Source organism: Sorghum bicolor, chromosome 2 (assembly GCF_000003195.3).
Source record: "Sorghum bicolor cultivar BTx623 chromosome 2, Sorghum_bicolor_NCBIv3, whole genome shotgun sequence".
Lineage (NCBI taxonomy): Eukaryota > Viridiplantae > Streptophyta > Magnoliopsida > Poales > Poaceae > Sorghum > Sorghum bicolor.
This window is the reverse complement of record NC_012871.2, coordinates 34,668,371-34,740,459: the sequence shown is the minus strand read 5'-3', so window position 1 is coordinate 34,740,459 and position 72,089 is coordinate 34,668,371.

Here is a 72,089-nt window from a genome sequence, read left to right as displayed (position 1 = left end):
TATAAGGGCTCTGGCTTTAGCTCAGTATGAAGACCTTTTCTAGCTTGTTAGAGGTTACCTGAAAGGGTGGAGGGGCTGAACCGACACAGGCATAGTGCGAGCCCGTGCATAGTTTGCATGGAATGTACCTTATGCTCATAAATCATTTGGACGCATCCGATAGAACTTCTGGATGACGTGTGTCAAATGTAATCTTGCTTTGGTCCATTTGGAGAAAGTGTTAGTATCGGTGCAAGATAGTGAACGGTTTGTGCCTAATATACCACAGGCTAAGAAACTATTTTGGACGCACCCGATGGTACTCCTAGGTGAAGTGGCTCAAGTGAAAGCTCGGTTCAGTCCATTTGGAGATAGTGCTACTCTTAATGCAAAATAGGTGCACAGTTTACATGGAACGTACCATATGCTTGAAAATCAATTTGGACGCACCTGATGGAACTCCTAGATGATGTGTTTCATATAGAATCTCGTTTCGGTCCATTTGGAGACAGTGTTAGTTTTGGTACAAGATAGGTGCATAGTTTGTGCCTAATGCACCATAGCCTAAGAAACCATTTTGGGCGCACCTGTTGGTACTCCTAGATGAAGAGGCTCAAGTGCAAGGTCGGTTCGGTCTGCTTGGAGATACTGCTGATCTTGATGCAAGATAGGTGCATGGTTTGCATAGAACGTACCATATGCTCAGAAATCAATTTGGACGCACCCGATGGAACTCCTAGATGACGTGTGTCATATGGAATCTCGGTTTGGTCCGTTTGGAGATAGTGTTCGTTTTGGTGCAAGATAGGTGCACAGTTTGCGTCTACTGCACCATAGTCTAGGAAAACATTTTGGACGCACATGTTGGTCCGAGGTGAAGAGGCTCAAGTGGAAGCTTGGTTCGGTCTATTTGGTGATGGTGCTAATCTTGATGCAAGACAGGTGCACGGTTTGCATGGAACGTACCATATGCTCAGAAATCAATTTGGACGCACCCGATGGAACTCCTAGATGACGCGTGTCATATGGAATCTCGCTTTGGTCCGTTTGGAGATAGTGTTAGTTTCGGTGCAAGATAGGTGCACAGTTTGTGTCAAATGCACCATAGTCTAAGAAACCATTTTGGACGCACATGTTGGTCCGAGGTGAAGAGGCTCAAGTGGAAGCTTGTTTCGGTCTATTTGGTGATGGTGCTAATCTTGATGCAAGATAGGTGCACGGTTTGCATGGAACATACCATATGCTTAGAAATCAATTTGGACGCACCCGATGGAACTCCTAAATGACGTGTGTCATATGAAATCTCGCTTTGGTCTGTTTGGAGACAGTGTTAGTTTTGGTGCAAGATAGTTGCACAGTTTGCGCCTAATGGCTCTCCAAAAAAGTTTGCGCCTAATTCACCATAGTCTAAGAAACCATTTTGGACGCACCTATTGGTACTACTAGGTGAAGAGGCTCAAATGGAAGCTCAGTTTGGTCTGTTTGGAGATAGTGCTAATCTTGATGCAAGATAGTTGCACAGTTTGCATGGAATGTGCCATATGCGCAGAAATCAATTTGTACGCACCCAATGGAACTCCTAGATGATGTGTGTCATATGGAATCTCGCTTCGATCTGTTTGGAGTCAGTGTTACTTTTGGTGCAAGATAGGTGCACAGTTTGCACCTACTGCACCATAGCATAAGAAACCATTTTGGACGCACCTATATGTACTCCTAGGTGAAGAGGCTTAAGTGAAAGCTTGGTTTGGTCTATTTGGAGATACTGCTAATCTTATTGCAAGATAGGTGCGCGGTTTGCATGGAACATACCATATGCTCAGAAATCCATTTGGAGGCACCCGATGGAACCCTTAGATGATGTGTGTCACATGGAATCTCGCTTTGATCCGTTTGGACATAGTGTTAGTTCTGGTGCAAGATAGGTGCACAGTTTGTGCTTAATGCACCATAGTCTAAGAAACCATTTTGGACGCACCTGTTGGTACTCCTAGGTGATGAGGCTCAAGTGGAAGCTTGGGTTCGGTCTGTTTGGAGATACTGCTAATCTTGACGCAAGATAGGTGCATGGTTTGCATGGAATGTACCATATGCTTGGAAATCAATTTGGACGCACCCGATCGAACTCCTAGATGTCATGTGTCATATGTAATCTCGTCTTGGTCTGTTTGGAGATAGTGTTAGTTTCGGTGCAAGATAGTTGCACAGTTTGTGCCTAATGCACCATACTCTAACAAACCATTTTGGACACACCTGATTGTACTCCTAGCTGAAAAGGCACATGTGGAAGCTCGGTTTGGTCTGTTTGGAGATAGTGCTAATCCCGACGCAAGATAGGTGCATGGTTTGCATGGACATACCATATGCTCGAAAATAAATTTGGACGCACCCGATAGAACTCCTAGATGATGTGTGTCATATGGAATCTCACTTCGGTCCATTTGGAGATAGTGTTAGTTTCGGTGCAAGATAAGTGTACGGTTTGCGCCTAATGTACCATAGGCTCAAAAACCATTGTGGAAGCACCCGATGGTTCTCCTAGGTGAAGAGGCTCAAGTGAAAGCTCGGTACGATTTGTTTGGAGATAGTGCTAATCTTCATGTGAGATACGTGCACAGTTTGCATGGAACATACCATATGCTTGAAAATCAATTTGGACGCACGCTATAGAACTCCTAGGTTTGGAGATAGTGTCATCTGATATCTCACTTTTTTTGTTTGGAGATAGTGTTAGTTTCAGTGCAAGATAGGTGCATGGTTTGTGCCTAATGCACCATACTCTAACAAACCATTTTGGATGCACCCGATTGTGATCCTAGCTGAAGAGTCTCAAGTGGATGCTCGCTTCGGTTTGTTTGGAGATAGTGCTAATCTTGATGCAAGATAGGTGCACGGTTTGCATGCAACGTACTATATGCTGAGAAATCAATTTGGACACACCCGATGGAACTCCTAGATGATGTGTGTCATATGAAATCTCGCTTTGGTCGGTTTGGAGATAGTCTTAGTTTCGGTGGAAGATATGTGCACAGTTTGCGCCTAATGCACAATAGCCTAAGAAAGCATTTTGGACACACCTGTTGCTACTCCTAGGTGAAGAGACTCAAGTGGAAGCTTGGTTTGGACTGTTTGATGCAAGATTGGTGCACGGTTTGCATGGAACGTACTATATGCTCGAATACAATTTGGACATGCCCGATGGAACTCCTAGATGTTGTGTGTCATATGTAACCTCACTTTGGTCCGTTTGGAGATAGTGTTAGTTTCGGTGCAAGATAGGTGCATGGTTTGTGCCTAATGCACCATACTCTAACAAACCCTTTTGGACGCACCCAATTGTACTCCTAAATGAAGAGGCTCAAGTGGAAGCTCGGTTTGGTCTGTTTGGAGATAGAAAGTTGTGGAAGCACCCGATGGTACTCTTTGGAGATAGTGTTAGTTTCGGTGCAAGAAAGGTGCATGGTTTGCGCCTAATGCACGATAGGCTAAGAAACAATTTTGGACGCACACAATGGTATTCTTAGGTAAAGGGGCACAAGTGAAAGCTTGGTTTGGATTCTTTGGAGATAGTGCTAATCTTGATGCAAGATAGGTGCACGGTTTGCATGGGACATACCATATGCTTAAAAAATATTTGGATGCATGTGATGGAACTCCTAGATGATGTGTGTCATATGGAATCTCGCTTCATCTGTTTGGAGACAGTGTTAGTTTCAGTGCCAGATAGATGCACAGTTTATGCCTAATGCACCATAGCCTAAGAAACCATTTTGGATGCACCTGTTGGTACTCCTAGGTGAAGAGGCTCAAGTGGAGGCTTGGTTCCGTCTGTTTGGAGATACTACTAATCTTGACGCATGATAGGTGCACGGTATGCATGGAACGTACCATATGCTTGAAACAGTTGTGGAAGCACCCGATGGTACTCCAAGGTGAAGAGGCTCAAGTGAAAGCTCGGTACGATCTGTTTAGGGATAGTGCTAATCTTCATGTAAGATAGGTGCACGGTTTGTAGGGAACATACCATATGCTTGAAAATCAATTTGGACGCACCCGATAGAACTCCTAGATGGTGTATGACATCTAATATCTCACTTTGGTCTGTTTGGAGATAGTGTTAATTTCGGTGCAAGATAGGTGCACGGTTTGTGCCTAATGCACCATACACTAAGAAACCATATTGGACGCACCCGATGGTACTCCTAGCTGAAGAGGCTCAAAAGGAAGCTCGGTTCGGTCTATTTGGAGATAGTGCTAATCTTGATGCAATATAGTTGCACGGTTTGCATGGAACATACCATATGCTTGGAAATCAATTTGGACGCACCTGATGGAACTCTAAGCTGAAGAGGCTCAAGTGGAAGCTTGGTTCGGTCTATTTGGAGATAGTACTAATCTTGATGCAAGATAGGTGCACGGTTTGCATGAGACATACCATATGCTTGAAAATCGATTTGGATGCACCTGATGGAACTCCTAGTGACGTGTGTTATATGGAATCTTGCTTCGTCCGTCTGGAGACAGTGTTAGTTTCAGTGCAAGATAGGTGTACGGTTTATGCCTAATGCACCATAGCCTAAGAAACTAATTTTGACGCACCCGATTGTACTCCTAGCTGAAGAGGCTCAAGTGGAAGCTCGGTTTGGTCTGTTTGGAGATAGTGCTAATTTTGATGCAAGATAGGTGCACTGTTTGCATGGACGTACGTACCATATGCTCGGAAATCAATTTGGACGCACCCGATAGAACTCCTAGATGACCTGTGTCATATGGAATCCCACTTTGATCCGTTTGGAGATAGTGTTAGTTTCGGTGTAAGATAGGTGCACGGTGTGTGCCTAATGCACCATAGGCTTAGAAACAGTTGTGGAAGCACCTGATGGTACTCCTAGGTGAAGAGGCTCAAGTGAAAGCTCGGTAAGATCTGTTTGGAGATAGTCCTAATCTTCTTGTAAGATAGGTGCAAGGTTTGTTTGGAACATACCATATGCTTGAAAATCAATTTGCACGCACCCGATAGAACTCATAGGTTGTGTGTGTCATCTAATATCGCTTTGGTCTGTTTGGAAATAGTGTTAGTTTCGGTGCAAGATAGGTGCACGGTTTGTGCCTGATGCACCATACTCTAATAAACCATTTTGGACGCACTTGATGGTACTCCAACCTGAAGAGGCTTAAGAGGAAGCTCGGTTCGGTTTATTTGGAGATAGGGCGAATCTTGATGCAAGATAGTTGCACGGTTTGCATGGAACGTATCATATGCTTAGAATTCAATTTGGACGCACCCGATGAAACTCCTAGCTAAAGAGGCTCAAGTGGAAGCTTGGTTCGGTCTGTTTGGAGATAGTGCTAATCTTGATGCAAGATTGCGCTGTTTGCATGGAACATATCATATGCTCAGAATTCAATTTGGACGCACCCGATGGAACTCCTAGCTGAAGAGGCTCAAGTGGAAGCTTGGTTCGGTCTGTTTGGAGATAGTCCTAATCTTAATGCAAGATAGGTGCACAGTTTGCATGGGACCTACCATATGCTTGAAAATCAATTTGGATGCACCTGATGGAACTCCTAGTGATGTGTGTTATATGGAATCTCGCTTCGTTCGTTTGGAGACAGTGTTAGTTTCAGTGCAAGGTAAGTGTACGATTTATGCCTAATGCACCATAGCCTAAGAAACTAATTTGGACGCACCCGATTGTACTCCTAGCTGAAGAGGCTCAAGTGGAAGCTCGGTTTGGTCAGTTTGGAGATAGTGCTAATCTTGATGCAAGATAGGTGCACGATTTGCATGGAACAAACCATATGCTCATAAATCAATTTCGACGCACCCGATGGAACTACTAGATGACGTGTGTCATATGGAATCTCGCTTTGGTCTATTTGGAGACAATGTTAGTTTTAGTGCAAGATAGGTACACAGTTTGCGTCTAATGCACCATAATCTAAGAAACCATTTTGGACGCACCTCTTGGTACTCCTAGGTGAAGACGCTCAAGTGGAAGCTCGGTCCGGTCTATTTGGAGATAATGCAAATCTTGATGCAAGATACTTGCACAGTTTGCATGGAACGTACCATATGCTCAGAAATCAACTTGGACGCACCCGATGGAACTACTAGATGACATGTGACATATGGAATTTCGCTTCGATCCGCTTGGAGTCAGTGTTAGTTTCTGTCCAAGATATGTGCACACTTTGCGCCTAATGCACCATAGTCTAAACTACCATTTTGGACGCACTTGTTGGTACTCCTAGGTGATGAGGCTCAAGTGGAAGATCGGTTCGATCTATTTGGACATTGTGCTAATCTTGATGCAAGATAGGTGCACAGTTTGCATGGAACGTACCATATGCTCGAAAATCAATTTGGATGCACCCGATGGAACTCCAAGATGACGTGTGTGATATGGAATCTCACTTCGGTCCGTTAGGAGACAGTGTTAGTTTTGGTGCGAGATAGGTGCACATTTTGTGCCTAATGCATCATAGCCTAAGAAACCATTTTGGACGCAACTGTTGATACTCCTAGGTGAGGAGGTTCAACTAGAAGCTTGGGTTCGGTCTGTTTGGAGATAATGCTAATCTTGATGCAAAATAGGTGCATGGAACTCCTAGATGTCATACCATATGCTTGGAAACCATGTTGGACACACTTGTTGGTACTCCTAGGTGAAGGGGCTCAAGTGGATGCTCGGTACGGTCTCTTTGGAGATAGTGCTAATCTAGATGCAAGATAGGAGCACGGTTTGCATGGAACATACCATATGCTTGGAAATCAATTTGGATGCACCGATAGAACTCCTTGATGACATGTGTCATATGGAATCTCACTTTGGTCTGTTTAGAAATAGTGTTAGTTTCAGTACAAGATATGTGCATGGTTTGCGCCTAATGCACCATAGTCTAAGAAACCATTTTGGAAGCACATGTTGGTACTTCGGTGAAGAGGCTCAAGTGGAAGCTCAGTTTGATCTGTTTGGAGATATTGCTAATCTTGATGCAAGATAGGTGCATGATTTGCAAGGAAAATACCATATGCTTATAAATCAATTTGGACGCACCTAATGGAACTCTTAGATGATGTGTGTCATATAGAATCTTGCTTCGGTTCGTTCGTAGACATTGTAAGTTTTAGTGCAAGATAGGTGCACAATTTGCGCCTAATGCACCATAGTCTAAGAAACCATTTTGGACGCACTATTTGGTACTCTTGGGTGAAGAGGCTCAAATGGAAGCTTGGTTCAGTCATTTTGGAGATAGTGCTAATTCTTATGCCAGGTAGGTGCATGGTTTGCATGGAACATACCATATGCTTGGAAATCAATTTGGATGCACCCGATGGAACTCCTTGATGACGTGTGTCATATGGAATCTCGCTTCGGTTCATTTGGAGACATTGTTAATTTCGGTGCAAGATAGGTGCACAGTTTGCACCTAATGCACCATAGTCTAAGAAACCATTTTGGACGCACTTGTTGGTACTCCTAGGTGAAGGGTCTCAAGTGGATGCTCGGCTCAGTCTGTTTGGAGATAGTGCTAGTCTTGATGCAAGATAGGTGCACGGTTTGCATGGATGTACCATATGCTTTGAAATCAATTTTGGACACACCCGATAGAACTCCTAGGTGTGTCATATGGAATCTCACTTCGGTCCATTTGGAGATAGTGTTAGTTTTGGTGCAAGATAGGTGTATGGTTTGTGCCTAATGCACCATAGCCTAAGAAACCATTTTGGACGCACCTGTTGGTACTCCTAAGTGAAGTGGCTCAAGTGGAAGCTTGGTAGGCTCAAGTGGAAGCTTGGTTCGGTCTGTTTGGAGATACTACAAATCTTGACGCAAGATAGGTGCATGGTTTGCATGGAACGTACCATATGCTCAGAAATTAGTTTGTACGCACCCGATAGAACTCCTAGGTGATGTGTGTCATATGGAATCTCACTTCAGTCCATTTGTAGATAGTGTTAGTTTTGGTACAAGATAGGTGCACGGTGTGCGCCTAATGCACCATAGGCTTAGAAACAGTTGTGAAAGCACCTAATGGTACTTCTAGGTGAAGAGACTCGAGTGAAAGCTCCGTACAATTTGTTTGGAGATAGTGCTAATCTTCATGTAAGATAGGTGCACAGTTTGCATGGAACATACCATATGCTTAAACGTCAATATAGACGCACGCAATAGAGCTCCTAGATGATGTGTGTCATCTGATATCTTGCTTTGGTCTGTTTGGAGATAGTGTTAATTTCGGTGCAAGATAGGTGCGCGGTTTGTGCCTAATACACCATATCTCTAAACAGACCGAGCCGAGCCTCCACTTGAGCCTCTTCACCTAGGAGTACCAACAGGTGCTTTCAAAATGGTTTCTTAGACTTTGGTGCATTAGGCGCAAACCGTGCACATATCTTGCACCAAAACTAATAGTGTCTCTAAGCACACCAAAGCAAGATTCCATATGACACACGTCATCAAGGAGTTCTATCGGGTGTGTCAAAATTAATTTCTAAGCATATGGTACGTTCCAAGCAGACCGTGCATCTACCTTGCATCAAGATTAGCACTATCTCCAAATAGACCAAACTGAGCTTTCACTTGAGCCTTTTACCTAGGAGTACCATCGGGTGCGTCCAAAATGGTTTCTTAGCCTATGATGCATTATGTGCAAACCTTGTACCTATCTTGCACCAAAACTAACACTGTCTCCAAATAGACCGAAGCAAGATCTCGTATGCACACGTCATCTAGGAGTTCCATCATGTGCGTCCAGATTGATTTCAAAGCATTTGGTATGTTCCATGCAAACCGTGCTACTATCTTGCATCAAGATTAGCGCTATCTGCAAACAGACCGAACCGAGCATCCACTTGGGCCCCTTCACCTAGGAGTACCAACAAGTGCGTCCAAAATGGTTTCTTAGACTATGGTGCATTAGGTGCAAACTGTGCACCTATCTTACACTAAAACTAACATTGTTTAAAATCAGACCAAAGCGAGATTCCATATGACACACGTCATCAAGGAGTTCCATCGGGTGCATCGAAATTGATTTCCAAGCATATGGTAAGTTCCATGCAAACCGTGCACCTATCTTGCATCAAGATTAGCACTATCTCCAAACAGACGGAACTGAGCTTCCACTTGAGCCTCTTCATCTAGGAGTACAAACAGGTGCGTCAAAAATGGTTTCCTAGACTATGGTGCATTTGGCACAAACTATGCACCTATCTTGCATCGAAACTAACATTGTCTCCAAACAGACCGAAGCGAGATTCCATATATGACACACGTCTTCTAGGAGTTCCATTGGGTGTGTTCAAATTGATTTCATAACATATGGTACATTCCATGCAAACTGTGCCACTATCTTGCATCAAGATTAGCACTCGAACAGACCAAATCGAGCCTCCACTTGAGCCTCTTCAACTACGAGTACCATCGGGTGCGTCTAAAATGGTTTCTTAGCCTATGGTAAATTAGGCGTAAACCATGCACATATCTTCTACCAAAACTAACACTGTCTCTAAACGAACCGAAGTAAGATTCCATATGACACACATCATCAAGGAGTTATATTAGGTGCCTCCTAATTGATTTCAGAGCATATCGTATGTTCCATGCAAAACGTGCATCTATCTTGCATCAACATTAGCACTATCACCAAACAGACCAAACCGAGCTTTCACTTGAGCCCCTTGACCTAGGAGGACCATCGGGTTTGTCCAAAATGGTTTCTTATCCTATGGTGCATTAGGTGCAAACTGTGCACCTATCTTGCACCGAAACTAACACTGTCTCCAAACAGACCAAAGTGAGATTCCATATGACATATGTCATCTAGAAGTTCCATCTGGTGCGTCCAAATTGATTTCTGAGCATATGGTATGTTCCATGCAAATCGTGCACCTATCTTGCATCAAGATTAGCACTATCTCTAAACAGACCGAACCGAGCCTCCACTTGAGCCTCTTCACCTAGGAGTACCAACAGGTGCTTCCAAAATGGTTTCTTAGACTTTGGTGCATTACGCTCAAATTGTGCACATATCTTGCACCGAAACTAATACTATCTCTAAGCACACAAAAGCGAGATTCCATATGACACACGTCATAAAGGAGTTCTATCGGGTGTGTCCAAATTAATTTCTAAGCATATGGTACGTTCCATGCAGACCGTGCATCTATCTTGCATCAAGATTAGCACTATCTCCAAATAAACCAAACAGAGCTTTCACTTGAGCCTTTTACCTAGGAGTACCATCGGGTGCGTCCAAAATGGTTTCTTAGCCTATGCTGCATTATGTGCAAACCTTGCACCTATCTTGCACCGAAACTAACGGTCTCCAAATAGACCAAAGCAAGATTTTGTATGACACACGTCATCTAGGAGTTCCATCATGTGCGTCCAGATTGATTTCCAAGCATTTGGTATGTTCCATGCAAACCGTGCACCTATCTTGCATCAAGATTAGCACTATCTCCGAACAGACCGAACCGAGCATCCACTTGAGCCCCTTCACCTAGGAGTACCGACAAGTGCGTCCAAAATGGTTTCTTAGACTATGGTGCATTAGCTGCAAACTGTGCACCTATCTTGCACCGAAACTAACAATGTCTCCAAATAGACCGAAGCGAGATTCCATATGACACACGTCATCAAGGAGTTCCATCGGGTGCATCCAAATTGATTTCCATGCATAAGGTATGTTCCATGCAAACAATGCACCTACCTTGCAGAAGGATTAGCACTATCTCCAAACTGACCGAACCAACCTTCCACTTGAGACTCTTCACCCAGGAGTACCAAATAGTGCGTCCAAAATGGTTTCTTAGACTATGGTGCATTAGGCGGAAACTGTGCACCCATCTTGCACTAAAACTTAATATGTCTACAAACGGACCGAAGCAAGATTTCATATGACACACGTCATCAAGGAGTTCCATTGGGTGCGTCCAAATTGATTTCTAAGCATATGGTATGTTCTTTGCAAATCATGCACCTATCTTGCATCAGATTAGCACTATCTCCAAATAGATCAAACCACGCTTCCACTTGAGCCTCTTCACCGAAGTACCAATAGGAGCTTTCAAAATGGTTTCTTAGACTATGGTGCATTAGGTGCAAACCATGCACATATCTTGCACCGAAACTAACACTGTTTCTAAACAGACCAAAGCGAGATTTCATATGACACACATCATCAAGGAGTTCCATCGGGTGCATCCAAATTGATTTCCAAGCATATGGTATGTTCCATGGAAACCGTGCACCTATCTTGCATCAAGATTAGCACTATCTCCAAACAGACCGAACCGAGCTTCCACTTGAGCCTCTTCATCTAGGAGTACAAACAGGTGTGTCAAAAATGGTTTCTTAGACTATGGTGCATTAGGCACAAACTATGCACCTATCTTGCACTGAAACTAACATTGTCTCCAAACAGACCGAAGCGAGATTCCATACGACACACGTCATCTAGGAGTTCCATTGGGTGCGTCTAAATTGATTTCTTAACATATGGTATGCTGGATGCAAACTGCGCAACTATCTTGCATCAAGATTAGCACTATGTCCGAACAGACTAAATCGAGCCTCCACTTGAGCCTCTTCAACTACGAGTACCATCGGGTGTGTCTAAAATAATTTCTTAGCCTATGGTGCATTAGGCGTAAACCGTGCACATATCTTCTACCAAAACTAACACTGTCACTAAACGAAACGAATCAAGATTCCATATGACACACATCATCAAGGAGTTATATCAGGTGCGTCCTAATTGATTTCTGAGCATATCGTATGTTCCATGCAAACCGGGCATCTATCTTGCATCAAGATGAGCACTATCTCCAAACAGACCAAACCGAGCTTTCACTTGAGCCCCTTGACCTAGGAGGACCATCGCGTGTGTCCAAAATGGTTTCTTATCCTTTGGTGCATTAGGTGCAAACTGTGCACCATTCTTGCACCGAAACTAACACCGTCTCCAAACAGACCAAAGCAAGATTTTGTATGACACACGTCATCTAGGAGTTCCATCATGTGCGTCCAGATTGATTTCCAAGCATTTTGTATATTCCATGCAAACCGTGCACCTATCTTCAATCAAGATTAGCACTATCTCCAAACAGACCGAACCGAGCATCCACTTGAGCCCCTTCACCTAGGAGTACCAACAAGTGCGTCCAAAATGGTTTCTTAGACTATGGTGCATTAGGTGCAACTGTGCACCTATCTTGCACTGAAACTAACAATGTCTCCAAATGGACCAAGTCGAGATTCCATATGACACACGTCGTCAAGGAGTTCCATCGGGTGCATCCAAATTGATTTCCAAGCATATGGTATGTTCCATGCAAACCATGCACCTACCTTGCATAAGGATTAGCACTATCTCCAAACTGACCGAACCAAGCTTCCACTTGAGTCTCTTCACCCAAAAGTACCAAATAGTGCATCCAAAATGGTTTCTTAGACTATGGTGCATTAGGCGCAAACTGTGCACCTATCTTACACTAAAACTTACAATGTCTACAAACGGACCGAAGCAAGATTTCATATGACACACGTCATCTAGGAGTTCCATTGGGTGCGTCCAAATTGATTTCTAAGCATATGGTATGTTCCTTACAAATCATGCACCTATCTTGCATCAAGATTAGCACTATCTCCAAATATATCAAACCAAGCTTCCACTTGAGCCTCTTCACCAAAGTACCAACAGGTGGTTCAAAAATGGTTTCTTAGACAGTGCATTAGGCACAAACCATGCACATATCTTACACCAAAACTAACACTATTTCTAAACAGACCAAAGTGAGATTCCATATGACACACGTCATCAAGGAGTTCCATCAGGTGCATCCAAATTGATTTCCATGCATATGGTATGTTCTATGCAAACCGTGCACCTATCTTACATCAAGATTAGCACTATCTCCAAACAGACCAAACCGAGCTTCCACTTGAGCCTCTTCATCTAGGAGTACAAACAGGTGTGTCAAAAATGGTTTCTTAGTCTATGGTGCATTAGGCACAAACTATGCACCTATCTTGCACCAAAACTAACATTGTCTCCAAACAAACCGAAGCAAGATTCCATATGACACACGTCATCTAGGAGTTCCGTTGGGTGCGTCCAAATTGATTCTTAACATATGGTACGTTGCATGCAAACTGTGCAACTATCTTGCATCAAGATTAGCACTATATCCAAACAGACCAAATCAAGCCTCCACTTGAGCCTCTTCAACTACGAGTACCATAGGGTCCGTCTAAAATGGTTTCTTATCCTATGGTGTATTAGGCGTAAACCGTGCACATATCTTCTACCAAAACTAACACTATCTCTAAGCGAACCGAAGCAAAATTCCATATGACACAAATCATCAAGGAGTTATATCAGGTGCGTCCTAATTGATTTCTAAGCATATCGTATGTTCCATGCAAACCATGCATCTATCTTGCATCAAGATTACCACTATCTCCATACAGACCGAACCGAGCATCCACTTGAGCCCCTTCACCTAGGAGTACCAACAAGTGCATCCAAAATAGTTTCTTAGACTATGGTGCATTAGGTGCAAAGTGTGCACCTATCTTGCACCGAAACTAACAATGTCTCCAAAAGGACCGAAGCGAGATTCCAAATGACACACGTCATCAAATTGTTCTATCGGGTGCATCCAAATTGATTTCCAAGCATATGGTATGTTCCATGAAAATCGTGCACCTATCTTGCATCAAGACTAGCAGTATCTCTAAACAAACCGAACCGAGCCTCCACTTGAGCCTCTTCACCTAGGAGTACCAACAGGTGCTTCCAAAATGGTTTCTTATACTTTGGTGCATTAGGCGCAAACCGTGCACATATCTTGCACCGAAACTAATACTATCTCTAAGCACACCAAAGCGAGATTCCATATGACACATGTCATCAAGGAGTTCTATCGGGTGTGTCCAAATTAATTTTTAAGCATATGGAACGTTCGATGTATACCGTGCATCTATCTTGCATCAAGATTAGCACTATCTCCAAATAGACCAAATTGAGCTTTCACTTGAGCCTTTTACCTAGGAGTACCATCGGGTGCGTCCAAAATGGTTTCTTAGCCTATGCTGCATTATTGTGCAAACCTTGCACCTATCTTGCACCGAAACTAACACTATCTCCAAACAGACCAAATCAAGATTTTGTATGACACACGTCATCTAGGAGTTCCAGCATGTGCGTCCAGATTGATTTCCAAGCATTTGGTATGTTCCATGCAAACCGTGCACCTATCTTGTATCAAGATTAGCACTATCTCCACACAGACCGAACCGAGCATCCACTTGAGGCCCTTCACCTAGGAGCACCAACAAGTGTGTCCAAAATGGTTTCTTAGGCTATAGTGCATTAGGTGCAAACTGTGCACCTATCTTGCACCGAAACTAACAATGTCTCCAAATGGACCAAAGCGTGATTCCATATGACACACGTCGTCAAGGAGTTCCATCGGGTGCATCAAAATTGATTTCCAAGCATATGGTATGTTCCATGCAAACCATGCACCTACCTTGCATAAGGATTAGCACTATCTTCAAACTGACCGAACCAAGCTTCCACTTGAGCCTCTTCACCCAAGAGTACCAACCGTGCACATATCTTGCACCGAAACTAATACTATCTCTAAGCACACCAAAGTGAGATTCCCATATGACACACGTCATCAAGGAGTTCTATCGGGTGTGTCCAAATTAATTTCTAAGCATATGGTACGTTCCATGCAGACCGAGCAACTATCTTGCATCAAGATTAGCACTATGTCCAAATAGACCAAATCGAGCTTTCACTTGAGCCTCTTACCTAGGAGTACCATCGGGTGCGTCCAAAATGGTTTCTTAGCCTATGCTGCATTATGTGCAAACCTTGCACCTATCTTGCACCGAAACTAACAGTGTCTCCAAACAGACCAAAGCAAGATTTTGTATGACACACGTCATCTAGGAGTTCCATCATGTGTGTCCAGATTGATTCAAAGCATTTGGTATGTTCTATGCAAACCATGCACCTATCTTTCATCAAGGTTAGCACTATCTCCAAACAGACCGAATCAAGCATCCACTTGAGCCCCTTCACCTAGGAGTACCAACAAGTGCGTCCAAAATTGTTTCTTAGACTATGGTGCATTAGGTCCAAACGGTGCATCTATCTTGCACCAAAACTTACGATGTCTCCAAATGGACCGAAGTGAGATTCCATATGACACACGTCATCAAGGAGTTCCATCGGGTGGATCCAAATTGTTTTCCAAGCATATGGTATGTTCCATGCAAACCATGCACCTACCTTGCATAAGGATCAACACTATCTCCAAACTGACCGACCCAAGCTTCCACTTGAGCCTCTTCACCCAAGAGTACCAAATAGTGCGTCCAAAATGGTTTCTTAGACTATGGTGCATTAGGCACAAACTATGCACCTATCATGCACTAAAACTTACAATGTCTACAAACGGACTGAAGCAAGATTCCATATGACACACGTCATCTCGTAGTTCCATTGGGTGCGTCCGAATTGATTTCTAAGCATATGGTATGTTCCTTGCAAATCATGCACCTATCTTGCATCACTATCTCCAAACAGATCAAACCGAGCTTCCACTTGAGCCTCTTCACCAAAGTACCAACAGGTGCTTTCAAAATGGTTTCTTAGACTATGGTGCATTAGGCGCAAACCATGCACATATCTTGCACCGAAACTAACACTGCTTCTAAATAGACCAAAGCGAGATTCCATATGACACACGTCATCGAGGAGTTCCATCGGGTGCATCCAAATTGATTTCCAAGCATATGGTATGTTCCATGCAAACCGTGCACCTATCTTGCATCAAGATTAGCACTATCTCCAAACAGACCAAACTCAGCTTCGACTTGAGCCTCTTCATCTAGGAGTACAAACAGGTGCGTCCAAAATGGTTTCTTAGACTATGGTGCATTAGGCACAAACTATGCACCTATCTTGCACCAAAACTAACATTATCTCCAAACATACGTCATCTAGGAGTTCCATGGGTGCGTCCAAATTGATTTCTTAACATATGGTACGTTGGATGCAAACTGTGCAACTATCTTGCATCAAGATTAGCACTATATCCGAACAGACCAAATCGAGCCTCCACTTGAGCCTCATCAACTACGAGCTCTGATACCAGCTGTGGCAGAACCCCTTAAGTGTTTGGGCCCACCGACACCTGCCATTGTCCCAAGGACCTCTGACGGTGATGCCGGGAGTCCTCCCACTTTAGAAGTCCGATGAGCCTTACTGTGTGCTCATTCCACTGCTACCTGTGGCGTACCAAGCTGGCTCGTCCTGACCACTGATAATGGTCAAACAACGAGAACTGTTTCTTCTCGCCCTTACAGGATAGCAAGTGGCCACCTTATCACCAGGATCATTCGTTGCGAAGATAAAGCAGTAACTCAACAACACAAGACCCAAAATAATATTTCAGAGTGAAACAGCGGAAGTATTACATAACTTAATTTACAAAAGTAGTTCTTCCAAATAGTAGAGTGTTATTACAAGCCTGGTCCAGCGGAGCAACTGAAACTTTAGTATAGACAGAACAAAATTACAGACCCTGCCCATGGGTCACGCTCACTCTTCTTCGTCGTCAACCTCGACGACGGTCACACAACAGGGTCCGAAACAAGTCGGCTCCTGTGCTTCACCTGCAACAGGGGTATTGAAACCCTGAGTACGGGAGTACTCAACAAGACTTATCCGCCGGGGAAAAGAGGAGAATTTAGGGATGCAGGCTTAGGGTAGACAAGGGGTGGCTGAGCAAGGAGCCAAAGTGTTTTGCGGAAAAGCTTACTAGCAGTGCATCCTTATTTTCAAGTTTTACCCTGAATTCCTCCCTCGCAGAGGCAGAAGAATTCGAGGATGGTCTAACTAGTTGTTCCCCACAGACGAATCCGTGAGTTCCTAGTCCTATCATTAAGTATTATTTATTGATGGCCATAGCTTCATGTCGCTATGAGTCCGGGAATTGGGATCCGAACCTCATGAGACATTTTCCCTTTTCTTATTTTATCACTTAGTTGCATATTTAACTACGATGAGGGTCGAAGGAATTGAGTCTCCCAATCGGGGAGCAACGACGATTCGAATCGCTTAACAATCCAGCTGGAGTTCCTAACCACCCGACATATGTAGAACCAAATCTTGCATATATCAACCCGAATCAAGCTCTCCCCAAATTTGACCAGGTTCGCGGCACCCGAGAGCACAGTACTCCACCATCCTACAGCCGATCTAGATGTTTTCCGGTCATCTCAGATCCGTAAGGTGGGTACACACTACTCTCGCCATCTTTCCACTCCCAGTGCGCGAGTAGCTGTTCGCGTCGAGGGATCACAAGACCGGGCTTACCGAGGGCAAGTGGCTAGTACTATAAATTCTCAACCCAGCAGGCCATCAACGGAACGGTCCTTAACCGACACAGTTGGAGACACTACTTTAAGACTCCATTCTTAAAGCAAGTCCACCGACCGGTCTCAACTTAAAACATCACTGATCATAAGTGTATCCCACAACAACCCTTCAAACTTTTTTGTTTAAAAACCTATCTAGTAGCAGGGCTAAGCATCGCTACGCAGTTTTAAAATAAAACAGGTGTCAAGGGCAGGATACAGATATCAAAGTAGTAAATGCAGCAAGTAGGTTAACCCAATTCTCAACTACCTAATGCAGCATTTTCAATTCATAAGTGATAAAAGATTTAAAACATCCAAGGAGGGGTTAATGCATCCGGGGCTTGCCTTGGTTGCAGGGCAGAGAGGGACCCTCGGAGACTTCCCAAGTCTCGGATCCGACTTCCTCGAACGGAGCACCGACCTCGGGGTTCGGTTCAACAGGCGCTCCTTCGGTCACGGACGCTATACGCAAAATGATGAATGCTTATGATAAGCGTATGGCAATTATGCAAGATGGACCGAATTAAGTACGATTTGCCTTTTTAATGCAATACAGAATTGTCACTAAATAAAGTTGTTTAATAACTTAATACTTTTACCCAAGAGGTTGCATCTGTAAACTAAGACTTTACTTAATTTATAATGATCTTAAATTAACTAATTATTAATCCTATTTACCTTAATTAATTCTTAATTAATTACTAATGACAATAATTAAGCATTAAGGCCAAACAATAATTAAATGCCAAAGGTCATTAAGGTCAATGACCTCAGGTCATCACATAATCCCAAAATCACTCAAACCCTAATTTTGAGAATTTAACTAATCATTACCTAATTATTTTGGAATTATTATTTAAGTGTTAACTAAGGGTTTATTAATATTTTGAACAAACATCATCCAAATGCCACCAAATTTTGTGTGGAGCCAGGGAATAATATTCAGAGGCTCCCCACAATTTTTGGTGATTTTTGGACATACAAATAAATTATTAAAATTCCTAGAAGTTTTATTCATTAATTAAAAGAGCAAATTTTTTTCAGACATGCAAACTACCAGAAAACAGAATCCACTATTTTTCTTGTGTTCTACCCACCTTATGGAACCTATACAAAAACTTTCATCATTTTTGGATTAGCACACAATTAATCACATAATTTCAAACATCAATCAATTTTAATCAAAAAGGAAAAAGAAAAGCAACACTGCTGCGCAGGCGGCCCACTGGGGCACGGCCCAAGTCGGCCTGGGAGCGATCTCCCGCGCGGACTGCGCGCGCTGCGGCCCACAACCGCGCTGCGCAGGCGGCCCACTGGCTCGGCCCATGCGGGCGTCGCGCGCGCGCTCTCCTCTCCGCACGATCACTGACGAGCGGGTCCCGCTCGTCAGTTTCGTCTCCCTCGCTCACGGCGGTGCTGCCGCCACTCCGGCGACCGCTAGCGGGTTCCACGGCCCCCGCGCGCGTGCGCACCAGCACCGCGCCAATCCTGCGACTCCAAAGCTACCACTCACGGACGCTCTCCCGCTCTCTCTCCATCTCAACCACGCAAATGGCGGACGGCCGCGTCGGTCGCCGAGGACCGGGCACGACGGTTCGGTAGAGCGTGAACCAGTAGGTCCGGGAGGTCCGGGAAGGAGTGGGGATCATGGTGCTCACATCACCACGGCGGAAGAAGCAGTAGAGAGGCTTGGCAACGGTGGCCGTGCGGTCGGGCTGATGCTCCGACTCCGGCGAGGTTGCTCCGGCGATCCTGTTGGCGTCCAGTGAGAAATAGCGAGCGCATGAGCAACTGGGGCACGGAAGGAACGTGAAACAGTCGCCAGCGGGGTGTGATACTCACTGGAACACCGTGGCCACGGAAAGAACTCCGCGGCGGCGGTCTCGGCCGGAGTTGGAGAAGAGGGGGGAAGCTCTGGCGTTTGAGGGGGTTAGGGCGTGAGCTTGGGGGTGCTCTGGGTTCGCAAGAAGGTGGCGAATACGGCAGCGTGCTCAATTTGGCGCGAAAGGAACGGAGCGCGGTGGATTTCAGAGAGGGGGAAATGTCGAGCTTCTTCGGCCGAGGACGGTGAAAACGGACGGCGTTGTCCACGTCGGTGCTCAAGTGGAGGGGAAGGCAAGTCCGGGGCATCCACGTCGCCTGGCGACCCTGGCAGCAAGCAGCTGCGTGCACCCACGCATGCGCGCGGCGCTGCTCGCGCGGCAGCTGCGCTGGGCAGGGAGCCGGTGATCCCTATCGGATCACTGTAGCAACCCTTATCCCCTCTTTTCTGGATTTTGTGAAATTCAAACGAAATTTGAACTGAAGTCAAATTTGTGTGAAAACAAAAGTTGTTCCAAATTTTATAAGCTACAAAACATGTTTTAGTGACCAGAGCTGATTTTGAGTGTAACAGGGTGAATTTGGCCAAACAGTTTGAAAATCAAACTCAAATCAAAGAAATTCCAAATTTTTTGAATTGGGGCAAAACAGAATTTCCAAAATTACTTTTGATTTTGTATAACAACTTGAAAAACTCCCAACATGAAAGTTGCTCAACTTTTTGTGTTCTACAACTTTCATGTTGACCACTTTTCAAAATTCCAAATGGATTTTGAATTGGGAATTTAAGTTGGAAAAGGGGACACTTTCTGGAAATCTGTATTTTCAAAATTACTTTGAATTTTGTATTGAAACTTCAAAAACTCAAAACACCAAAGTTGTACATCTTGCCAAGATCTACAACTTTGCTTTTGAACTCAACCTCAAATTTTGCTTAGTTTTTGACTTATGAAAAAGGGGACAAATCTAGGATCCAGAAAGCAGGGTTCTTCCCCCTTTAGCCTATCGGAAAACTTCCACCCTAGGGTTTTAGCAACCACACAAGCAACAACACATCACAGAAGCACACTCTACTTCCCTAAGCTCAAGCAATCAAAATAAACTTATTTTAAGTTGATGCATACTAATGTGCTTTAACAATTATGCTTTACAATGCTTATGATGACATGATCCGTTTTTAGTAACCGTAACATCAGAGATGTTACAGCCCTTCCCCCTTAAAGAAATCTCGTCCCCGAGATTTAAAACCTTAGGGTAAGTAATGGAAAAGGAAATTTGTCAAAACTCTTTCATCTTCAACTTTTCCATAAGGCAAGGAGTTGGGGAAAATACTTCACTATATGCATATAGGTACATTAAGTACATGGCTTTGGTAACTCTTTTTCTTCACTAGAGTACATTCTCTGGTTATCATATATTGTCCTGAAGAGAAGCATAGAATTCAGGAAAATTCTCTAACAAGTAATCTTCAGATTCCCATGTGGCTTCTTCTTCAGAGTGCTGGCTCCATTGTACTTTATACCATTTGGTGGTTGTCCTTCGAGTAACTCTAGCTTTTTGATCCAGTACTCGGATAGGATATTCCGAATAAGTTAGATCTGGTTCAAGCTTTACATCTTCAATATCTTGAACTCGATCTGGTACCCGAAGACACTTTTTCAGTTGAGACACATGGAACACATTATGTACCCCGGATAATCGTTCGGGCAGTTTAAGGCGGTAAGCGACTTGCCCACATCGGTCAATAATTGGGAATGGACCAATGTAACGAGGCGCTAACTTGCCTTTAACACCAAAACGATTTACTCCTTTCATTGGGGATACTTTCAAATACACATGATCACCTTTGGCGAACTTTAATGGTCGACGTTTTTTATCAGCGTAACTTTTCTGTCGGGACTGAGCAACTTTCAAGTTATTTTGGATTTGTTTCACTTTGTTCTCAGTCTCTTTCACTAAATCAACTCCGAAGAACCATCTTTCTCCAGGTTCTGACCAGTGTAACGGGGTTCGACATCGGCGACCATACAGTGCCTCAAAGGGAGCCATTTTGATACTCTCTTGATAGCTATTATTGTAGGAAAATTCTGCTAGAGGCAAGCAGTCATCCCACTTATCTGGAAAATTCAGGGCACAAGATCTTAATAGATCTTCTAGGGTTTGATTTACCCTTTCAGTTTGCCCACCGGTTTGAGGGTGGTAGGCTGTGCTGTATAAAAGCTTAGTGCCCAAGGACTCATGTAAACATTTCCAGAATTGGGAGACAAATTGTGTGCCTCTATCTGACACTATTGTCTTTGGCACTCCATGCAGACTTAGAATACGGTCAAAATAAATCTTAGCATAGGTGGAGGCAGGATACAATAGCTTTACCGGCAGAAAATGTGCTGTTTTGGTGAGACGATCTACTATGACCCAAATGGAATCAAAGCCCTTGGCCGTTTTGGGCAATCCTACTATGAAATCCATACTTATGTCATCCCATTTCCATGCGGGAATAGGCAAAGGTTGCAATTCCCCAGCGGATTTGAGATGAATGGCTTTGACCTTTCGACAGGTGTCACACTGGGCCACATAGCGAGCTATTTCTATCTTCATTTTTGTCCACCAAAACCTTTGCTTCAGGTCCTGATACATCTTATTGCTTCCCGGATGAATGGAATACCTCGTGGTATGAGCTTCATCCAGGATCTGCTGACGTAGCTCAGGTACCTTTGGAACCACTAACCGGTTCTTGAACCAGATTACTCCCGCATCATCCACCTTAAAGTCTGTGAGTGCTCTATTAGAAATCCTCTCTTTAAGATGTCTCATGCCTTTGTTTTCTTTTTGTGTCTTTATGATTTGAGCCTCGAGATTGAAATCAATCTTTAAATTGGAAAGGCTTCCTTGGGAAATCATTTCTATTCCCAAGTTCTCTAGTTCTTGGCACAAAGTTATATCCCTAGGCTTCACTGTTAAGTAATTACAGTGAGCCTTACGACTGAGGGCATCCGCTACTACATTTGCCTTGCCAGGGTGATAATGCACCTCAAGGTCGTAATCTTTAATTAGTTCTAGCCACCTTCGCTGGCGCATATTAAGCTCGGCTTGAGTAAAGATATACTTCAAGCTTTTGTGATCTGTATATAGATGACATGTGTTTCCCAACAAATAATGACGCCAGATCTTCAATGCATGTACCACGGCGGCTAGTTCGAGATCATGGGTCGGGTAATTCTCTTCATGAGGTTTGAGTTGTCTGGAAGCATATGCAATTACGCGACCCTCCTGCATCAGCACACAGCCTAACCCTATTCCTGATGCATCACAATATACATCAAAGGGTTTTTCAATATCTGGCTGGGCTAAGACAGGTGCAGTTGTCAACAACCTTTTCAGAGTCTGAAAGGCTTGCTCACATTGGGGTGACCAAACAAATTTTGTTTGACTTTTGAGCAAGGTTGTGATTGGTTTGGCGACTCTGGAAAAGTCCGGGATAAAACGACGATAATATCCCGCCATGCCCAGAAAACTACGGACCTCATGTACCGTAGTCGGGGGTTTCCAATTCAACACATCTTCTACCTTGCCTGGGTCTACAGCGACTCCTTCCGCTGATAATACATGACCCAGGAAATGAACTTTGTCCAGCCAGAACTCACATTTGCTGAACTTGGCATATAGCTGATGTTCCCTGAGACGGGTCAGCACGATTCTCAAGTGTTCAGCATGTTCCTTCTTAGTTTTGGAGTAAATCAAGATGTCATCGATGAAGACGACCACAAATTTGTCTAGTTCTGGCATGAAGACAGAGTTCATCAGGTACATAAAATGGGCCGGTGCGTTGGTCAACCCAAAAGACATCACCAAGTATTCATATAGCCCGTAACGGGTTGTGAAAGCAGTCTTGGGCACATCTTCCGGCCTAATCTTAATTTGATGGTACCCTGATCTCAAATCAATTTTTGAGAACACTTTGGCCCCAGCTAGCTGGTCAAACAGTAAGTCAATGTGGGGCAATGGGTACTTATTTTTAATCGTTACCTCATTCAGAGGACGATAGTCGACACACAGCCTTAATGTTTGATCTTTCTTCTTCACAAACAAGGCTGGGCAACCCCATGGAGAAGAACTAGGCTGAATAAAACCCTTCTGCAACAACTCTTGTAATTGGGTTTTTAATTCGGCCAGCTCTTTCGGTGCCATTCTATAGGCCCTTCGAGATATTGGGGCCGTTCCTGGTTTCAATTCTATACTGAATTGTACATCCCGGTCCGGAGGCAGACCTGGTAAGTCTTCAGGAAATACATCCGGGAAATCTCGAACTACCGGGATATCTTTAACTTCAGACACATTAGCGGCATGAACTTGCCCAATTGTCCGTTTGGGAGTAACTAATTGGATTAGCAAATAAGAACTCTCAATGGGCAATGGGATTTTAATGGTTTGGTCTCTTAGCCTTTGGTGCATCAGGCGTAAACCGTGCACATATCTTCTACCAAAACTAACACTATCTCTAAACGAACTGAAGCAAGATTCCATATGACACACATCATCAAGAAGTTATCAGGTGCGTCCTAATTGATTTCTGATATCGTATGTTCCATGCAAACCGTGCATATATCTTGCATCCAGATTAGCACTATCTCCAAACAGACCAAACTGAGCTTTCACTTGAGCCCCTTGACCTAGGAGAACCATCGGGTGCGTCCAAAATGGTTTCTTATCCTATGGTGCATTAGGTCCAAACCGTGCACCTATCTTGCACCGAAACTAACACGGTCTCTAAACGGACCGAAGTGAGATTCCATATGACACATGTCATCTAGGAGTTCCATCTGGTGTGTCCAAATTAATTTCTAAGCATATGGTATGTTCCATCCAAATCGTGCACCTATCTTGCATCAAGATTAGCACTATCTCTAAACAGACCGAACCGAGCCTCCACTTGAGCCTCTTCACCTAGGAGTACTAACAGGTGCTTCCAAAATGGTTTCTTAGACTTTGGTGCATTAGGCGCAAACCGTGCACATACCTTGCACCGAAACTAATACGGTCTCTAAGCACACCAGAGTGAGATTCCATATGACATACGTCATCAAGGATTTCTATCGGGTGTGTCCATATTAATTTCTAAGCATATGGTACGTTCCATGCAGACTGTGCATCTATCTTGCATCAAGATTAGCACTATCTCCAAAAAGACCAAACCGAGCTTTCACTTCAGCCTTTTACCTAGGAGTACCATCGGGTGCGTCCAAAATGGTTTCTTAGCCTATGCTGCATTATGTGTAAACCTTGCACCTATCCTGCACCGAAACTAACACTGTCTCCAAACAGACCGAAGCAAGATTTCGTATGACACACTTCATCTAGGAGTTCCATCATGTGCTTCCAGATTGTTTTCCAAGCATTTGGTATGTTCCATGCAAACCGTGCACCTATCTTGCATTAAGATTAGCACTATCTCCAACAGGACTGAACCGAGCATCCACTTGAGCCCCTTTACCTAGGAATACCAACAAGTGCATCAAAAATGGTTTCTTAGACTATGGTGCATTAGGTGCAAACTGTGCACCTATCTTCCACTAAAACTAACAATATCTCCAAATGGACCGAAGCGAGATTCCATATGACACACGTCATCAAGGAGTTCCATCGGGTGTATCCAAATTGATTTCCAAGCATATGGTATGTTCCATGCAAACCGTGCACCTATCTTGCATCAAGATTAGCACTATCTCCAAACAGACCGAACTGAGCTTTCAATTGAGCCTCTTCATCTTGGAGTACTAACAGGTGCTTCCAAAATGGTTTCTTAGACTTTGGTGCATTAGGCGCAAACCGTGCACATACCTTGCACCGAAACTAATACGGTCTCTAAGCACACCAGATTGAGATTCCATATGACATACGTCATCAAGGATTTCTATCGGGTGTGTCCATATTAATTTCTAAGCATATGGTACGTTCCATGCAGACTGTGCATCTATCTTGCATCAAGATTAGCACTATCTCCAAAAAGACCAAACCGAGCTTTCACTTGAGCCTTTTACCTAGGAGTACCATCGGGTGCGTCCAAAATGGTTTCTTAGCCTATGCTGCATTATGTGCAAACCTTGCACCTATCCTGCACCGAAACTAACACTGTCTCCAAACAGACCGAAGCAAGATTTCGTATGACACACTTCATCTAGGAGTTCCATCATGTGCTTCCAGAATGTTTTCCAAGCATTTGGTATGTTCCATGCAAACCGTGCACCTATCTTGCATTAAGATTAGCACTATCTCCAACAGGACTGAACCGAGCATCCACTTGAGCCCCTTTACCTAGGAATACCAACAAGTGCATCAAAAATGGTTTCTTAGACTATGGTGCATTAGGTGCAAACTGTGCACCTATCTTCCACTGAAACTAACAATATCTCCAAATGGACCGAAGCAAGATTTCATATGACACACGTCATCAAGGAGTTCCATCGGGTGTATCCAAATTGATTTCCCAGCATATGGTATGTTCCATGCAAACCGTGCACCTATCTTGCATCAAGATTAGCACTATCTCCAAACAGACCGAACTGAGCTTTCAATTGAGCCTCTTCATCTAGGAGTACAAACAGGTGCGTCAAAAATGGTTTCTTAGACTATGGTGCATTAGGCACAAACAATGCACCTATCTTGCACCGAAACTAACATTGTCTCCAAACAGACTGAACCGGCACTTGAGCCTCTTCTTCTAGGAGTACAAACTGGTGCGTCAAAAATGGTTTCTTAGACTACGGTGCATTAGGCACAAACCATGCTTAGTGATTCCATATGACACACGTCGTCAAGGAGTTCCATCGGGTGCATCAAAATTGATTTCCAAGCATATGGTATGTTCCATGCAAACCATGCACCTACCTTGCATAAGGATTAGCACTATCTCCAAACTGACCGAACCAAGCTTCCACATGAGCCTCTTCACGCAAGAATACCAAATAGTGCGTCCAAAATGGTTTCTTAGACTATAGTGCATTTGGGTGCGTCCAAATTGATTTCTAAGCATATGGAATGTTCCTTGCAAATCATGCACCTATCTTGCATTAAGATTATCACTATCTCCAAACAGATCAAACCGAGCTTCCACTTGAGCCTCTTCACCGAAGTACCAACAGGTGCTTCCAAAATGGTTTCTTAGACTATGGTGCATTAGGCGCAAACCATGCACATATCTTGCACCGAAACTAACACTATTTCTAAACAGACCAAAGTGAGATTCCATATGACACATGTCGTCAAGGAGTTCCATCGGGTGCATACAAATTGATTTCCAAGCATATGGTATGTTTCATGCAAACCGTGCACCTATCTTGCATCAAGATTAGCACTATCTCCAAACAGACCGAACCGAGCATCCACTTGAGCCCCTTCACCTAGGAGTACCAACAAGTGCGTCCAAAATGGTTTCTTAGACTATGGTGCATTAGGTGCAAACAGTGCACCTATCTTGCATCGAAACTAACAATGTCTCCAAATGGACCGAAGCAAGATTACATATGACACACGTCGTCAAGGAGTTCCATCGGATGCATCCAAATTGATTTCCAAGCATATGGTATGTTCCATGCAAACCATGCACCTACCTTGCATAAGGATTAGCACTATCTCCAAACTGACCGAACCAAGCTTCCACTTGAGCCTCTTCACCCAAGAGTACCAACCGTGCACATATCTTGCACCGAAACTAATACTATCTCTAAGCACACCAAAGTGAGATTCCCATATGACACACGTCATCAAGGAGTTCTATCGGGTGTGTCCAAATTAATTTCTAAGCATATGGTACGTTCCATGCAGACCGTGCAACTATCTTGCATCAAGATTAGCACTATGTCCAAATAGACCAAATCGAGCTTTCACTTGAGCCTCTTACCTAGGAGTACCATCGTGTGCGTCCAAAATGGTTTCTTAGCCTATGCTGCATTATGTACAAACCTTGCACCTATCTTGCACCGAAACTAACACTGTCTCCAAACATACCAAAGCAAGATTTTGTATGACACACGTCATCTAGGAGTTCCATCATGTGTGTCCAGATTGATTCAAAGCATTTGGTATGTTCCATGCAAACCATGCACCTATCTTTCATCAAGGTTAGCACTATCTCCAAACAGACCGAATCAAGCATCCACTTGAGCCCGTGCGTCCAAAATTGTTTCTTAGACTATGGTGCATTAGGTCCAAACGGTGCATCTATCTTGCACCAAAACTTACGATGTCTCCAAATGGACCGAAGTGAGATTCCATATGACACACGTCATCAAGGAGTTCCATCGGGTGGATCCAAATTGTTTTGCAAGCATATGGTATGTTCCATGCAAACCATGCACCTACCTTGCATAAGGATCAACACTATCTCCAAACTGACCGACCCAAGCTTCCACTTGAGCCTCTTCACCCAAGAGTACCAAATAGTGCGTCCAAAATGGTTTCTTAGACTATGGTGCATTAGGCACAAACTATGCACCTATCATGCACTAAAACTTACAATGTCTACAAACGGACTGAAGCAAGATTCCATATGACACACGTCATCTCGTAGTTCCATTGGGTGCGTCCGAATTGATTTCTAAGCATATGGTATGTTCCTTGCAAATCATGCACCTATCTTGCATCACTATCTCCAAACAGATCAAACCGAGCTTCCACTTGAGCCTCTTCACCAAAGTACCAACAGGTGCTTTCAAAATGGTTTCTTAGACTATGGTGCATTAGGCGCAAACCATGCACATATCTTGCACCGAAACTAACACTGCTTCTAAATAGACCAAAGCGAGATTCCATATGACACACGTCATCGAGGAGTTCCATCGGGTGCATCCAAATTGATTTCCAAGCATATGGTATGTTCCATGCAAACCGTGCACCTATCTTGCATCAAGATTAGCACTATCTCCAAACAGACCAAACTCAGCTTCGACTTGAGCCTCTTCATCTAGGAGTACAAACAGGTGCGTCCAAAATGGTTTCTTAGACTATGGTGCATTAGGCACAAACTATGCACCTATCTTGCACCAAAACTAACATTATCTCCAAACATACGTCATCTAGGAGTTCCATGGGTGCGTCCAAATTGATTTCTTAACATATGGTACGTTGGATGCAAACTGTGCAACTATCTTGCATCAAGATTAGCACTATATCCGAACAGACCAAATCGAGCCTCCACTTGAGCCTCATCAACTACGAGTACCATCGGGTGTGTCTAAAATGGTCTCTTAGCCTTTGGTGCATCAGGCGTAAACCGTGCACATATCTTCTACCAAAACTAACACTATCTCTAAACGAACTGAAGCAAGATTCCATATGACACACATCATCAAGAAGTTATCAGGTGCGTCCTAATTGATTTATGAGCATATCGTATGTTCCATGCAAACCGTGCATATATCTTGCATCCAGATTAGCACTATCTCCAAACAGACCAAACCGAGCTTTCACTTGAGCCCCTTGACCTAGGAGAACCATCGGGTGCGTCCAAAATGGTTTCTTATCCTATGGTGCATTAGGTCCAAACCGTGCACCTATCTTGCACCGAAACTAACGCTGTCTCTAAACGGACCGAAGTGAGATTCCATATGACACATGTCATCTAGGAGTTCCATCTGGTGCGTCCAAATTAATTTCTAAGCATATGGTATGTTCCATCCAAATCGTGCACCTATCTTGCATCAAGATTAGCACTATCTCTAAACAGACCGAACCGAGCCTCCACTTGAGCCTCTTCACCTAGGAGTACTAACAGGTGCTTCCAAAATGGTTTCTTAGACTTTGGTGCATTAGGCGCAAACCGTGCACATACCTTGCACCGAAACTAATACGGTCTCTAAGCACACCAGAGTGAGATTCCATATGACATACGTCATCAAGGATTTCTATCGGGTGTGTCCATATTAATTTCTAAGCATATGGTACGTTCCATGCAGACTGTGCATCTATCTTGCATCAAGATTAGCACTATCTCCAAAAAGACCAAACCGAGCTTTCACTTGAGCCTTTTACCTAGGAGTACCATCGGGTGCGTCCAAAATGGTTTCTTAGCCTATGCTGCATTATGTGCAAACCTTGCACCTATCCTGCACCGAAACTAACACTGTCTCCAAACAGACCGAAGCAAGATTTCGTATGACACACTTCATCTAGGAGTTCCATCATGTGCTTCCAGATTGTTTTCCAAGCATTTGGTATGTTCCATGCAAACCGTGCACCTATCTTGCATTAAGATTAGCACTATCTCCAACAGGACTGAACCGAGCATCCACTTGAGCCCCTTTACCTAGGAATACCAACAAGTGCATCAAAAATGGTTTCTTAGACTATGGTGCATTAGGTGCAAACTGTGCACCTATCTTCCACTAAAACTAACAATATCTCCAAATGGACCGAAGCAAGATTTCATATGACACACGTCATCAAGGAGTTCCATCGGGTGTATCCAAATTGATTTCCCAGCATATGGTATGTTCCATGCAAACCGTGCACCTATCTTGCATCAAGATTAGCACTATCTCCAAACAGACCGAACTGAGCTTTCAATTGAGCCTCTTCATCTAGGAGTACAAACAGGTGCGTCAAAAATGGTTTCTTAGACTATGGTGCATTAGGCACAAACAATGCACCTATCTTGCACCGAAACTAACATTGTCTCCAAACAGACTGAACCGGCACTTGAGCCTCTTCTTCTAGGAGTACAAACTGGTGCGTCAAAAATGGTTTCTTAGACTACGGTGCATTAGGCACAAACCATGCTTAGTGATTCCATATGACACACGTCGTCAAGGAGTTCCATTGGGTGCATCAAAATTGATTTCCAAGCATATGGTATGTTCCATGCAAACCATGCACCTACCTTGCATAAGGATTAGCACTATCTCCAAACTGACCGAACCAAGCTTCCACATGAGCCTCTTCACGCAAGAATACCAAATAGTGCGTCCAAAATGGTTTCTTAGACTATAGTGCATTTGGGTGCGTCCAAATTGATTTCTAAGCATATGGAATGTTCCTTGCAAATCATGCACCTATCTTGCATTAAGATTATCACTATCTCCAAACAGATCAAACCGAGCTTCCACTTGAGCCTCTTCACCGAAGTACCAACAGGTGCTTCCAAAATGGTTTCTTAGACTATGGTGCATTAGGCGCAAACCATGCACATATCTTGCACCGAAACTAACACTATTTCTAAACAGACCAAAGTGAGATTCCATATGACACATGTCGTCAAGGAGTTCCATCGGGTGCATCCAAATTGATTTCCAAGCATATGGTATGTTTCATGCAAACCGTGCACCTATCTTGCATCAAGATTAGCACTATCTCCAAACAGACCGAACCGAGCATCCACTTGAGCCCCTTCACCTAGGAGTACCAACAAGTGCGTCCAAAATGGTTTCTTAGACTATGGTGCATTAGGTGCAAACAGTGCACCTATCTTGCATCGAAACTAACAATGTCTCCAAATGGACCGAAGCAAGATTACATATGACACACGTCGTCAAGGAGTTCCATCGGATGCATCCAAATTGATTTCCAAGCATATGGTATGTTCCATGCAAACCATGCACCTACCTTGCATAAGGATTAGCACTATCTCCAAACTGACCGAACCAAGCTTCCACTTGAGCCTCTTCACCCAAGAGTACCAACCGTGCACATATCTTGCACCGAAACTAATACTATCTCTAAGCACACCAAAGTGAGATTCCCATATGACACACGTCATCAAGGAGTTCTATCGGGTGTGTCCAAATTAATTTCTAAGCATATGGTACGTTCCATGCAGACCGTGCAACTATCTTGCATCAAGATTAGCACTATGTCCAAATAGACCAAATCGAGCTTTCACTTGAGCCTCTTACCTAGGAGTACCATCGGGTGCGTCCAAAATGGTTTCTTAGCCTATGCTGCATTATGTGCAAACCTTGCACCTATCTTGCACCGAAACTAACAGTGTCTCCAAACAGACCAAAGCAAGATTTTGTATGACACACGTCATCTAGGAGTTCCATCATGTGTGTCCAGATTGATTCAAAGCATTTGGTATGTTCTATGCAAACCATGCACCTATCTTTCATCAAGGTTAGCACTATCTCCAAACAGACCGAATCAAGCATCCACTTGAGCCCCTTCACCTAGGAGTACCAACAAGTGCGTCCAAAATTGTTTCTTAGACTATGGTGCATTAGGTCCAAACGGTGCATCTATCTTGCACCAAAACTTACGATGTCTCCAAATGGACCGAAGTGAGATTCCATATGACACACGTCATCAAGGAGTTCCATCGGGTGGATCCAAATTGTTTTCCAAGCATATGGTATGTTCCATGCAAACCATGCACCTACCTTGCATAAGGATCAACACTATCTCCAAACTGACCGACCCAAGCTTCCACTTGAGCCTCTTCACCCAAGAGTACCAAATAGTGCGTCCAAAATGGTTTCTTAGACTATGGTGCATTAGGCACAAACTATGCACCTATCATGCACTAAAACTTACAATGTCTACAAACGGACTGAAGCAAGATTCCATATGACACACGTCATCTCGTAGTTCCATTGGGTGCGTCCGAATTGATTTCTAAGCATATGGTATGTTCCTTGCAAATCATGCACCTATCTTGCATCACTATCTCCAAACAGATCAAACCGAGCTTCCACTTGAGCCTCTTCACCAAAGTACCAACAGGTGCTTTCAAAATGGTTTCTTAGACTATGGTGCATTAGGCGCAAACCATGCACATATCTTGCACCGAAACTAACACTGCTTCTAAATAGACCAAAGCGAGATTCCATATGACACACGTCATCGAGGAGTTCCATCGGGTGCATCCAAATTGATTTCCAAGCTTATGGTATGTTCCATGCAAACCGTGCACCTATCTTGCATCAAGATTAGCACTATCTCCAAACAGACCAAACTCAGCTTCGACTTGAGCCTCTTCATCTAGGAGTACAAACAGGTGCGTCCAAAATGGTTTCTTAGACTATGATGCATTAGGCACAAACTATGCACCTATCTTGCACCAAAACTAACATTATCTCCAAACATACGTCATCTAGGAGTTCCATGGGTGCGTCCAAATTGATTTCTTAATGTATGGTACGTTGGATGCAAACTGTGCAACTATCTTGCATCAAGATTAGCACTATATCCGAACAGACCAAATCGAGCCTCCACTTGAGCCTCATCAACTACGAGTACCATCGGGTGTGTCTAAAATGGTCTCTTAGCCTTTGGTGCATTAGGCGTAAACCGTGCACATATCTTCTACCAAAACTAACACTATCTCTAAACGAACTGAAGCAAGATTCCATATGACACACATCATCAAGAAGTTATCAGGTGCGTCCTAATTGATTTCTGATATCGTATGTTCCATGCAAACCGTGCATATATCTTGCATCCAGATTAGCACTATCTCCAAACAGACCAAACTGAGCTTTCACTTGAGCCCCTTGACCTAGGAGAACCATCGGGTGCGTCCAAAATGGTTTCTTATCCTATGGTGCATTAGGTCCAAACCGTGCACCTATCTTGCACCGAAACTAACGCTGTCTCTAAACGGACCGAAGTGAGATTCCATATGACACATGTCATCTAGGAGTTCCATCTGGTGCGTCCAAATTAATTTCTAAGCATATGGTATGTTCCATCCAAATCGTGCACCTATCTTGCATCAAGATTAGCACTATCTCTAAACAGATCGAACCGAGCCTCCACTTGAGCCTCTTCACCTAGGAGTACTAACAGGTGCTTCCAAAATGGTTTCTTAGACTTTGGTGCATTAGGCGCAAACCGTGCACATACCTTGCACCGAAACTAATACGGTCTCTAAGCACACCAGAGTGAGATTCCATATGACATACGTCATCAAGGATTTCTATCGGGTGTGTCCATATTAATTTCTAAGCATATGGTACGTTCCATGCAGACTGTGCATCTATCTTGCATCAAGATTAGCACTATCTCCAAAAAGACCAAACCGAGCTTTCACTTCAGCCTTTTACCTAGGAGTACCATCGGGTGCGTCCAAAATGGTTTCTTAGCCTATGCTGCATTATGTGTAAACCTTGCACCTATCCTGCACCGAAACTAACACTGTCTCCAAACAGACCGAAGCAAGATTTCGTATGACACACTTCATCTAGGAGTTCCATCATGTGCTTCCAGATTGTTTTCCAAGCATTTGGTATGTTCCATGCAAACCGTGCACCTATCTTGCATTAAGATTAGCACTATCTCCAACAGGACTGAACCGAGCATCCACTTGAGCCCCTTTACCTAGGAATACCAACAAGTGCATCAAAAATGGTTTCTTAGACTATGGTGCATTAGGTGCAAACTGTGCACCTATCTTCCACTAAAACTAACAATATCTCCAAATGGACCGAAGCGAGATTCCATATGACACACGTCATCAAGGAGTTCCATCGGGTGTATCCAAATTGATTTCCAAGCATATGGTATGTTCCATGCAAACCGTGCACCTATCTTGCATCAAGATTAGCACTATCTCCAAACAGACCGAACTGAGCTTTCAATTGAGCCTCTTCATCTAGGAGTACAAACAGGTGCGTCAAAAATGGTTTCTTAGACTATGGTGCATTAGGCACAAACAATGCACCTATCTTGCACCGAAACTAACATTGTCTCCAAACAGACTGAACCGAGCTTCCACTTGAGCCTCTTCTTCTAGGAGTACAAACTGGTGCGTCAAAAATGGTTTCTTAGACTATGGTGCATTAGGCACAAACTATGCACCTATCTTGCACCGAAACTAACATTGTCTCCAAACAGACCGAAGCGAGATTCCATATGACACACGTCATCTAGGAGGTCCATTGGGTGCGTCCAAATTGATTTATTAACATATGGTACGTTCCATGCAAACTGTGCAACTATCTTGCATCAAGATTAGCACTATATCCGAACAAACCAAATCGAGCCTCCACTTGAGCTTCTTCAACTACGAGTACCATCGGGTGCGTCTAAAATGGTTTCTTAACCTATGGTGCATTAGGCGTAAACCGTGCACATATCTTCTACCAAAACTAACACTGTCTCTAAACGAACCGAAGCAAGATTCCATATGACACAAATCATCAAGGAGTTATATCAGGTGCGTCCTAATTGATTTCTAAGCATATCGTATGTTCCATGCAAACCATGCATCTATCTTGCATCAAGATTAGCACTATCTCCAAACAGACCGAACCGAGCATCCACTTGAGCCCCTTCACCTAGGAGTACCAACAAGTGCGTCCAAAATTGTTTCTTAGACTATGGTGCATTAGGTGCAAACTGTGCACCTATCTTGCACCAAAACTAACAATGTCATGTGTTGTGTGCACCCACTATCAAGTACCCAATGCCTTCCTCCAGCTTTATAATTTACCCACAAAACAAATCAATGTTTCTTAGGTACCCATACTTGTTTGGGTCCTTGGAGGTTAGTGACTAAGCTTTTTGGTACCCATTTGGCCTTCTTCTTTGGACCCACAATTGGTGTACCAACAAACTTAGCATGCACACCATTCTCACACTTGGTAAGCACATAACAAGAATCAAATGGAATGTAAGATACATTAGCATTTTTCTTGTTCTTGTTCACTTTATTGCAATTAAGCTCTAGGTGCCCAACTTGCTTGCATTTGTTGCAATGCCAACCTTTGCTCTTCACAAAGCTAGGCTTGTGAGTTGCAAAGGTCGCCTTGCCTTTCTTGGGGGTATAGCCTAATCCCTCTTTGTTGAGAGAAAACCTTTGACTACCCAAGCACTTTAACAAGCGGGCCTCACCACCATAGGCCTTGCCTAGGGCGTGAGTGAGCTCATCCACCTCTCTCTTGAGAGTCTCATTCTCAACCTTTAGTGAGGTATCACAAGTGACACTAACACTAGAAGTAGAGGTAGAGTTGGTGGTGGTGGATGAAGACCTACAAGAAGAGTTAGTGGCAACAACAATAGGTGGGTTGGGTCATTCTTTAATTAAGTCACATGTTGTGCCCACATCACATGATACAACAACCTTTTCTCTGTTCTCTTCTAACAACAAGGAGTGAGCTTTCTCAAGCTTGGTGTGAGCCTTGCCAAGCTTCTCATAGGCTTCCACTAGCCTCTCATGATTAGCATTGAGCTGATCAAAGGATTGCTCAAGAGCTTTTAACATCTTGGCCAATTCTTTGCACTTCTTGTATTTAGATTGAATGAGAGATTCGGCTTGTTCTAACATGTCCATGAGTTGTTCATTAGTGAATTTATTTTCATCATCACATCACTATCATGTTCATGTTCACTTTCACTTTCATCATATTGTACCTTGTGGCACTTGGCCATGAAGCATGAAGGAGTGTCGAAGAGTGATGACTTGTTGATAGCAATGCTTGCAAGTGCCTTCTTTTTGGATGATTTGTCATCATCGCTTGAGTCAGCATCCGAAGAGGCATCACTATCCCATGTCACAACATAGGATCCACCCTTCTTCTTCTTCTTGAAGACCATCTTCTTCTCTTTCTTTTCTTTCTTCTCCTTCTTGTTCTTCTTGTTATGCTCATCATTGTAACTATTGTAAGGACAATCCGCCACAATATGATCGGGGCTCTTGCACTTGTAGCATAGCCTCACATATTCCTTGTTCTTGGAGTTGTCCCTTCTCTTCCTTGTATGGTAGCCCTTTTTCTTCATCATCTTGCCAAACTTGCAAACAAAGAGTGCTAGTGCTTCATCATCACTATCATCATTGGAACACTCCTCATCACTTGATTCTTCCTTATTCTTGCTCTTGGATGAAGAGCTAGCTTTGAATGCTCCACTCTTCTTCTTCTTCTTATCATCATCATCCTTCTTCATGACCTCATCATCATCGTTGTCATTATATTGATCTTCGGTCATGCATCTCCAAGTACCTCATTGGGAGATACACCTGTCAATCCACCTCTAAAGATGATTGTTCTCAATGTCTTGAACCTTTTGGGCAAGCACATCAAGAACTTGTGAATGAAGTCCTCATCCTTCACTTTCTCACAAAGGCCCTTGAGGTCATTGATGATGACTTGGAGCCTATGGAACATTTCCGGAATTGATTCATCATCCTTCATATTGAAGTTTGATAGCTTGTCCTTGAGCATGTACAACTTGGCACTTTTTACCATTGTAGTGCCCTCATATGTTTCTTCTAGCCTTGTCCACACTTCACTTGCCTTCTCAAAATCTTTGACTTGTTCAAATACCTTTGAATCAATGCCATTATAGTTGTTTTGAGAGCCATTGTATTGCATTGCTTGTTTGCTCTCTCATTGTCGGTGGCGTTAGCGGGGTCAAGGATCACAAAATCATTCTCCGTGACTTCCCACACTCTATCATTGATTGATCCAAGATACATTTTCATTTTTCTCTTCCAGTAGTCAAAATAACTTGTTCCATCAAAGAATGGTGGTTTGCCCCCAACATGGTTGAACACTATGAGCCATAATTTGAGCACCGAGGTTGTTAAGCCTTCACAAAACGGTGACCACGACTCCGATACCACTTGAAAGGCCCTAATATGGCTAGAGGGGAGGTGAATAGCCTATTTAAAAATCTACAAACTCACTAGAGCAAGAGGTTAGTAGGTAACAAGCATAGCTTTTTGCTCTAGCTCTAAAGGGGTGTTTGCCAGCCACCTATCCAACAATTCTAGTTGCTATGATCACTATGCACACAAGAGCTATGTCACTACTTACACTAGAGAGCTATCTAAAGTTTCTATACAAGTAAGTAAGCTACTCTAGTTTGCGGGAATGTAAGAGAGAGATGGTTTGATCTTTATACCGCCACATAGAGGGGATGAACCAATCAATAATATGAAGTCCAATCACCAAGAGAAATCCAATGAACAATCACAATGGAGACACACAATTTTCTCCTGAGGTTCATGTGCTTGCTGGCACGCTACGTCCCTATTGTGTCGACCAACACTTGGTGGTTCGGCGGCTAAGAGGTGTAGCATGAACCTCGTCCTCACTAGGACACCGCAAGAACTGACCCACAAGTGAGGTAACTCAATGACATGAGCAATCCACTAAAGTTACCTTTCGGCTCTCCGCAGGGAAGGTACAAGACCCCTCACAATCACCAGGAGATAGCCACGAACAATCACCAACTCGTGCCAATGCTCCTCCGCTGCTCCAAGCCGTCTAGGTGGCGGCAACCACCAAGAGTAACAAGAAAACCACAGCCAAATCGATCCCCAAGTGCCACTAGATGCAATCACTCAAGCAAATGCACTTGGAATCACTCCCAATCTCACAAAGATGAATAATCTATGAAGGAGATGAGAGGGAGGTGTTTGCTTAGGCTCACAAGGATTCAAGTATGCTAGAATGCCAAGAGAGTGAGCCCTAAGTCGGCCAACAACTATTTATAAGCTCCTCAAAACAAATAGAGCCATTGGCTCTTTCACTGGGCTAAAAATGGGGTCACCTGATGAACCACAGGGGGCACCGGACGCTCAACCCCTGTGTCTAGTGCTCTAGAAATAGCCACGTGTTGCCCTATCCACTTTCGCATGTTGATCTCTAACGGTCACCTGCAGAGCACCGGACGCGCTCAAGTTGGCACCGGACGCGTCTGGTACTCACCAGACTTAAACTCAGGGAGGTCTACAAACTCGTAGGGTCACCGGACGCTGAGCACGGACCGTCCGGTGCTCACTGGTCTCATACCCAGAGAGCATTGCAAAAGCACAGAACACTGGACTCAAAACATCGGACGCTCAAATAGGATCTAACCTGCATCCGATGTCAGGCGTCCGGTGCCTAACCCTAGCTGAGCTAGGCACTGCCTACACACCGGACACACAGACACAGCGTCTGGTGCCTCTGAGCCAACGTCCGGTGAGTGTTTCTCAGCGAGAAACACACGCGCGACTTCTCCAATTTTCCCACCGGTGCAATAGAAAAATTGCACGTCATTTCCTCAAAAAGCTTGCTCGGCGGGAGGGGGAGAGGAACCCATCCTCTCTCTACCCTTCAAACTCCACCTCCTTTTGAAAGTGTGCCAACACCACAATGTGTAAACCAACTTGTGCACGTGTGTTAGCATTTTCACAAACATTTTCTTCAAAGGAGTTAAGTTAGATCACTAGGTTCTAAATGCATGCACATGAATAATGACACCTAGTGGCACTTGATAACCGCTTAGCCAAAGAATTCCCCTCTTTATAGTATGGCTATCTATCCTAAATGTGATCACACCCTCTATGGTGTCTTGATCACCAAAACCAAAACCCTAAGCAATACCTTTGCCTTGACCTCCATAGGGTTTTTTTTGTCTTTCTTCTTTTCTAAGTTAAGCACTTGATCATCTTGTGGTGATCACCATCATCATCATGATCATCTCTTGCTCCATCACTTGGCATGTACCAACCTCATTAAGTCTACACACACTTAGTATAGAGGTTAGTACAAGGGTTTCATCAATTATCCAAAAGGCTTTCGATAGTTTGCGCCTAATGCACCATAGTCTAAGAAACCATTTTGGACGCACCTGTTGGTACTCCTAGGTGAAGAGGCTCAAGTGGAAGCTCAGTTCGGTCTTTTTGGAGATAGTGCAAATCTTGATGGAAGATAGGTGCACGGTTTGCATGGAACGTACCATATGCTCAAAAATCAATTTGGACGCACTAGATGGAAGACCTAGATGACGTGTGTCATATGGAATCTCGCTTTGGTCTGTTTGGAGACAGTGTTGGTTTCGGTGCAAGATATGTGCACGATTTGCACCTAATGCACCGTAGGCTGAGAAACCATTTTAGAAGCACCTGATGGTACTCCTTGGTGAAGAGGCTCAAGTAGAAGCTCGATGTGGTCTATTTGGAGATAGTGCTAATCTTGATCCAAGGTAGTTGCACGGTTTGCATGGAACATACCATATGCTCAAAAATCAATTTGGACGCACCCGATAGAACTCCTAGATGACGTGTGTCATATGGAATCTTGCTTCATTCTGTTTGGAGACAGTGTTAGTTTCGGTGGAGTGCATGGTTTGCACCTAATGCACCATAGGCTAAGAAACCATTTTTGATGCACCCAATGATACTCCTAGGTGAAGAGGCTCAAGTGGAAGCTTGGTTTGGTCTGTTTGGAGATAGTGCTAATCTTGATGCTAGATAGGTGCACAGTTTGCATGGAACATACCATATGCTCGGATATCAATTTGGACGCACCCAATGGAACTCCTAGATGACGTGTGTCATATGGAATCTTGCTTCCGTTTGTTTAGAGACAGTGTTAGTGTCGGTGCAAGATAGGTGCACGATTTGCACCTAATGCACCATATGCTAAGACACCATTTTGGATGCACTTGATGGTACTCCTAGGTGAAGAGGCTCAAGTGATAGCTCGGTATGATCTGTTTGGAGATAGTGCTAATTTTCATGTAAGATAGGTGCATGGTTTGCTTGGAACGTACCATATGCTTGAAAATCAATTTGGACACACTCGATGGAACTCCTAAATGATGTGTGTCATATGTAATCTCGCTTTGGTCCATTTGGAGAAAGTGTTAGTTTTGGTAATTTGCGCCTAATGGACCATAGGCTAAGAAACAATTTTGGATGCACCCGATGGTACTCCTAGGTAAAGGGGCCCAACTAAAAGCTCGGTTTGGTCTGTTTGGAGATAGTGCTAATCTTGATGCAAGATAGTTGCACGGTTTGCATGGAACTTACTATATGCTCAGAAATCAATTTGGACGCACCCAGTGGAACTCCTAGATGACGAGTGTCATATGGAATCTCGCTTTGGTCTATTTGGAGACAGTGTTAGATTCGGTGCAAGATAGCTGCACGGTTTGTGCCTAATGCATCATCGGCTAAGAAACATTTTTGGACGCACCCGATGGTACTTCTAGGTAAAGGGGCTCTAGTGAAAGCTTAGTTTGGTCTGTTCGAAGATAGTGCTAATCTTTATGCAAGATAGGTGCACGGTTTGCACGGAATGTACCATATGCTCAGAAATCAATTTGGACGCACCCGATGAACTCCTAGATGACGTGTGTCATTTGGAATCTCACTTCGGTCCGTTTGAAGATAGTGTTCGTTTCTGTGCAAGATTAGTGCAAGGTTTGCGCCTAATGCACCATAGGCTAAGAAACTATTTTGGAAGCACCCGATGATACTCCTCGGTGAAGAGGCTCAAGTGGAATCTCGGTTTGGTCTATTTGCAGATAGTGCTAGTCTTGATGCAAGATAGGTGCATGCTTTGCATGGAACATACCATATGCGTGGAAATCAATATGGACGCACCTGATGAAACTCCTAGATGACATGTGTCAAGATTGGTGCAAGGTTTGTGCCTAATGCACCATAGGCTAAGAAACCATTTTGGACGCACCTATTGGTACTGCTAGGTGAAGAGGCTCAAGTGGAAGCTCAGTTCCGTCTGTTTGGCGAAAGTGCTAATCTTGATGCAAGATAGGTGCACAGTTTGCATGGAATATCCCAGGTGCTTGGAAATCAAACTGGATGCACCCGATGGAACTCCTAGATGAAGTGTGCCATATGGAATCTCGCTTCGGTCTGTTTGTAGACAATATTAGTTTCAGTGCAATATAGGTGCACAGTTTGCGCCTAATGCACCATAGTCTAAGAAACCATTTTGGACACACCTATTGGCACTCCTCGGTGAAGAGGCTCAAGTGGAATCTCGGTTTGGTCTATTTGCAGATAGTGCTAATCTTGATGCAAGATAGGTGCATTCTTTGCATGGAACATACCATATGCTTGGAAATCAATATGGACGCACCTGATGAAACTCCTAGATGACGTGTGTCATATGAAATCTTGCTTTGGTCTATTTGGAGATAGTGTTAGTTTCGGTGCAAGATATATGCACGGTTTGTGCCAAATGCACCATAGGCTAAGAAACCACTTTAGAAGCACCCGATGGTACTCCTAGGTGAAGAGGCTCAAGTGGAAGCTCGGTTTGGTCTATTCAGAGATATTGCTAATCTTGATGCAAGATAGGTGCACTATTTGTGTGGAACATATCATATGCTCGGAAATCAATTTGGACACACCCAATGAAACTCTTAGATGATGTGTGTCATATGGAATCTTGCTTCGGTCTGTTTAGAGACTGTTAGTTTCGCTGCAAGGTAGGTGCACGGTTTGCGCCTAATGTGATGTGTGTCACATAGAATCTAGCTTCGGTCTGTTTGGAGACAGTGTTAGATTCAGTGCAAGATAGGTGCACGGTTTGCGCCAAATGCACCATAGGCTAAGAAATGATTTTTGACGCACCCGATGGTACTCCTAGGTAAAGGGGCTCAAGTGAAAGCTCGGTTTGGTCTGTTCGGAGATAGTGCATGCAAGATAGGTGCACGGTTAGCATGGAATGTACCATATGCTCAGAAATCAATTTGGATGCACCCGATAGAACTCCTAGATGATGTGTGTCGTACGGAATCTCACTTTAGTCCATTTGGAGATAGTGTTAGTTCTAGTGCAAGATAGGTGCACAGTTTCCGCCTAATGCACCATAGGCTCACAAACCATTGTGGAAGCACCCGATGGTACTCCTAGGTGAAGAGGCTCAAGTGAAAGCTCGGTACGATCTGTTTGGAGATAGTGCTAATCTTCATGTAAGATAGGTGCACGGTTTGCATGGAACATACCATATGCATGAAAATAAATTTGGACGCACCCGATAGAACTCCTAGATGGTGTATGACATCTAATTTCTCACTTTGGTCTGTTTGGAGATAGTGTTAATTTCGGTGCAAGATGGTGTATGGTTTGTGCCTAATGCACCATACTCTAAGAAGATTGCACGGTTTATGCCTTATGCACCATAGTCTAAGAAACGATTTTGGACGCACCCGCTGGTACTCCGAGGTGAAGGGGCTCAAGTGAAAGCTCGGTTTGGTCTGTTTAGAGATAATGCTAATCTTGATGCAAGATAGGTGCATGGTTTGCGTAGAATGTCCCATATGCTCGGAAATCAATTTGGATGCACCTGATGGAACTCCTAGATGACGTGTGTCATATGGAATCTCACTTCAGTCCGTTTGGAGACAATATTTGTTTTAGTGCATGATAGGTGCACAGTTTGCACCTAATGCACCATAGTCTAAGAAACCATTTTGAATGCAACTATTGGTACTCCTAGGTGAAGAGGCTCAAGCGGAAGCTCGGTTCGGTCTGTTTTGAGATAGTGCTAACCTTAATGCAAGATAGGTGCATAGTTTTCATGGGAAATACCATATGCTTGGAAATCAATTTGGACGCACCCGATGGAACTCCTAGATGACGCGTGTCATATGGAATCTCGCTTCGGTCTATTTGGAGACAAAGTTAGTTTCGGTGCAATATAGATGCACGGATTGCGCCTAATGCACCATAGGCTAAGAAATCATTTTGGATGCACCTATTGGAACTATGCTCAAGTGGAAGCTTGGTTCGGTCTGTTAGCGATAGTGCTAACCTTGATGCAAGATAGGTGCATGGTTTGCATGGAATGTCCCATATGCTCGGAAATAAATTTGGATGCACCCAATGGAACTTCTAGATGATGTGTATCATATGGAATCTCGCTTCAGTCCATTTGGAGACAATATTAGTTTCAGTGCAAGGTAGGTGCACAGTTTGCACCTAATGCACCATAGTATAAGAAACTATTTTGAACGCACCTGTTGGCACTGTTAGTTGAAGAGGCTCAAATGGAAGCTCGGTTTGGTCTATTTCGAGACAGTGCTAATCTTAATGCAATAGTGGTGCACAGTTTGCATGAAACGTACCATTTGCTCAGAAATCAATTTGGACGCACCCGTTGGAACTCCTAGATGACGTGTATCTTATGGAATCTCGTTCGGTATATTTAGAGAGTGTTAGTTTCAGTGCAAGATAGGTGCACGGTTTGTGCCTAATGCAACATAGGCTAAAAAACCATTTTGGACACACCCAATGGTACTCCTAGATGAAGAGGCTCAAGTGAAAACTCGGTTCGGTCTATTTGGAGATAGTGCTAATCTTGATGCAAGATAGGTGTACAGTTTGCATGGAAAGTACCATATCCTCAGAAATCAATTTGGACGCACATGATGGAACTCGTAGATGACGTGTGTCATATGGGTTCTCACTTTGGTCCGTTTTAAGATAGTGTTAGTTTTGGTGCAAGATAGGTGCATAGTTTGCGCCTAATGCACCATAGTGTAAGAAACCATTTTGGAAAATCTGTTGGTACTCAAAGGTGAAGTGGCTCAAGTGGAAGCTTGGTCCGGTCTGTTTGGAGATATTGCTAATCTTGATACAAGATAGGTGCATGGTTTGCATGGAACGTACCATATGCTCGGAAATTAATTTGGACACACCCAATGGAACTCCTAGATGATGTGTGTCATATGGAATCTTGCTTCAGTCCATTTGGAGACAATATTAGTTTTGGTGCAAGATAGGTGCACAGTTTGCACCTAATGCACCATAGTCTAAGAAACCATTTTGAACGCATCTATTGGTACTCCTAGGTGAAGAGGCTCAAGTGGAAGCTCGGTTCGTTCTGTTTCGAGACAATGCTAATCTTAATGCAAGATAGGCGCATGATTTGCATGAAACGTACCATACGCTCAGAAATCAATTTGGACGCACCCATTGGAACTCCTAGATGACGTGTATCATATGGAATCTCGTTCGGCCTGTTTGGAGAGTGTTAGTTTTAGTGCAAGATAGGTGCACGGTTTGCGCCTAATGCACCACAGGCTAAGAGACCATTTTGGACGCACTCGATGGTACTCCTAGGTGAAGTGGCTCAAGTGAAAGCTCGGTTCAGTCCATTTGGAGATAGTGCTACTCTTGATGCAAAATAGGTGCACAGTTTACATGGAACGTACCATATGGTTGAAAATCAATTTGGACGCACCTGATGAAAGTCCTAGATGACGTGTTTCATATAGAATCTTGTTTCGGTCCGTTTGGAGACAGTGTTAGTTTTGGTGCAAGATAGGTGCATAGTTTGTGCATAATGCAGCATAGCCTAAGAAACCATTTTAGGCGCACCTGTTGGTACTCCTAGATGAAGAGGCTCAAGTGCAAGCTAGGTTCGGTCTCCTTGGAGATACTGCTAATCTTGATGCAGGATAGGTGCATGGTTTCCATGGAACGTACCATATGCTCAGAAATCAATTTGGAGGCACCCGATGGAAATCCTAGATGACGTGTGTCATATGGAATCGCGGTTTGGTCCGTTTGTAGATAGTGTTAGTTTCAGTGCAAGATAGGTGGACAGTTTGCGTCTAATGCACCATAGTCTAAGAAACCATTTTGGACGCACCTATTGATCCGAGGTGAAGAGGCTCAAGTGGAAGCTCGGTCGGTCTATTTGGCGATGGTGCTAATGTTGATGCAAGATAGGTGCACTGTTTGCATGTAACGTACCATATGCTCAGAAATCAATTTGGACGCACCCGATGGAACTCCTAGATGACGTGTGTCATATGGAATCTCACTTTGGTCCGTTTGGAGATAGTGTTAGTTTCGGTGCAAGATAGGTGCACAGTTTGCGTCTAATGCACCATAGTCTAAGAAACCATTTTGGACACACCTGTTGGTCCGAGGTGAAGAGGCTCAAGTGGAAGCTTGGTTCGGTCTATTTGGTGATGGTGCTAATCTTGATGCAAGATAGGTGTACGGTTTGCATGGAGCGTACCATATGCTCAGAAATCAATTTGGACGCACCCGATGGAACTCCTAGATGACGTGTGTCATATGAAATCTCACTTTGGTCTGTTTGGAGACAGTGTTAGTTTTGGTGCAAGATAGAGGTGAAGAGGCTCAAGTGAAAGCTCGGTAAGATCTGTTTGGAGATAGTGCTAATCTTTATGTAAGATATGTGCAAGGTTTGTATGGAACATACCATATGCATGAAAATCAATTTGCACGCACTCGATAGAACTCCTAGATGGTGTGTGTCATCTAATATCGCTTTGGTCTGTTTGGAGATAGTGTTAGTTTTGGTGCAAGATAGGTGCACGGTTTGTGCCTAATGGACCATACTCTAAGAAACCATTTTGGATGCAGCCAATGGTACTCCTAGCTGAAGAGGCTCAAGTGGAAGGTTGGTTCGGTCTGTTTGGAGATAGTGCTAATCTTGATGCAAGATTGCACGGTTTGCAAGGAACGTATCATATGCTTAGAATTCAATTTGGATGCACCCGATAGAACTCCTAGCTGAAGAGGCTCAAGTGGAAGCTTGGTGGAGATACTGCTAATCTTGATGCAAGATAGGTGCATGGTTCGCATGGAATGTACCATATGCTTGGAAATCAATTTGGACGCATCCGATGGAACTCCTAGATGTCATGTGTCATATGTAATCTCATCTTGGTCTGTTTGGAGATAGTGTTAGTTTCGGTGCAAGATAGGTGCACGGTTTGTGCCTAATGCCCCATATTTAAACAAACCCTTTTGGACACAACTGATTGTACTCCTAGCTGAAGAGGCACAAGTGGAAGCTCCGTTTGGTCTGTTTGGAGATAGTGCTAATCTTGACGCAAGATAGGTGCACGGTTTGCATGCACATACCATATGCTCGAAAATCAATTTGGACGCACCCGAAAGAACTCCTAGATGACGTGTGTCATATAGAATCTCACTTCGGTCTATTTGGAGATAGTGTTAGTTTTGGTGCAAGATAAGTGTACGGTTTCAGCCTAATGTACCATAGGCTCAAAAACCATTGTGGAAGCACCCGATGGTACTCCTAGGTGAAGAGGCTCAAGTGAAAGCTCGGTTCGATTTGTTTGGAGATAGTGCTAATCTTCATGTAAGATAGGTGCACGGTTTGCATGGAACATACCATATGCTTGAAAATCAATTTGGACACACCCTATAGAACTCCTAGGTGATGTGTGTCATCTAATATCTCACTTTTTGTTTTTGGAGATAGTGTTAGTTTTAGTGCAAGATGGGTGCATGGTTGGTGCCTAATGCACCATACTCTAACAAACCATTTTGGATGCACCCGATTGTGCTCCTAGCTAAAGAGTCTCAAGTGGATGCTCGGTTAGGTTTGTTTGGAGATAGTGCTAATCTTGATGCAAGATAGGTGCACGGTTTGCATGAAATGTACTATATGCTCGGAAATCAATTTGGACACACCTGATGGAACTCCTAGATGACGTGTGTCATATGAAATCTCGCTTTGGTCTATTTGGAAGTAGTGTTAGTTTCGGTGGAAGATATGTGCACAGTTTGCGCCTAATGCACAATAGCATAAGAAACCATTTTGGACACACCTGTTGCTACTCCTAGGTGAAAAGACTCAAGTGGAAGCTTGGTTTGGTCTGTTTGGAGATACTGCTAATCTTGATGCAAGATAGGTGCACGGTTTGCATGGAACGTACTATATGCCCGAAATCAATTTGGACATGCCTGATGGAACTCGTAGATGTTGTGTGTCATATGTAACCTTGCTTTGGTCCGTTTGGAGATAGTGTTAGTTTCGGTGCAAGATAGGTGCATGGTTTGTGATGAGGACATCAACACCAGCGATACATATCCTACATCCACCAGCGATACATATCCTACATCCACCAGCGATACATATCCTACATACTCTCCGACACAACCTATAGCTGGTCCTCTTACTCGTGCTCGTGCCCGTCAACTCAACCTTCAAGTAAGTTCAGCTTTAAACTCTTGTCAATCATATTTAGACAATGGAGACACGTGCACTTTGGTGTTGCTCAGGAATAATGGACAAGATCAGCAAGGGAAGGTTCAACTGCATTCAGAATTTGAGGCAACACCAACTTCAAGGGCTGATTGCATATGGGAAGAGTGATAACTTAACAAAGGTGATTGGAGATCAGGTCCAAGCCTCCACAACATCCTCTGTCAAGTTACCACGTCGTTTCTAAAGCAAGGAAACAAAGAGTCCAAACCCAACACGTTTTGGGAGTTGGATTCGGACTGGAAAATAACTCTAACTTGTATGGATCACCACGGCGTCATATGGACTCCAACTGGGACGTTCCTATACTTGTTGGAAAGCTCATGAAGTCTACTTTCCAATGGGTCCAACCACATATCTATGCGGCTTATGAGTCGGGCGCAGTCCTTGTTTTCGTGCCGACACCTTTTTCTGTTTTGGTGCTGCGTCACCCTATTTTGGACCAATGGCCCATGTATCAAGTTGAGTCCATTCGGGACGCGTCCTAGGGTTGGAGGACGACTCTAGCACCCCTTTGGTCGTCCTCCCCTCTATTTATTTACATCTAGAGCCGCCATGAACAACTAGGTTTGTTTAGATCAAGTTTAGCCTTCGCTACTTGCTTGTAGGCGCGCGTGCAGGATCAGCCGCCCGCCTCCTTGTCTTCGGAACCCCATTGTTGATTAAGATTCAGTTTAAAACCTTCAATTCATCTTGCAAATTCAGTGCTTGTTTCCTCGTTCTTGCTAGTTCTTCGATTGCTTGCAGGACGGGAGCCCTAGGGGCTGGTTGTCGCGCTCCACAAGATCGTGACGGCTGTTGGACGTGGTGTATCGGTTGCTAAGGCACGGTCTTGAGGGCTGTAGTCGGGCCGTGAATGTCATCTCCATCCACTAATCGAGTTATCCAGCGCCTCTCATCGAAAGATCAGGCCAAAAACCATAGCGGGCTCGCATCAGTTGGTAATCAGAGCAAGGTTCTTCGGTGAGAGACTTCTAATCTTTTGCTGTTTTTTAATTAATTTCCTATAGTCCAGAAAAGCCAAAAAAATATAGTAGATTAGTTTTTCCATAATCCTATTAAACCTTTGTGCCTTGGCTAGTACCGTTTTAGTTAGGGCTTGTTGAATTTGCGTTGCTTCGGTTTGTGTCGAGTTGCTGGTCTTAGTGTCTAGTCCTTTAGAGTTTCGAGTTCTTGTCACCATCTATACACAGCCGAGTATTACCATATCTTCTCTCTGTCGAATCTGTTGTGAAGTCCGAATTGAACTGTGATCCAAAAAGAAAGATAACTCCATACTTGTTCGGCCTTACTCTAGAGAGAGAGAGAGATAGTGTGTGTAGTGAATTGCTCTTTTGTATTCCTTTGTTCATATAATCAGTTTTTGAGATTGCCCAAAAAAAAAGAAAAAAAGAAAAGAGAAAAGATTCAAAAGAAAAAAAAAGGGGCTGTTTTTCATATTGATTTTAGGTTTCTTCCACCTTGTTTTCGGGGGTGTGCTGTGGTTTTCCTTTGTGTCCAGGCTCGCGTCTCTAGCACGGTCTAGCCTAGGACCAGCACAGTACCATCGTCGAACGCTTATTCAGCTCGCTTTTATAACTAACGTGGTGCTAGTTCGTTCCTTGTTTCAGCCCACCTATAGCTCCACATACTCTACAGCTTGACAGGTCTTGTGCTGCAGCACCGATACACTTCGTCCATTGCTGTACACTTGTTGGCAGACGACCCCTCCTGTCAAGCAAGGTAAGAATTGGTAAGAACTTGTGTTACAGGTTGAGTGTGAGCGACTTGCTGTAGCTACATCCTAGTAGTTGTAGGGCTTTTATTTCTTCACTTGCCTTTTTGTTGTCTTTGTCTTTGAACCATGCCAGGGGCAGATGATGGTAACGAAACACCACTTACACCTCGCACTAAGGGCATCATACAACATTTTGAAAGGAAAGTGAAGCTGCACACAGAGGGACTTGATAACGACTTGCAGGTGACAAATGAAAAGCTGGGGCTGTTGGAGACTACGCAGATTGCCACAAACAACAAGCTCACACGTTTGGAGGAATCCGTTGCTAGTGTGGACAAAAGCCTTGCTGCTCTCCTAAGGCGATTTGATGATTTCCACACCGAAGATAAAGAGAAGCATAAAGAAGAAAAGGAGGGAGATCGAGAGCACGGTAGTCATGAAGATGACTACACTGGTGATACTGAACATGATGATCAAGACACTCGTGATCGACGTCGCCTTCGTCACAACCGTAGAGGTATGGGTGGCAACCGCCGACGCGAGGTGCACAATAATGATGTTGCTTTCAGTAAGATTAAATTTAAGATACCCCTTTTGATGGTAAATATGACCCTGATGCTTACATCACTTGGGAGATTGCTGTTGATCAAAAGTTTGCATGTCATGAATTTCCTGAGACTACACGTGTTAGGGCTGCTACTAGTGAGTTTACAGATTTTGCTTCTGTTTGGTGGATAGAATATGGAAAGAAAAATCCTAATAACTTACCTAGAACTTGGGATGCGCTGAAAAGGGCCATGAGAGCTAGATTTGTTCCTTCTTACTATGCACGTGACATGATTAATAAGTTGCAGCAATATAGACAAGGTGCTAAAAGTGTAGAAGAATATTATCAGGAATTACAAATGGGTATGCTGCGATGTAATTTAGAGGAGGAAGAAGGACCTGCTATGGCTAGATTTTTGGGCGGGTTAAATCGTGAAATCCAGGACATTCTTGCTTATAAAGATTATACTAACGTAACCCGTTTGTTTCATCTTGCTTGTAAAGCTGAAAGGGAAGTGCAGGGACGACGTGCTAGCGCAAGGAGTAATATTTCTGCAGGGAAGGCTAATTCATGGCAGCAACGCGTGGCTTCAACTCCATCTACACGTATTTCTACTCCATCATCTAGTGACAAGACTCGAGCTGCCCCCACCAATTCAGTTGCGAAGACGATGCAAAAGCCTGCTGCGAGTACTTCATCCGTGGCATCGACGGGTAGAACAAGCAACATACAATGTCACCGGTGCAAGGGATATGGGCACATGATGCGTGACTGTCCAAACGAGCGATTTATGATTGTCAGGGATGATGGTGAGTACTCATCTACTAGTGATTTTGATGAGGATACACTTGCACTGCTTGCGACTGACCATGCAGGTAATGAAGATCAAATAGAAGAACATATTAATGCAGGTGAAGCGGACCACTATGAGAGCTTGATCGTGCAGCGAGTGCTTAGTGCACAAATGGAGATGGCAGAGCAAAATCAGCGACACATTTTATTCCAAACAAAGTGTGTCATCAAAGAGCGTTCTTGTCGCATGATCATTGATGGAGGTAGCTGCAACAACTTGGCAAGCAGCGATATGGTGCAGAAGCTTGCCCTCAACACCAAACCACACCCGCATCCCTACTACATCCAATGGCTGAACAACAGTGGTAAGGCAAAGGTAACTAGACTTGTGAGAATTAATTTTTCCATCGGATCCTACAAAGATATTGTTGAATGTGATGTTGTGCCTATGCAAGCTTGTAACATTCTGCTAGGTAGACCTTGGCAATTTGATAGAGATTCTATGCATTATGGTAGATCAAATCAGTATTCTTTTCTATACCATGATCGCAAAATTGTGTTGCATCCTATGTCCCCTGAAACTATTATGCAAACTGATGTTGCTAGGGCTACTAAAGCAAAGAGCAAGAGCAATAAAAATGATAAATCTGTAATTGGTAACAAAGATGAGATAAAACTGAAAGGACGTTGTATGATAGCTACCAAATCAGATATTAATGAGTTCAATGCATCCACTTCTGTTGCTTATGCTTTGATATGCAAGGATGCTTTGATTTCAGTTGAGGATATGCAATGTTCTTTGCCCCCTGCTGTTGCTAACGTTTTGCAGGAGTATTCTGATGTGTTTCCAAGTGATGTACCAGCGGGGCTGCCTCCACTACGCGGGATTGAGCACCAAATTGATCTTATTCCTGGATCAGTTTTGCCAAATCGTGCACCATACAGGACAAACCCGGAGGAAACAAAGTCCGAGAATCTCTTAGTCCTTGTGCTGTTCCAGTAATTTTAGTGCCTAAGAAAGATGGAACATGGCGTATGTGTGTTGATTGTAGAGCTATTAATAATATCACCATTCGATATCGACACCCGATTCCACGATTAGATGATATGCTAGATGAACTGAGTGGTGCTGTTGTGTTTTCAAAAGTTGATTTACGTAGTGGGTACCACCAGATTCGTATGAAATTGAGAGATAAAGGTAGAAAGCAAATGATTCTGGAACCTGGGGATTTGGTTTGGTTGCATTTGCGAAAAGATAGATTTCCAGAACTGAGAAAATCCAAATTGATACCTAGAGCTGATGGTCCTTTTAAAGTGCTGCAACGAATTAATGAGAATGCATATAAGCTTGATCTTCCTGCAGATTTTGGGGTTAGTCCCACATTTAACATTGCAGATTTGAAGCCTTATTTGGGTGAGGAAGATGAGCTTGAGTCGAGGACGACTCAAATGCAAGAAAGGGAGGATGATGAGGACATCAACACCAGCGATACATATCCTACATCCACCAGCGATACATATCCTACATCCACCAGCGATACATATCCTACATCCTCTCCGACACAACCTATAGCTGGTCCTCTTACTCGTGCTCGTGCCCGTCAACTCAACCTTCAAGTAAGTTCAGCTTTAAACTCTTGTCAATCATATTTAGACAATGGAGACACGTGCACTTTGGTGTTGCTCAGGAATAATGGACAAGATCAGCAAGGGAAGGTTCAACTGCATTCAGAATTTGAGGCAACACCAACTTCAAGGGCTGATTGCATATGGGAAGAGTGATAACTTAACAAAGGTGATTGGAGATCAGGTCCAAGCCTCCACAACATCCTCTGTCAAGTTACCACGTCGTTTCTAAAGCAAGGAAACAAAGAGTCCAAACCCAACACGTTTTGGGAGTTGGATTCGGACTGGAAAATAACTCTAACTTGTATGGATCACCACGGCGTCATATGGACTCCAAATGGGACGTTCCTATACTTGATGGAAAGCTCATGAAGTCTACTTTCCAATGGGTCCAACCACATATCTATGCGGCTTATGAGTCGGGCGCAGTCCTTGTTTTCGTGCCGACACCTTTTTCTGTTTTGGTGCTGCGTCACCCTATTTTGGACCAATGGCCCATGTATCAAGTTGAGTCCATTAGGGACGCGTCCTAGGGTTGGAGGATGACTCTAGCACCCCTTTGGTCGTCCTCCCCTCTATTTATTTACATCTAGAGCCGCCATGAACAACTGGGTTTTGTTTAGTTCAAGTTTAGCCTTCGCTACTTGCTTGTAGGCGCGCGTGCAGGATCAGCCGCCCGCCTCCTTGTCTTCGGAACCCCATTGTTGATTAAGATTCAGTTTAAAACCTTCAATTCATCTTGCAAATTCAGTGCTTGTTTCCTCGTTCTTGCTAGTTCTTCGATTGCTTGCAGGACGGGAGCCCTAGGGGCTGGTTGTCGCGCTCCACAAGATCGTGACGGCTGTTGGACGTGGTGTATCGGTTGCTAAGGCGCGGTCTTGAGGGCTGTAGTCGGGCCGTGAACGTCATCTCCATCCACTAATCGAGTTATCCAGCGCCTCTCATCGAAAGATCCGGCCAAAAACCCTAGCGGGCTCGCATCAGTTTGTGCCTAATGCACCATACTCTAACAAACCCTTTTGGACGCACCTGATTGTACTACTAAATGAAGAGGCTCGAGTGGAAGCTCGGTTTGGTCTGTTTGGAGATAGTGCTAATCTTGACGCAAGATAGGTGCACGGTTTGCATGGACGTACCATATGCTAGGAAATCAATTTGGACGCACCCGATAGAACTCCTAGATGACGTGTGTCATATGAAATCTCACTTCGGTCCATTTGGAGATAGTGTTAGTTTCGGTGTAAGATAGGTGCACGGTATGCACCTAATGCACCAAAGGCTTAGAAACAGTTGTGGAAGCACCCGATGGTACTCTTTGGAGACAGTGTTAGTTTCGGTGCAAGAAAGGTGGACGGTTTGCACATAATGCACGATAGGCAAAGAAACAATTTTGGACGCACCCGATGGTATTCCTAGGTAAAGGGGCACAAGTGAAAGCTTGGTTTGTTTCTTTGGAGATAGTGCTAATCTTGATGCAAGATAGGTGCACGGTTTGCATGGGACATACCATATGCTTGAAAATCGATTTGGATGCACGTGATGGAACTCCTAGATGATGTGTGTCATATAGAATCTCGCTTCATCTATTTGGAGACAGTGTTAGTTTCAGTGCAAGATAGGTGCACAGTTTATGCCTAATGCACCATAGCCTAAGAAAGCATTTTAGATGCACCTGTTGGTACTCCTAGGTGAAGAGGCTCAAGTGGAAGCTTGGTTCGGTCTGTTTGGAGATACTACTAATCTTGACGCAAGATAGGTGCACGGTATGCATGGAACGTACCATATGCTCGGAAATCAATTTGGACGCACCTGATAGAACTCCTAGATGACGTGTGTCATATGGAATCTCACTTTGATTCTGTTTGGAGATAGTGTTAGTTTCGGTGTAAGATAGGTGCACGATGTGCGCCTAATGCACCATAGGCTTATAAACAGTTGTGGAAGCACCCGATGGTACTCCTAGGTGAAGAGGCTAAAGTGAAAGCTCGGTACGATCTGTTTGGAGATAGTGCTAATCTTCATGTAAGATAGGTGCACCATTTGTATGGAACATACCATATGCTTGAAAATCAATTTGGACGCACCCGATAGAACTCCTAGATGGTGTATGACATCTAATTTCTCACTTTGGTCTGTTTGGAGATAGTGTTAATTTCGGTGCAAGATAGGTGCACGGTTTGTGCCTAATGCACCATAAACTAAGAAACCATTTTGGACGCACCTGATGGTACTCCTAGCTGAAGAGGCTCAAGAGGAAGCTCGGTTCGGTCTATTTGGAGATAGTGCTAATCTTGATTCAAGACAGTTGCACGGTTTGCATGGAACGTACCATTATGCTTGGAAATCAATTTGGACGCACCTAATAGAACTCTTAGCTGAAGAGGCTCAAGTGAAAGCTTGGTTCGGTCTATTTGGAGATAGTGCTAATCTTGATGCAAGATAGGTGCATGGTTTGCATGGGACATACCATATTCTTGAAAATCGATTTGGAAGCACCTGATGGAACTGCTAGTGACGTGTGTCATATGGAATGTCGCTTCATCCGTTTGGAGACAGTGTTAGTTTCAGTGCAAGATAGGTGCACGGTTTATGTCTAATGCACCATAGCCTAAGAAACCAATTTGGACGCACCCGATTGTACTCCTAGCTGAAGAGGCTCAAGTGGAAGCTTGGTTTGGTCTATTTGGAGATAGTGCTAATCTTGACGCAAGATAGGTGCATGGTTTGCATGGACGTACTATATGCTCGGAAATCAATTTGGACGCACCCGATAGAACTCCTAGATGACGTGTGTCATATTGAATCTCACTTTGACCCGTTTAGAGAAGGTGTTCGTTTCGGTGTAAGATAGGTGCACGGTGTGCGCCTAATGCACCATAGGCTTAGAAACAGTTGTGGAAGCACCCGATGGTACTCCTAGGTGAAGAGGCTCAAGTGAAAGCTCGGTAAGTTCTGCTTGGAGATAGTGCTAATCTTCATGTAAGATAGGTGCAAGGTTTGTATGGAACATAACATATGCTTGAAAATCAATTTGCACGCACCCGATAAAACTCCTAGATGGTGTGTGTCATCTAATATTGCTTTGGTCTATTTGGAGATAGTGTTAATTTCGGTGCAAGATAGGTGCACGGTTTGTGCCTAATGCACCATACTCTAAGAAACCATTTTGGATGCAGCCAATGGTACTCCTAGCCGAAGAGGCTCAAGTGGAAGGATGGTTCGGTATGTTTGGAGATAGTGCTAATCTTGATGCAAGATTGCACGGTTTGCATGGAACGTATCATATGCTCAGAATTCAATTTGGATGTTCCCGACAGAACTCCTAGCTGAAGAGGCTCAAGTGGATGCTTGGTTCGGTCTATTTGGAGATAGTCCTAATCTTGATGCAAGATAGGTGCACAGTTTGCATGGGACATACCATATGCTTGAAAATCAATTTGGATGCACCTAATGGAACCCCTAGATGACGTGTGTCGTATGGAATCTCGCTTTGTCCGTTTTGGGACAGTATTAGTTTCGGTGCAAGGTAGGTGCAGAGTTTATGCCTAATGCACCATAGCCTAAGAAACCATTTTGGGCTCACCTGTTGGTACTCCTATATGAAGAGGCTCAAGTGGAAGCTTGGTTCGGTCTGTTTGGAGATACTACTAATCTTGATGCAAGATAGGTGCACGATTTGCGTGAAACATACCATATGCTCATAAATCAATTTGGACGCTCCCGATGGAACTCTGAGATGACGTGTGTCATATGGAATCTCACTTTGGTCTATTTGGAGACAGTGTTAGTTTTGGTGCAAGATAGGTGTACGGTTTGCGCCTAATGCACCCTAGCCTAAGAAACCATTTTGGACACACCTGTTGGTACTCCTAAGTGAAGAGGCTCAAGTGGAAGCTTGGTAGTCTCAAGTGGAAGCTTGGTTCGGTCTGTTTGGAGATACTGCAAATCTTGACGCAAGATAGTGCACGGTTTGGATGGAACGTACCGTATGCTCAGAAATTAGTTTGTACGCACCCGATAGAACTCCTAGGTGATGTGTGTCATATGGAATCTCACTTCAGTCCATTTGTAGATAGTGTTAGTCTCGGTACAAGATAGGTGCACAGTGTGTGCCTAATGCACCATAGGCTTAGAAACAGTTGTGGAAGCACCTAATGGTACTTCTAGGTGAAGAGGCTCGAGTGAAAGCTCGGTACGTTATGTTTGGCGATAGTGCTAATCTTCATGTAAGATAGGTGCACAGTTTGCATGGAACATACCATATGCTTAAAAGTCAATATAGATGCACCCAATAGAACTCCTAGATGATGTGTGTCATCTGATATCTTGCTTTGGTCTGTTTGGAGATAGTGTTAGTTTTGGTGCAAGATAGGTGCGCGGTTTGTGCCCAATACACCATATCTCAAAACAGACCGAACCGAGCCTCCACTTGAGTCTCTTCGCCTATCAACAGGTGCTTCCAAAATGATTTCTTAGACTTTGGTGCATTAGGCGCAAACCGTGCAAATATCTTGCACCATAACGAATACTGTCTCTAAGCACACCAAAGCAAGATTCCATATGACACACGTCATCAAGGAGTTCTATCGGGTGTGTCCAAATTAATTTCTAAGCATATGGTACGTTCCAAGTAGACCGTGCATCTTTCTTGCATCAAGATTAGCACTATCTCTAAATAGACCAAACTGAGCTTTCACTTGAGCCTTTTACCTAGGAGTACCATCGGGTGCGTCCAAAATGGTTTCTTAGCCTATGCTGCATTATGTGCAAACCTTGCACCTATCTTGCACCGAAACTAACATTGTCTCCAAATAGACCGAAGCAAGATTTCGTATGACACACGTCATCTAGGAGTTCCATCATGTACGTCTAGATTGATTTCCTAGGATTTGGAATGTTCCATGCAAACCGTGCACCTATCTTGCATCAAGATTAGCACTATCTCCAAAAAAACTGAACCGAGCATCCACTTGAGCCCCTTCACCTAGGAGTACCAACAAGTGCGTCCAAAATGGTTTCTTAGACTATGGTGCATTAGGTGCAAACTGTGCACCTATCTTGCACCGAAACTAACAATGTCTCCAAATGGACTGAAGCGAAATTCCATATGACACACGTTATCAAGGAGGTCCATCGGGTGCATCCAAATTGATTTCCAAGCATATGGTATATTCCATGTAAACCATGCACCTACCTTGCATAAGGGTTAGCACTATCTCCAAACTGACCGAACCAAGCTTCCACTTGAGCCTCTTCATCCAAGAGTACCAAATAGTGCGTCCAAAATGGTTTCTTAGACTATGGTGCATTAGGCGCAAAATATGCACCTATCTTGCACTAAAACTTACAATGTCTACAAACGGACTGAAGCAAGATTCCATATGACACATGTCATCTAAGAGTTCCATTGGGTGCGTCCAAATTGATTTCTAAGCATATGGTATGTTCCTTGCAAATCATGCACCAATCTTGCATCTTGATTAGCACTATCTCCAAATAGATCAATTCGAGCTTCCACGTGAGCTTCTTCACTGAAGTACCAACAGGTGCATCCAAATTGATTTCCAAGCATATGGTATGTTCCATGCAAACCGTGCACCAATCTTGCATCAAGATTAGCACTATCTCCAAACAGACCGAACCGAGCTTCCACTTGAGCTTCTTCATCTAGGAGTACAAACAGGTGCGTCAAAAATGGTATCTTAGACTATGGTGCATTAGGCACAAACTATGCACCTATCTTGCAACGAAACTAACATTGTCTCCAAACAGACCGAAGCGAGATTCCATATGACACACGTCATTTAGGAGTTCCAGTGGGTGTGTCCAAATTGATTTCATAACATATGGTACGTTCCATGCAAACTGTGCAATTATCTGGCATCAAGATTAGCACTATATCCGAACAGACCAAATCGAGCCTTCACTTGAGCCTCTTCAACTACGAGTACCATCGGGTGCGTCTAAAACTGTTTCTTAGCCTATGGTGCATTAGGCGTAAACCGTGCACATATCTTCTACCAAAACTAACATTGTCTCTAAACGAACCGAAGCAAGACTCCATATGACACACATCATCAAGGAGTTATATCAGGTGCGTCCTAATTGATTTCTGAGCATATTGTATATTCCATGGAAACCGTGCATCTATCTTGCATCAAGATTAGCACTATCTCCAAACAGACCAAACATAGCTTTCACTTGAGCCCCTTGACCTAGGAGTACCATCGGGTGCGTCCAAAATGGTTTCTTATCCTATGGTGCATTAGGTGCAAACCGTGCACCTATCTTGCACTGAAACTAACACTGTCTCTAAACGGACCGAAGTGAGATTCCATATGACACATGTCATCTAGGAGATCCATCTGGTGTGTCCAAATTGATTTCTGAGCATATGGTGCACCTATCTTGCATCAAGATTAGCACTATCTCTAAACAGACCAAACCGAGCCTCCACTTGAGCCTCTTCACCTAGGTGTAGCAACAGGTGCTTCCAAAATAGTTTCTTAGACTTTGGTGCATTAGGCGCAAACCGTGCACATATTTTGCACCGAAACTAATATGTCTCTAGCACACCAAAGCGAGATTCCATATGACACACGTCACCAAGGAATTCTATCGGGTGTGTCCAAATTAATTTCTAAGCATGTGGTACGTTCCATGCAAACCGTGCATCTATCCTGCATCAAGATTAGCACTATCTCCAAATAGACCAAACTGAGCTTTCACTTGAGCCTTTTACCAAGGAGTACTGGGGTGCGTCCAAAATGGTTTCTTAGCCTATGCTGCATTATATGCAAACCTTGCACCTATCTTGCACTGAAACTAACACTGTCTCCAATTTGACCGAAGCAAGATGTCGTTTGACACACGTCATCTAGGAGTTCCATCATGTGCGTCCAGATTATTTTCCAAGCATTTGGTTGTTCCATGCAAATCGTGCACCTATCTTGCATCAAGATTAGCACTATCTCCAAATAGACCGAACCGAGCATCCACTTGAGCCCCTTCACCTAGGAGTACCAACAAGTGCGTCTAAAATGGTTTCTTAGACTATGGTGCATTAGGTGCAAACTGTGCACTTATCTTGCACCGAAACTAACAATGTCTCCAAATGGACCGGAGCGAAATTCCATATGACACACGCCCTCAAGGAGTTCTATCGGGTGCATCCAAATTGATTTCCAAGCATATGGTATGTTCCATGCAAACCATGCACCTACCTTGCATAAGGATTAGCACTATCTCTAAACTGACCAAACCAAGCTTCCACTTGAGCCTCTTCACCCAAGAGTACCAAATAGTGCGTCCAAAATGGTTTCTTAGACTATAGTGCATTAGGCGCAAAATGTGCACCTATCTTGCTCTAAAACTAACAATGTCTACAAACGGACCGAAGCAAGATTCCATATGACACACGTCATCTAAGAGTTTCATTGGGTGCGTCCAAATTGATTTCTAAGCATATGGTATGTTCCTTGCAAATCATGCACCTATCTTGCATCAAGATTAGCACTATCTCTAAACAGATCAAATCGAGCTTCCACTTGAGCCTCTTCACCGAAGTACCAACAGGTGCATCCAAAATGGTTTCTTAGACTAGGTGCATTAGGCACAAACCATGCACATATCTTGCACCGAAACTAACACTATCTCTAAACGAACCGAAGCAAGATTCCGTATGACACAAATCATCAAGGAGTTATATTAGGTGCGTCCTAATTGATTTCTAAGCATATTGTATGTTCCATGCATACCGTGCATCTATCGTGCATCAAGATTAGCACTATCTCCAAACAGACCGAACCGAGCATCCACTTGAGCCCCTTCACCTAGGAGTACCAACAAGTGCGTCCAAAATGGTTCTTAGACTAAGGTGCCTTAGGTGCAAACTGTGCAGCTATCTTGCACCGAAACTAACAATGTCTCCAAATGGACCGAAGCGAGATTCCAAATGACACGTCATCAAAGAGTTCCATCGGGTGCATCCAAATTGATTTCCAAGCATATGGTATGTTCCATGCAAACGATGCACCTACCTTGCATAAGGATTAGCACTATCTCTAAACTGACCAAACCAAGCTTCCACTTGAGCCTCTTCACCCAAGAGTACCAAATAGTGCGTGCAAAATGGTTTCTTAGACTATAGTGCATTAGGCGCAAACTGTGCACCTATCTTGCACTAAAACTTACAATGTCTATAAACGGACCGAAGCAAGATTCCATATGACACACGTCATCTAGGAGTTCCAATGGGTGCGTCCAAATTGATTTCTAAGCATATGGTATGTTCCTTGCAAATCATACTCCTATCTTGCATCAAGATTAGTACTATCTCCAAACAGATCAAACCGAGCTTTCACATGAGCCTCTTCACCGAAGTACCAACAGGTGCTTCCAAAATGGTTTCTTAGACTATGGTGCATTAGGTGCAAACCATGCACATATCTTGCACCGAAACTAACACTATTTCTAAACAGACCAAAGTGAGATTCCATATGACACACGTCATCAAGGAGTTCCATCGGGTGCATCCAAATTGATTTCCAAGCATATGGTATGTTCCATGCAAACCGTGCACCTATCTTGCATCAATTTTAGCACTATCTCCAAACAGACCAAACCGAGCTTCCACTTGAGCCTCTTCATCTAGGAGTACAAACAGGTGTGTCAAAAATGGTTTCTTAGACTATGGTGCATTACGCACAAACTATGCACCTATCTTGCACCGAAACTAACATTGTCTCCAAACAGACTGAAGCAAGGTTCCATATGACACACGTCATCTAGGAGTTCCATTGGGTGCGTCCATTTTGATTTCTTAAATTATGGTACGTTGCAGGCAAACTGTGCAACTATCTTGCATCAAAATTAGCACTATAACCGAACAGACCAAATCGAGCCTCCACTTGAGCCTCTTCAACTACGAGTACCATCGGGTGCGTCTAAAATGGTTTCTTAGCCTATGGTGCATTATGCGTAAACCGTGCACATATCTTCTACCAAAACTAACACTATCTCTAAACGAACTGAAGCAAGATTCTATATGACACAAATCATCAAGGAGTTATGTTCCATACAAACCGTGCATCTATCTTGCATCAAGATTAGCACTATCTCCAAACAGATCGAACCGAGCTTCCACTTGAGCCCATTCACCTAGGAATACCAACAAGTGTGTCCAAAATTGTTTCTTAGAATAAGGTGCATTAGGTGCAAACTATGCAGCTATTTTGCACCGAAACTAACAATGTCTCCAAATGGACCGAAGCGAGATTCCAAATGACACGTCATCAAAGAGTTCCATCGGGTGCATCCAAATTGATTTCCAAGCATATGGTATGTTCCATGCAAACCATGCACCTACCTTGCATAAGGATTAGCACTATCTCTAAACTGACCAAATCAAGCTTCCACTTGAGCCTCTTCACCCAAGAGTACCAAATAGTGCGTCCAAAATGGTTTCTTAGACTATAGTGCATTAGGCGCAAACTGTGCACCTAACTTGCACAAAAACTTACAATGTCTATAAACGGACCGAAGCAAGATTCCATATGACACACGTCATCTAGGAGTTCCAATGGTTGCGTCCAAATTGATTTCTATGCATATGGTATGTTCCTTGCAAATCATGCTCCTATCTTGCATCAAGATTAGTACTATCTCCAAACAGATCAAACCAAGCTTTCAGATGAACCTCTTCACCGAAGTACCAACAGGTGCTTCAAAAATGGTTTCTTACACTATGGTGCATTAGGCGCAAACCATGCACATATCTTGCACCGAAACTAACACTATTTCTAAACAGACCAAAGTGAGATTCCATATGACACACGTCATCAAGGAGTTCCATCGGGTGCATCCAAATTGATTTCCAAGCATATGGTATGTTCCATGCAAACCGTGCACCTATCTTGCATCAATTTTAGCACTATCTCCAAACAGACCAAACCGAGCTTCCACTTGAGCCTCTTCATCTAGGAGTACAAACAGGTGTGTCAAAAATAGTTTCTTAGACTATGGTGCATTACGCACAAACTATGCACCTATCTTGCACCGAAACTAACATTGTCTTCCAACAGACTGAAGCAAGATTCCATATGACACATGTCATCTAGGAGTTCCATTAGGTGCGTCCAAAATGATTTCTTAACTTATGGTACGTTGCAGGCAAACTGTGCCACTATCTTGCATCAAAATTAGCACTATATCCGAACAGACCAAATCGAGCCTCCACTTGAGCCTCTTCAACTACGAGTACCATCGGGTGCGTCTAAAATGGTTTGTTAGCCTATGGTGGTGCATTAGGCGTAAACCGCGCACATATCTCCTACCAAAACTAACACTGTCTCTAAACAAACTGAAGCAAGATTCCATACGACACAAATCATCAAGGAGTAATATCATATGCGTCCAGATTGATTTCCAAGCATTTGGTATGTTCCATGCAAACCGTGCACCTATCTTGCATCAAGATTAGCACTATATCCAAACAGACCAAACCGAGCATCCACTTGAGCCCCTTCACCTAGGAGTACCAACAGGTGTGTCAAAAATGGTTTCTTAGACTATGGTGCATTACGCAAAAACTATGCACCTATCTTGCACCGAAACTAACATTGTCTCCAAACAGACTGAAGCAAGATTCCATATGACACACGTCATCTAGGAGTTCCATTGGGTGCGTCCAAATTGATTTCTTAACTTATGGTACGTTGCAGGCAATCTGTGCAACTATCTTGCATCAAGATTAGCACTATATCCGAACAGACCAAATCGAGCCTCCACTTGAGCCTCTTCAACTACGAGTACCATCGGGTGCGTCTAAAATGGTTTCTTAGCCTATGGTGCATTATGCGTAAACCGTGCACATATCTTCTACCAAAACTAACACTATCTCTAAACGAACAGAAGCAAGATTCCTTATGACACAAATCATCAAGGAGTTATGTTCCATACAAACCGTGCATCTATCTTGGATCAAGATTAGCACTATCTCCAAACAGATCGAACCGAGCTTCCACTTGAGCCCCTTCACCTAGGAATACCAACAAGTGTGTCCAAAATTGTTTCTTAGACTAAAGTGCATTAGGTGCAAACTATGCAGCTATCTTGCACCGAAACTAACAATGTCTCCAAATGGACAGAAGCGAGATTCCAAATGACACACGTCATCAAGGAGTTCCATCGGGTGCATCAAAATTGATTTCCATGCATATGGTATGTTTCATGCAAACCATGCACCTACCATGCATAAGGATTAGCACTATCTCCAAACTGACCGAACCAAGCTTCCACTTGAGCCTCTTCACGCAAGAGTACCAAATAGTGCGTCCAAAATGGTTTCTTAGACTATAGTGCATTAGGCGCAAACTGTGCACCTATCTTGCACTAAAACTTACAATGTCTACAAACGGACCGAAGCAAGATTCCATATGACACACGTCATCTAGGAGTTCCATTGGGTGCGTCCAAATTGATTTCTAAGCATATGGTATGTTCCTTGCAAATCATGCACCTATCTTGCATCAAGATTAGCACTATCTCCAAATAGATCAAACCAAGCTTCCACTTGAGCCTCTTCACCGAAGTACCAACAGGTGCTTCAAAAATGGTTTCTTAGACTGTGGTGCATTAGGCACAAACCATGCACATATCTTGCACCGAAACTAACACTATTTCTAAATAGACCAAAGCGAGATTCTATATGACACACATCATCAAGGTGTTCCATCGGGTGCATCCAAATTGATTTCCAAGCATATGGTATGTTCCATGCAAACCGTGCACCTATCTTGCATCAAGATTAGCACAATCTCCAAACAGACCGAACCGAGCTTCCACTTGAGCTCTTCATCTAGGAGTACAAACAGGTGTGTCAAAAATGGTTTCTTAGACTATGGTGCATTAGGCACAAACTATGCACCTATCTTGCACCGAAACTAACATTGTCTCCAAACAGACCGAAGCGAGATTGCATATGACACACGTCATCTAAGAGTTCCATTGGGTGTGTCAAAAATGGTTTTTAGACTATGGTGCATTAGTCACAAACTATGCACCTATCTTGCACCGAAACTAACATTGTCTCCAAACATACCGAAGCGAGATTCTATATGACAACCGTCATCTAGGAGTTCCATTGGGTGCGTCCAAATTGATTTCCTAACATATGGTACGTTGCATGCAAACTGTGCAACTATCTTGCATCAAGATTAGCACTATATCTGAACAGACCAAATCGAGCCTCCACTTGAGCCACTTCAACTACGAGTACCATCGGGTGCGTCTAAAATGGTTTGTTAGCCTATGGTGGTGCACATATCTTCTACCAAAACTAACACTGTCTCTAAACAAACCGAAGCAAGATTTCATACGACATAAATGATCAAGGAGTTATATCAGATGCGTCCAGATTGATTTGCAAGCATTTGGTATGTTCCATGCAAACCGTGCACCTATCTTGCATCAAGATTAGCACTATATCCAAACAGACCAAACCGAGCATCCACCTTAGCCCCTTCACCTAGGAGTACCAACAAGTGTGTCCAAAATGGTTTCTTAGACTATGGTGCATTAGGTGCTAACTGTGCACCTATCTTGCACCAAAACTAACAATGTCTCCAAATGGACCGAAGCGAGATTCCAAATAACACACGTCATCAAGGAGTTCCATGGGGTGCATCCAAATTGATTTCCAAGCATATGGTACATTCCATGCAAACCGTGCACCTATCTTGCATAAGGATTGGCACTATCTCCAAACTGACCGAACCAAGCTTCCACTTGAGCCTCTTCACCCAGGAGTACCAAATAGTGCGTCCAAAATGGTTTCTTAGACTATGGTGCATTAGGCGCAAACTGTGCACCTATCTTGCACTAAATCTTACAATGTCTACAAATGGACCGAAGCAAGATTCCATATGACACACGTCATCTAGGAGTTCCATTGGGTGCGTCCAAATTGATTTCTAGGCATGTGGTATGTTCCTTGCAAATCATGCACCTATCTTGCATCAAGATTAGCACTATCTCCAAATAGATCAAACCGAGCTTCCACTTGAGCCTCTTAACCGAAGCACCAATAGGTGCTTATAAAATGGTTTCTTAGACTATGGTGCATTAGGCGCAAACCATGCACATATCTTGCACCGAAACTAACACTATTTCTAAACAGACCAAAGTGAGATTCCATATGACACACGTCATCAAGGAGTTCCATCGGGTGCATCCAAATTGATTTCCAGGCATATGGTATGTTCCATGCAAACCGTGCACCTATCTTGCATCAAGATTAGCACTATCTCCAAATAGACCGAACCAAGCTTCCACTTGAGCCTCTTCATCTAGGAGTACAAATAGGTGTGTCAAAAATGGTTTCTTAGACTATGGTGCATTAGGCACAAACCATGCACCTATCTTGCACCGAAACTAACACTATTTCTAAATAGACCAAAGCGAGATTCCATATGACACACGTCATCAAGGTGTTCCATCGGGTGCATCCAAATTGATTTCCAAGCATATGGTATGTTTCATGCAAACCATGCACTTATCTTGCATCAAGATTAGCACTATCTCCAAACAGACCGAACCGAGCTTCCACTTGAGCCTCTTCATCTAGGAGTACAAACAGGTGTGTCAAAAATGGTTTCTTAGACTATGGAGTATTAGGCACAAACTATGCACCTATCTTGCACCGAAACTAACATTGTCTCCAAACAGACCGAAGCGAGATTGCATATGACACACGTCATCTAGGAGTTCCATTGGGTGCGTCCAAATTGATTTCTTAACATATGGTACGTTGCATGCAAACTGTGCAACTATTTTGCATCAAGATTAGCACTATATCCGAACAGACCAAATCGAGCCTCCACTTGAGCCTCTTCAACTACGAGTACCATCGGGTGCGTCTAAAATGGTTTGTTAGCTTATGGTGGTGCATTAGGCGTAAACCGTGCACATATCTCCTACCAAAACTAACACTGTCTCTAAACAAACTGAAGCAAGATTCCATACGACACAAGTCATCAAGGAGTTATATCATATGCGTCCAGATTGATTTCCAAGCATTTGGTATGTTCCATGCAAACCGTGCGCCTACCTTGCATCAAGATTAGCACTATATCCAAACAGACCAAACCGAGCATCCACTTGAGCCCCTTCACCTAGGAGTACCAACAGGTGTGTCAAAAATGGTTTCTTAGACTATGGTGCATTACGCACAAACTATGCACCTATCTTGCACCGAAACTAACATTGTCTCCAAACAGACTGAATCAAGATTCCATATGACACACGTCATCTAGGAGTTCCATTGGGTGCGTCCAAATTGATTTCTTAACTTATGGTACGTTGCAGGCAAACTGTGCAACTATCTTGCATCCAAAATAGCACTATATCCGAACAGACCAAATCGAGCCTCCACTTGAGCCTCTTCAACTACGAGTACCATCGGGTGCGTCTAAAATGGTTTCTTAGCCTATATTATGCGTAAACCGTGCACATATCTTCTACCAAAACTAACACTATCTCTAAACGAACCGAAGCAAGATTCCATATGACACAAATCATCAAGGAGTTATATTCCATACAAACCGTGCATCTATCTTGCATCAAGATTAGCACTATCTCCAAACAGATCGAACCGAGCTTCCACTTGAGCCCCTTCACCTAGGAATACCAACAAGTGTGTCCAAAATTGTTTCTTAGACTAAGGTGCATTACGTGCAAACTATGCAGCTATCTTGCACCGAAACTAACAATGTCTCCAAATGGACAGAAGCGAGATTCCAAATGACACACGTCATCAAGGAGTTCCATCGGGTGCATCAAAATTGATTTCCATGCATATGGTATGTTCCATGCAAACCATGCACCTACCATGCATAAGGATTAGCACTATCTCCAAACTGACCGAACCAAGCTTCCACTTGAGCCTCTTCACGCAAGAGTACCAAATAGTGCGTCCAAAATGGTTTCTTAGACTATAGTTCATTTGGCGCAAACTGTGCACCTATCTTGCACTAAAACTTACAATGTCTACAAACGGACCGAAGCAAGATTCCATATGACACACGTCATATAGAAGTTCCATTGGGTGCGTCCAAATTGATTTCTAAGCATATGGTATGTTCCTTGCAGATCATGCACCTATCTTGCATCAAGATTAGCACTATCTCCAAATAGATCAAACCGAGCTTCCACTTGAGCCTCTTGACTGAAGTACCAATAGGTGTTTCCAAAATGGTTTCTGAGACTATGGTGCGTTAGGCGCAAACCATGCACATATCTTGCACCGAAACTAACACTAATTCTAAACAGACCAAAGCGAGATTCCATATGACACACATCATCAAGGAGTTCCATCGGGTGCAACCAAATTGATTTCCAAGCATATGGTATGTTCTATGCAAACTGTGCACCTATCTTGCATCAAGATTAGCACAATCTCCAAACAGACCGAACCGAGCTTCCACTTGAGCTCTTCATCTAGGAGTACAAACAGGTGTGTCAAAAATGGTTTCTTAGACTATGGTGCATTAGGCACAAACTATGCACCTATCTTGCACCGAAACTAACATTGTCTCCAAACAGACCGAAGCGAGATTGCATATGACACACGTCAGCTAGGTGTTCCATTGGGTGCGTCCAAATTGATTTCTTAACATATGGTACGTTGCATGCAAACTGTGCAACTATCTTGCATCAAGATTAGCACTATATCCGAACAGACCAAATCGAGCCTCCACTTGAGCCTCTTCAACTACGAGTACCATCGGGTGCGTCTAAAATTGTTTGTTAGCTTATGGTGGTGCATTAGGCGTAAACCGTGCACATATCTCCTACCAAAACTAACACTGTCTCTAAACAAACTGAATCAAGATTCCATACGACACAAATCATCAAGGAGTTATATCATATGCGTCCAGATTTATTTCCAAGCATTTGGTATGTTCCATGCAAACCGTGCACCTATCTTGCAGCAAGATTAGCACTATATCCAAACAGACCAAACCGAGCATCCACTTGAGCCCCTTCACCTAGGAGTACCAACAAGTGCGTCCTAAATGGTTTCTTAGACTATGGTGCATTAGGTGCAAACTATGCACCTATCTTGCACCAAAACTAACAATGTCTCCAAATGGACCGAAGCGAGATTCCAAATAACACACGTCATCAAGGAGTTCCGTCGGGTCCATCCAAATTGATTTCCAATCATATGGTACGTTCCATGCAAACCGTGCACCTACCTCGCATAAGGATTGGCACTATCTCCAAACTAACCGAACGAAGCTTCCACTTGAGCCTCTTCACCCAGGAGTACCAAATAGTGCGTCCAAAATGGTTTCTTAGACTATGGTGCATTAGGCGCAAACTGTGCACCTATCTTGCACTAAAACATACAATGTCTACAAACGGACCGAAGCAAGATTCCATATGACACACGTCATCTAGGAGTTCCATTGGGTGCGTCCAAATTGATTTCTAAGCATATGGTATGTTCCTTGCAAATCATGCACCTATCTTGCATCAAGATTAGCACTATCTCCAAATAGATCAAACCGAGCTTCCACTTGAGCCTCTTCACTGAAGTACCAATTGGTGCTTCCAAAATGGTTTCTTAGACTATGGTGCGTTAGGCGCAAACCATGCACATATCTTGCACCGAAACTAACACTAATTCTAAACAGACCAAAGCGAGATTCCATATGACACACATCATCAAGGAGTCCCATCGGGTGCAACCAAATTGATTTCCAAGCATATGGTATGTTCTATGCAAACCGTGCACCTATCTTGCATCAATATTAGCACTATCTCCAAACAGACCGAACCAAGCTTCCACTTCAGCCTCTTCATCTCGGAGTACAAATAGGTGTGTCAAAAATAGTTTCTTAGACTATGGTGCATTAGGCACAAACTATGCACCTATCTTGCACCGAAACTAACATTGTCTCCAAACAGTCCGAAGCGAGATTGCATATGACACACGTCATCTAAGAGTTCCATTGGGTGCGTCCAAATTGATTTCTTAACATATGGTACGTTGCATGCAAACTGTGCAATTATCTTGCATCAAGATTAGCACTATATCCGAGCAGACCAAATCGAGCCTCCACTTGAGCCTCTTCAACTACGAGTACCATCGGGTGCTTCTAAAATGATTTGTTATCCTATGGGGGTGCATTAGGCGTAAACCGTGCACATATCTTCTACCAAAACTAACACTGTCTCTAAACAAACCGAAGCAAGATTCTATATGACACAAATCATCAAGGAGTTATATCAGGTGCCTCCTAATGGATTTCTAAGCATATCGTATGTTCCATGCAAACTGTGCATCTATCTTGCATCAAGATTAGCATTATCTCCACACAGAGCGAACCGAGCATCTACTTGAGCCCCTTCACCTAGGAGTACCATCTAGTGTGTCCAAAATGGTTTCTTAGACTAAGGTGCATTACGTCCAACTGTGCACCTATCTTGCACCGAAACTAACAATATCTCTAAACGGACCGAAGCGAGATTCCAAATGACACACGTCATCAAGGACTTCCATCGGGTGCATCCAAATTGATTTCCAAGCATATGGTATGTTCCATGCAAACCATGCACCTACCTTGCGTAAGGATTAGCACTATCTCCAAACTGACCGAACCAAGCTTCCACTTGAGCCTCTTCACCTAGGAGTACCAAATAGTACGACCAAAATGGTTTCTCAGACTATGGTGCATTAGGCACAAACTGTGCAACTATCTTGCACTAAAACTGACAATCTCTACAAACGGACCGAAGCAAGATTCCATATGACACACGTCATCTAGGAGTTCCATTGGATGCATCCAAATTGATTTCTAAGCATATGGTATGTTCCTTGCAAATCATGCACCTATCTTGCATCAAGATTAGCACTATCTCCAAATAGATCAAACCGAGCTTCCACTTGAGCCTCTTCACCGAAGTACCAAAAGGTGCTTCTAAAATGGTTTCTTAGACTATGGTGCATTTGGCGCAAACCATGCACATATCTTGCACCGAAACTAACACTATTTCTAAACAGACCAAAGCGAGATTCCATATGACACTTGTCGTCTAGGAGTTCCATCGGGTGCATCCAAATTGATTTCCAAGCATACGGTATGTACTATGCAAACCGTGCACCTATCTTGCATCAACATTAGCACTATCTCCAAACAGACCGAACCAAGCTTCCACTTGAGCCTCTTCATCTATGAGTACAAATAAGTGTGTCAAAAATGGTTTCTTAGACTATGGTGCATTAGGCACAAACTATGCACCTATCTTGCACCGAAACTAACATTGTCTCCAAACAGACTAAAGCGAGGTTCCATATGACACACGTCATCTAGGAGTTCCATTGGGTGCGTCCAAATTGATTTCTTAACATATGGCACGTTGCATGCAAACTGGGCAACTATCTTGCATCAAGATTAGCACTATATCCGAACAGACCAAATCGAGCCTCCACTTGAGCCTCTTCAACTACGAGTACCATTGGGTGCGTCTAAAATGGTTTCTTAGCCTATGGTCGTGCATTAGGCGTAATCCGTGCACATATCTTCTACCAAAACTAACACTATCTCTAAACAAATCGAAGCAAGATTCCATATGACACAAATCATCAAGGAGTTATATCTGGTGCGTCCTAATTGATTTCTAAGCATATCATATGTTCCATGCAAACCGTGCATCTATCTTGCATCAAGATTAGCACTATCTCCAAACAGACTGAAACGAGCATCCACTTGTGCCCCTTCACATAGGAGAACCAACAAGTGTGTCCAAAATGGTTTCTTAGACTAAGGTGCATTAGGTGCAAACTGTGCACCTATCTTGCAACAAAACTAACAATGTCTCCAAATGGACCGAAGCGAGATTCCAAATAACACACGTCATCAAGGAGTTCCATCGGGTGCATCCAAATTGATTTCCATCCATATTGTATGTTCCATGCAAACCATGCACCTACCTTTCATAAGGATTAGCACAATCTCCAAACTGACCGAACCAAGCTTCCACTTGAGCCCCTTCACCCAGGAGTACCAAATAGTGCGTCCAAAATGGTTTCTTAGACTATGGTGCATTAGGCGCAAAATGTGCACCTATCTGGCACTAAAACTTACAATGTCTACAAATGGACCGAAGCAAGATTCCATATGAGACACGTCATTTAGGAGTTCCATTGGGTGCGTCCAAATTGATTTCTAAGCATATGGTATGTTCCTTGCAAATCATGCACCTATCTTGCATCAAGATTAGCACTATCTCCAAATAGATCAAACCGAGCTTCCACTTGAACCTCTTCAATGAAGTACCAACAGGTGCTTCCATAATGGTTTCTTAGCCTATGGTGCATTAAGCGCAAACCATGCACATATCTTGCACCAAAATTAACACTATTTTTAAACAGACCAAAGCGAGATTTCGTATGACACACGTCATCAAGGAGTTCCATCGCGTGCATCCAAATTGATTTCCAAGTATATGGTATGTTCCATGCAAACCGTGCACCTATCTTGCATCATGGTTAGCACTATCTCCAAACAGACCGAACCGAGCTTCCACTTGAGCCTCTTCATCTAGGAGTACAAACAGGTGTGTCAAAAATGGTTTCTTAGTCTATGGTGCATTAGGCACAAACTATGCACCTATCTTGCACCGAAACTAACATTGTCTCCAAACAGACCGAAGCGAGATTGCATATGACACACGTCATCTAGGAGTTCCATTGGGTGCATCCAAATTGATTTCATAACATATGGTACGTTGCATGCAAACTGTGCAACTATCTTGCATCAAGATTAGCACTATATCTGAACAGATTAAATCAAGCCTCCACTTGAGCCTCTTCAACTACGAGTACCATCGGATACATCTAAAATGGTTTCTTAGCCTATGGTGCCATTAGGCGTAAACCGTGCACATATTTTCTACCAAAACTAACACTATCTCTAAACGAATCGAAGCAAGATTCCATATGACACACATCATCAAGGAGTTATATCAGGTGCGTCCTAATTGATTTCTGACCATATCGTATGTTCCGTGCAAACCGTGCATCTATCTTGCATCAAGATTAGCACTATCTCCAAACAGACCAAACTGAGCTTTCACTTGAGCCCCTTGACCTAGGAGTACCTTCGGGTGCGTCCAAAATGGTTTCTCATCCCATGGTGCATTAGGTGCAAACCGTGCACCTATATTGCACTGAAACTAACATTGTCTCTAAATGGACCAAAGTGAGATTCCATATGACACATGTCATCTTGGAGTTCCAGCTGGTGCATCCAAATTGATTTCTGAGCATGTGGTATGTTCCATGCAAATCATGCATCTATCTTGCATCAAGATTAGCACTATCTCTAAACAGACCGAACCGAGCCTCCACTTGAGCC